The sequence below is a fragment of the Xenopus tropicalis genome, chromosome 6, assembly GCF_000004195.4.
Source record: "Xenopus tropicalis strain Nigerian chromosome 6, UCB_Xtro_10.0, whole genome shotgun sequence".
Taxonomy (NCBI): domain Eukaryota; kingdom Metazoa; phylum Chordata; class Amphibia; order Anura; family Pipidae; genus Xenopus; species Xenopus tropicalis.
In genome coordinates this window covers 37,399,207-37,452,788 of record NC_030682.2, presented here as the reverse complement: position 1 = coordinate 37,452,788, position 53,582 = coordinate 37,399,207, and the positions used below count along the sequence as shown (strand labels likewise).

At 38.9% G+C, this 53,582-nt stretch overlaps 2 protein-coding genes across 4 annotated transcripts; one reads left to right on the top strand and one right to left on the bottom strand.

Moving 5' to 3' along the window:
- Nucleotides 1-16,254: 16,254 nt before the first annotated feature.
- agr2 (anterior gradient 2, protein disulphide isomerase family member) lies at nucleotides 16,255-21,389 on the top strand. 2 transcript variants are annotated; one of them, XM_012964714.3, is made up of 8 exons: nucleotides 16,255-16,362; nucleotides 17,675-17,791; nucleotides 18,281-18,344; nucleotides 18,928-18,980; nucleotides 19,526-19,599; nucleotides 20,025-20,088; nucleotides 20,391-20,474; nucleotides 21,119-21,389. In XM_012964714.3, the coding sequence occupies exons 2-8, from the start codon at nucleotides 17,686-17,688 to the stop codon at nucleotides 21,166-21,168; spliced, it is 495 nt and encodes a 164-aa protein (XP_012820168.1). In that variant the 5' UTR covers nucleotides 16,255-16,362; nucleotides 17,675-17,685; the 3' UTR covers nucleotides 21,169-21,389.
- Nucleotides 21,390-26,671: 5,282 nt separating this feature from the next.
- On the bottom strand, nucleotides 26,672-50,457 carry tspan13 (tetraspanin 13). Of its 2 annotated transcripts, none has more exons than XM_031903291.1 (7): nucleotides 50,239-50,457; nucleotides 36,062-36,229; nucleotides 33,760-33,840; nucleotides 32,257-32,370; nucleotides 30,953-31,057; nucleotides 27,143-28,433; nucleotides 26,672-27,059 (listed from the first exon to the last, which is right to left on the bottom strand). In XM_031903291.1, the coding sequence occupies exons 1-6, from the start codon at nucleotides 50,299-50,301 to the stop codon at nucleotides 28,359-28,361; spliced, it is 606 nt and encodes a 201-aa protein (XP_031759151.1). In that variant the 5' UTR covers nucleotides 50,302-50,457; the 3' UTR covers nucleotides 26,672-27,059; nucleotides 27,143-28,358.
- Between the last annotated feature and the right edge of the window lie 3,125 nt (nucleotides 50,458-53,582).

Below are 53,582 nucleotides of genomic sequence, written 5' to 3'. Positions count from 1 at the left end.
ACAGATGCAGAGAGTTGCAAAACTCAGGTGGCATTAGCAAGCAGTTTCACTTAGCAGGCCAGTGAATTAGAATACACAGCTGCCTGAGCGACACAAAACAGTCGTTTTAGATGTTTTAGGGCTGGGACAGATGGGGAGATTAGTCAAATCTCCCTTGTCGCAGGCGACTAATCTCCCTGAAATGCCATCCCACCGGCGAGAATGTAAATCGCCGGTGGGATGGCATACATGGCGCAGCGATTTGCTGAAATTTTGGCATTTTGGGGAGATTAGTCGCCCGCGGCCTTGGGGCGCCCCAATCAGAAATCTGGCCCTGATTTCTGGAAAATACCTAAGGGTGAAGACACACATAGCTACTAGTAGCAGCTACTTGTTGTGGCTACTAAAATAGATTATGCTGATCATTTATTGATAACTGTCTCTACATGTGTTTTAGCAGAGACAATTCTCAGTATTGTCTATGTCTATGACAAGTTATTTTCTGGAGTTTAGTAGCTGTGAAAACGTAGCTGCTACATAGCGTGACTTTTTCGTACCTTGTGTGACTTTTTCAACGCTTGCGTGACTTTTTCAGTGCTTTCGCAACATTTTCATATTTATAGCGCAAAAATTCGGATTGGTTTTTCTGCTGTTTACAATAGTTCAGTACAAAATTTTTGTGACTTTCAGATCACCAATACAATATTATCGCGACTAATACAATTTTTTCGTAAGCATTTTCATGATATTTGCGATCTTCAGAAATTTTAGTTTTTGATAAATCTGCCCCTAATTGTAACCTCTGCTCAGGGTGGGCTACTAGGAAAAATACTCCAGAAATGGGTGTTTATTAATCTTAATCATACTTAGCATTAATCTGTCTATACATGCAACAATTCCAGGCCTAGACTTAATTTAAAATAGGCTCTCGAATTCCAAGTACACAGGGACACAACCAGCCCACTAAATAGTGACAGTCTATGCATCTTACAGCTGCCCCTCTGGAATTTGCCAAGAACAACAGATTGCTTGTCCGGCCCTGCCTTCTACCCAACCATTGTGGCACCAGTGGGCCTCAGTGAAGACTAATTTACACTGTAGGAGTACACTATTATGTTTATAGGTGTGAAGTATTATTTTGCAAGGATTTGTAGTAAAATATATACTTTAGTATGTCGATAAGCTACAAAATTATTTCGCTTAGTGTCCTGCCCTAGGCCTAATATTAGATTTCATTACAAACCAAAGTGTACCTTATCAGTACTGCCATACTCAATTCAACTCAATTCCAGCTTTATTGGCATCATATCTGCATAAAAGTATACACAGTGGGACGAAATTGTTTCTGCAGGCTATATAGCCCTTTGCACACTGCATGGTGCATTGTACATGACCTCTATTGCTAGGTAAGAACAAGCAAGTCACTAGGTAGTAGTGAACAATTTTCCAAAAAGTGTTACATTTGAATACAAAGAAGACTCACAGAAATGTGCAAGGTATTGTGTAATTGTTTGAATACAGAATATTGGAGAGTTGCTTTGCATTATATTGCATTTATTATGCAAAGTTGTATTTGTTTAATATTTGGCTGGCTTTCCTCTTTAATGGACTGCAGAAATCCACCTTGTTTGTGGCCCCAAAAATATGCATTAGGTATCAGTGGCATGTGTCACTTCTAAAGCATGGAAATAATGATGTGACATCTACACAATGTGCAAGGAAGTGACTAAAATCAGACAGAGGATAAAAATCAACATTTCACAATAAGGAAATACGGGTCTAAAATTGATTGAAAGTCAAGAAATGTCAGTGGAACATAATGAGAAATAAGAAAAACAACTGTTGATCTGCCCATATCAATAAGACATGAAGAAGGAATTTGTTTGATAGCGGTGACAGATACTGACAGGATAACAGATACTAATAAATACTTCCCACCCATAACAAACCATAGCAGGCCTAGGGGTAGGCAGAAGCCTTTATTAGAAAGGGAGCACAGCCCTTATATTAAAGAGAAGAGATTGCTATGCTTAGTTGGTTCAGGGGTGATCTTTTCCCAAATAGCAGCAAAGAGATTTACCTGAATAAGCAGGCATGTGGGGAATGTGATTTTAAACGGAGACCCGGAAAGGAGGGATGCAGGGAATTAACTCTGTGGCTATGGTGCAAGACTGCGTAAGCCCGGCATTGCTGTGTGGGGCAGCACAGCTACAAGGATTCTGTGAGTGTGTCAGTTTACACACCCTACCTGTGCCTTATCAATAAGGTACAGGTTCTCCCCCACTTACCCTCAGTAGTTTAGGGCCTTGTGCATGAGCCCCAACCTCTATTTACTAAACCTGGATCCATGTTGGGCAATGATGAGGATAGTAGCTCAGACATAAGAGGCAAATTGGTGCACTGGTGCATTGCACAGTGTTGTTTCCCAGTTTCCTGCTGCCCCAGTCTGACCCTGAGTAAAATATTACAGCGACCAAGTCTAGAAAAAAAAAGATCACCTTAATAGCCAACTGTAGCTGTGTGTATATAAAAAAAGGAAAGTATTAAGTGTACTAAGGAGGTAGCATTAAGGGTAAAGACACATGGAGCTACTAGCAGCAGCTACTTGTTGTGGCTACTAAAAGACAATGCTGATCATTTACTGATAACTGTCTCTATGTGTGTTTTAGCAGAGGCAATTCTCAGTATTGTCTATGGCAAGGTATTTTCTGGAGTTTAGTAGCCGTAAAAAAGTAGCTGCTAGTAGTAGCCCAGTGTGTCTTCACCCTAAGGGTAGGGATACACAGAAAAATGAGTCGCCCCACAACAAATCTTTGTTGTCACGGGGGCGACTAATCTACCTGCAATGCCATCCCCCGGGCTAGAATGTAAAACGCCAGTGGGATGGCAAATGCGTCGCTGCGATGTCCCGCAGTCGCCCAAAGTTTCCTCTCAAGGCAACTTCGGGCAACTGCGGGACATCGCAGTAACGCGTATGCCATCCCACCGGCAATTTACATTCTAGCTGGTGGAGTCGCCCACGACAACGAAGATTTGTCACAGGGCAACTAATCTCCCGTGTACCCCTGCCCTAAGAGTCATGGGAATGTAATACAATATAAAGGCAGTTTGCGTGGAATTATGCATGTAGTAAAACCACCAGTTGTAATGTGAAATAAGGTTGTAGGTCTGAGTTAGGGAGAACTCAGTAGAAGAACAACATTATAAATAAAATTTAAAGCCCTTCTTCTCCCATATAAACTGTCAACCGATGTACTGGTTGACACTACACACAGAGCTAATCTCTAGATAAACAGGAACCTCTACTACCTTACCTCACTCCCCTTCCCATTTAGATAAGTATTTGAGAGCAGATGTCTCACCCCACTGTTGTTCATATATCATAATTGTTTATAACTGTAATAATGTTTTGCACTGGTATCTGCATGATGAGCAATAACCACCTCTTTTATCATTTACATTTGTTGGAAATGCTATGTGTTGTTTCCCCTTAATTCGTCAAGCATTGCTTATATAAATGCAGATACAGGTATGGGACCTGTTATCCAGTTATACCAAGACAGCTAAAAAATGATTTAAACATGAATTAAACCCAATAGAATTGTTAGTTTCCAATAAGGTTTCATTATATCTTAGCTGGGATCAAGTACAAGTTACTCTTTTATTATTATAGAGAAAAAGGAAATCATTTTTAAAAATTAGAAATATTTGCTTATAATAGAGTCTATGGAACATGGCCTTTCTATGATTTGGAACTTTTTGGGTAACGGGTTTCCGGAAAACCAATCCCATTACAGTAATTAGTAGCAGTAGTTTATATTTATGCTTTTAACTCTGTCTCTGACTTTAAGCATAAAATGCTATCTGGCTGGGAAGCTTGCAAGCCATAAGAAAGACATTTCAATAAAAGGCTAGTTATTTCTTAAATCTTAATTTTTTGTTCTTTCCCTTTACATGGAACCTTCCAGCCTGTAAATATGGTTACTTGTAAACAGCTGTTTTGTACTTTTAATGATTAGATTTGTGCAAAATAAACAGACATTACAGAAAGAAAGCTACAGCCAAGCAATATTAGCACATGTTTGCTCAGACTAATTATTGCTGAAGTAAAATATGGCAAATAAGTTCAGTACAAAATAAAGGGTAGAGAGGTGGCGGAACCAGATCCTCCCCAGCATCCGTCTTGTACAGCCAAGGTGTGGGCTGATAAAGCAGATGGGCAGTTTGAGCCTTGACAAGCTATGTGTTTCCTAGTGTGACAAGGCAAATATTTGCACTGCAGGATAACAAAGGAAAGTTGCTTAGTTTAATGTGCTACGTAGATTTCAGACCTAAGGACACCTCAGCATTTGAAAAGGGAGAAACTATCGATATTTCATTAAGGTCACAAAAGTTAGTCAGCAGTGAATATTAATTAGCCAAATTAAATAAAACTGAGATGCCAATATGCCAACTTCTGCCATTATCTTTCAGCCTCTCTCTCAATGGAGGAATGTTAAAGGCACATCATATATTGAACAGTTAAGGATTTGGAATTTGGATATGGCTTTTCTAACTGAGTAAACCAATGATATATCTGTGTCAGAAAGGTTATTTGATTACAAGTTATTGCCTGGTAAAGCAAATAAAGAATATAAAAGCTTTTCATGATGAATAGACTGCTGCCTGGAACCATAAACAGATTGCATGTACTGGGCCATTAAAACATGGAACCCCAGCCGCCTTGTCCTACCATCTTCTAGCAAAACCTCCAATCCAGGAGAAATGACAACAGGTCAATATGAGTAGGATTTTATCTCTGAAAACTCAGCTCTGCCTCCCACTTAACAGCAGGATGTTAGTTAATGGTGAGTGCATGGAATACATACACTAGATTACTGCAGGCAATTTCTTTTAACGTCTTATAAGACAAGTGTGAGAAAGTTATCTTTGGTGCGCTCTCTTGAAAATCAGTATGCGCAGAGAGGTGGGTGGGTCAGAGCCTTGGCTGAATCAAGTGTATTCAGTGCTAGACAGGGAGACTACATCTTGGTCACATCTGTCTCCTTGCCATTGAGCCTTTTCTGTGAAATTCTCAATCAGTCTGGAAACAGCAACACATTTTTTAAAGATCCAAATATTCGGATAAGTAAGACTTTTCGTGCCCTTCTCTTTTGATAAATATGTAGAAAATCCTAAAACCAATCTTTAAAACAAAGTAAAATTATTTTTCCTTTCATATTTCTTTCAAAGAAGCTTATTAGGTAGATGATATTCTAGTTGGAGCTGAGGTTTCTTGTAGAAAGGAATGATTCAGGCAACTGTAAATCATTAGTGTGCTGTCACTTAAGCTGATGAGTCTTCTTCAGATATTGGAAACTTGTCACTAGAGGACTTGAGGCCAGAACACCAAGAGAATTGGGGGTAAAGATCGTATTTGTTGCTACCAGTTCATAGATCCAGAGAAAATGTTGCCCTTGTTATTATATTACCCAAAAGTATTATTATTATATTATTATACTTATAAATATGTATGGTAATAAATGGCACTAGTTTTACAGAAATGATCTAAATTCAGTTTATATTATATAAATAGTGTATGTTGAATATCCTTTTTTAGATGTATGTTTTTCAAACTCACAAATCTAATACAGAATGTATGTGTGACTTAGCTGTAACGTGGGTCACTCGGGAGGAAATTCAAAAGAGACTTGAACATGTAAAGGTAAACAAAGGTCCAGGGCCGGATGGGATTCATCCCAGGGTATTAAATGAGCTGAGCGCTGTGATTGCCAAACCTCTTCACTTAATTTTTCAGGATTCATTGAGGTCTGGCATGGTGCCAAGAGACTGGCGGATTGCTAATGTGGTGCCGTTATTTAAAAAGGGATCCCGTTCTCAGCCTGAAAACTATAGGCCTGTTAGTCTGACATCAGTAGTAGGAAAACTTTTGGAAGGGGTAATAAGGGATAGGGTACTTGAATACATTGCAGTTCACAATACTATTAGTTTGTGCCAGCATGGTTTTATGCGTAACAGATCTTGCCAGACTAATTTAGTTGCCTTTTATGAGGAGGTGAGTAGGAACCTTGATGCTGGAATGGCAGTTGATGTCATCTACTTGGACTTTGCTAAAGCGTTTGATACAGTACCTCACAGAAGGTTAATGATCAAATTAAGGAATATTGGCCTAGAACATAATATTTGTAATTGGATAGAGAACTGGCTGAAGGATAGAGTACAAAGAGTGGTTGTAAATGGAACATTTTCTAATTGGACCAGTGTGGTTAGTGGAGTACCGCAGGGGTCAGTCCTTGGTCCTTTGCTGTTTAACTTGTTTATTAATGATCTGGAGGGGGGCATAGACAGTATTGTTTCTATTTTTGCTGATGACACTAAATTGTGCAAAACTATAAGTTCCATGCAGGATGCTGCCGCTTTGCAGAGCGATTTGACAAAATTAGATAACTGGGCAGCAAACTGGAAAATGAGGTTCAATGTTGATAAGTGCAAAGTTATGCACTTTGGTAGAAATAATATAAACGCAAACTATCTACTGAATGGTAGTGTGTTGGGGGTATCCTTAATGGAGAAGGATCTAGGGGTTTTTGTTGATAACAAGTTGTCTAATTCCAGGCAGTGTCATTCTGTGGCTACTAAAGCAAATAAAGTGCTGTCTTGTATAAAAAAGGGCATTGACTCAAGGGATGAGAACATAATTTTGCCCCTTTATAGGTCCCTGGTAAGGCCTCACCTTGAGTATGCAGTGCAGTTTTGGGCTCCAGTCCTTAAGAAGGATATTAATGAGCTGGAGAGAGTGCAGAGACGTGCAACTAAACTGGTTAAGGGGATGGAAGATTTAAACTATGAGGTTAGACTGTCGAGGTTGGGGTTGTTTTCTCTGGAAAAGAGGCGCTTGCGAGGGGACATGATTACTCTGTACAAGTACATTAGAGGGGATTATAGGCAGTTGGGGGATGTTCTTTTTTCCCATAAAAACAATCAACGCACCAGAGGTCACCCCTTTAGATTAGAGGAAAGGAGTTTCCATTTGAAGCAGCGTAGGTGGTTTTTCACGGTGAGGGCAGTGAGGTTATGGAATGCCCTTCCTAGTGATGTGGTAATGGCAGATTCTGTTAATGCCTTTAAGAGGGGCCTGGATGAGTTCTTGATCAATCAGAATATCCAAGGCTATTGTGATACTAATATCTACAGTTAGTACTAGTGGTTGTATTTATAGTTTATGTATGTGAGTGTATAGATTGGTAGGTGTGGGTTAGATGTGCTGGATTTACTTGGATGGGTTGAACTTGATGGACACAGGTCTTTTTTCAACCCTATGTAACTATGTAACTATGTAACTATGTAACTATGTAGCATGTATTTTCATTCTGGTATTTATAAAGTACTAAAGTTCTACTAAGGTGCAGCAATCGAGCATGTAGAGCGGCAAGCATCCCAAGCATTACATGAACATAGCCGTTAATTCTGTAACAATCAACTGCATGTATGAACAACAATTTGTTCCCAGCCAGCTCAAGGGCTCCAAAGACTTACTTGTAATTAACTTAATTGTTTTACTATTATTTGGCTATGTCCATGTGGTAGAAAAAAGTAGAAAAATTAAGCCCTGCAGATAAGCAATGGTTCTATTTCCTGTATGTAATAACTGCCAAGGCATAATATCAGGTCAGCAAAAAATGGGATGCAGTACCCAGGTTGGGACTGGCCTAACAATTCCCACCCACCCTCCTCATATCCACTTTGGGGCATATACAGTATATAAACTTACACCATTTGGAACTATCTTTATGTAATTGCTGTGAGAGTGAACCCACGTGGCTCTCTAGTGATAGTGCCAATGGTACCTCCAACCACACCAAGATTGCAGCATTTGCTTAATCCAACATTCAGCATTCATATAATTCTCTCTTAAATATATACTATACCCCTGAACAAGCAGGACTCTATAAAAATATATTGCATAAAACAGCTTACTGTATATGTAACAGCCTGCTTCTTCTAAATAAATCCTGTTCATAAAAATATACTTTTTGGTAGTATGTGCCATTGGGTAATCTTATATGTGATCACATGATTCATGGTGCACATAATCAAACCAAGGGCACACATACACATTAGGTCACATCAGCCGATGAACGGACACGGTTCAGCCTTTTACTCCCACGCTTCCTGTTACAGTTAGAGCTGCATTTCTGTCATTTCTTGTCAGGTGATCTCACAAAATGGTGGCTCAAGTTAAAAGATGTAAAAGGGCAATATTTACTGTTATATATATATATATTCCAGTCTGATAAGATTCTTTAATAGGCCACTTAATATAATATAAACTATCTGTTTGTATTCATTCTCGGCATATAGTTTTCCTTTAAGGAGAGTGCAAGGTATTTCATTCATATTATTGTCCTGAGCCTGACACACAGCCTGAGGATTAATGCCTGACTCTGTATTTCTGTGTATTTATTTCTAGTAAGCTTTCTATCATTCATTTCGACAGTTTCACTTTGGCTGCAATATTTCTTTCTCGGCTGTTCATTTTGCTACCTGTATTGCTTCATATACACCAAATGTTGCTTATTATTTCTAATCTATATGTGCAGTCAGCATTTCACTTTGCAGGAATGACAAGTCAAGTCAAGTGTTTGTTTAAAAAAAAATGTTCTTCTGTTTACATTCAGTTTTTTTGTGAAAAGATAGAATCCCGGATCTGATCCCAGCTCAGGAACACAATGGAGGAAGTGCTGTGGAGCCGGGCTAGTGATGAATCAGCTCTGTGTGTGTGAGTGAAAGCATATCCTAATGCTGACGAGTCTCAGGCAGTTCTTATTCATTTTACTGCTACTTATGAAACAACGGGTTTTAGGAGATAGGTATCTGGAATCTAGCATCATGCTAGTGGACTTGTACCTGTGTGTGGGTCAGAAAGTCCGACTTCCAAAACTACAGACTCCAGCACTTTTATGGCTTCTGAATGTAACTGAAAGTGTAGAAAATTCTATAAACATGTTCTTGCATATTAGCTTCCTCCCAAAGCACAATTTAAATTATTTTAGGGGGTAATATACTAATATTATATATACCTTGTTTTATAATTTACATTTTTGATGATTAATACTCTGATTCGGCATTGGACCAATTATGCATACCTTATACTTCGCTGTGATCAGGGGAAAGAGGGGTGTGGGTTGGCGGGGTCCACCAGAGCTGGGGCTCACCAGGTTTTTTCCTTGTGTCTCGTCAGCCTAGTCTGATCCTGCTTTAATGTAACGGTGGGCCTCATTTATTAATAATAGGGTGCTTTGCAGTATGAAATCTGCTTATGGCAGACTTACGTACATCCCATGAATACAGTGCTCCATTTATGAGGTCCAGGTGTATTCATGAGGTCCAGGTCTGCCTGTTACCTAACTTGTACTTTAATGTCCCTTAGTGTTCTTGCTCTTCTGTCCGGGGTCTTCTGTGTTTTTTGGATGGAGAGCCAAGGTACAAATGATGTCTGTACCTGCTTGGATATTTGCAACTTTTAAAAGCCAGGTACAGTTTTACACTAGCTTCACTACCATTGGTAAATAAGTCTGAGCATCTATAGAGAAGGTTAAGTAAACATTTCATTTTTTTGCGGGGGACTTCCCCAGAAGCATGTCTCCTTGGCATGATGGATGACATTCCTTTCCTTAATAAGACCAGAATACCAGAATACATCGTAAAATTGTTCTTTTTTATGCCAGAAAGCTGATAAGAATGAGGCAGTTCTCTAGCTCTGTATATTCTTATAATCATCTTACATTAAATAGAAGCTGGTTTTAACACTTCTCTACTATTTTTTTAAATATGTTTGACAACTTTGTTACTTGCAGTTCTTGCAGGCACATTTATTATATAGGCAGTAACGCGGAGTACAGCTGTAATTATGCTGCACTTATGGGTAAAACAAAATGGTGATTTGTGTGCTGAGGGACGGGGTCCAGAAATGATACCTGACTGGGACTGGCTAATTGTTAAGGAGCTCAAAAGCCCACCAACCACATTATGCTGTACGTGCCTGATCCACCTGCCATGTTCACAAACATTATGAGGCATAACTACAATATCATCCATCCAAGGAGCACTGCATATGCACTTATGGGCTGCTCTACCCCAGCAGCATGTAAAACTGATGGGACATGATTAAATGGAACTGAGAACATGATAAAAATATGGGTCTGATTAGGGTGTCCAGCAGGTAGTTGTGGCAAGGAGCTGGTAGGATTATTGTTGAAGTCGCCCAATAAAGTCATAAACAACTGATAGGGAAATGAGTACAAATATGGTAAGAAAAGGCTTTACGTTATATGTCCCTGCACCCCCAGTGTACCTCCATTATTGTGCATATGCCCCATGATTGTACTGCTACACAGTATAATAAGCTTTCTTTTCTCTGCATAGAGAAACAACAGAAAAGAGTAATTCCATAAAATGAAAAATTTCCATTCCTAAAAGAAAGCAGCAATTAAAATTACCTGCTTAAATGTACTAAAATAGGCTTTAAGCATTACACCAATCCTTTCTGCTCTGCCCAGTGCACTTCAGCAAAAGACCTGCTCCATAAACAAAGCCACTCCTCAGTTACCATGGAGCAGCAAAATACCTGTAAGCCAACACCCAAGACTGACAGATCCTCTGATTTTCCTCTAGATTAGCAAACACGGCAGGGGGAAAAGGGGTTCTCATGTATTAAGGGATTCATCCATCATTCTCTGTAATAAGGGGGCAAAATGGTTATTTTTTAATAAAATAAAAGCTATCACCAACATTATCTGTAGTCATTTAAATCCACCTCCATGGAGACCATGGAGTTCTAGCTACTGCTAAGCACCTAGCATTATCTGCCGGCTGCTGCAATTTAGTAAGAACTGCAGTCAAAGAAGTAAAGGGACATTTATGAATTCAAGTGCAGTGTGTAAAGTACAATTTTTGGATGCAAATCACCATTTTGTTTTACCTATAAGTGCAGCGTAATTACAGCTGTGCTCCAAGTTGCTGCCTACAGAATAAATGTGCCTGGAAGTAACAAAGGTGTCAAAAATATTTATGAGAAATGGCAGAAAAGCATAAATAATAATTTATTTAATGTAGGATGATTATAACAATATACAGAGCTAGAGAACTGCCTCTCATACAGGCAGCCATTTAAAAGGATATGCCATTTTTGTCATTAATAAAGGATCCCCCATTACATACCCAGAAGATACAGGGGGCCACTGGGGCACTGTCTGATAAGCAGTTTCAATATATATAAACATCTCACCCTCAAAATTTAGGGGGCCCTAAAATGATTTTGCTGTGGGACCCAGAGACTTCTAGCTACACCACTGACAGTAGATATAAGCAGTCACTGTAAGGAGGAAAGGGGTTCTGTGAAGCGTATCCTTGGGTAATCAGTGAGTATCTCTGAGACAAGTCATAGAGACTCCCTCGGCACTGACCCAATATGCAGGTGGCACATAACCGCTCTATATAATCTAGCTCCAATTAAGATTAGATTGATAAACTTTAAAACAGGGAAGTTTCTGAAAATATGTTGCATTTAGTGACTCAGCACTGGGGATTTGTACTTTGTGATTTTAAAGCTCAAAAGGGATATTCTGTTTAGACTTTAGACCATCCCTATAATATGGGTCAGTTCTAAAACCTGCAGAGATCCACTGCCCACTGCTCAGCCCTGCATCATCCTGTAATAGACAGCTTTCATTAAAGTGCACACAGGCCCGGACTGGCAATTTTGGATTGTGGCAAATGCCAGAGGGGCTGCTGTAAAATGCCACAAACATTGGGCTGGTGGGGGGGCTGTTTGGGCCTCTGTGTACTTGAAATGCCGGGGTCTATTTCAAATCCCTGTCCTGATCTGAGCACACATTTACATTACCTACTGCAGGTGCTTGCATCAAAAAGCACTGTTTGCACTTCCATATAGTTGCACTCTGTGCAACTCAGTCCTTCCTGCCTCCTGTTCCAAATTGGGTGCAGTTGTGGCTATTGATGCTAGAGAACGTTGGAGCTGCCCCCACCTCTGAACCATACGGTAGCTTCAGGGTTCCCACAGCACCCTGCTTTAATCACCACGGTGTAGTTGCACCAAAAAACTAGAGCACACATGTCACTTGTACACCAAATGGCAGAAGTGAACTGGAACATTTTCAGTGCAATTGCTTCTAATTCAAGTTGAACTGCAGACACAATCGTGCTATTCTCATTTAATCGGACGCAACTAAGCCAGGTACATGTCTGCTGGTGGCTGCAACCACAATGGAATTCTGTGAAAAGACGCTGCAAAATATGGAAAAACATGAACCTGCAAGACAGTAATGCATTGCTGTTATTTTTATTTTTTTCTACACCGTGCCAAATAAAAAGCAAAATATAGCTTCGTAGTGATCCCTCACAATCCTATGACCTCCCTAAGGTCACCAAATGAGCAGACCTTTCCCCAGTATATCGGGCTGATCCAATCATTTGGCCCTCAGTCTTAACAATCAGATCTGAATGCTGAGAATGCAGCTTGATGGGGTAACAAACCCCCGCTTTTTAAACCTGGCTCATCAATGTCTGCCAAATATCGGCCAGTTTGCCAGTTGTGTAACAGACAGGTTATTGATGGAGCCTTAAATGTTCACAAATGTTCTTCCAAGCTGCAGTGATGGGGAAGCAGAGTGTCAAGAATTATATTCATTGTATGGCATAGAAAAGAGCTCCTCTGTTTTAAGATAACCCGGGTCAGAATGGGGTGTGTGGGCTGCTACCCCAGGAGTCCCTACACCCCCTTTGGGGCCCCTGCTGTGTTGAATTTTATGGTTCAAGGCTGGCTGCATATTTCTCATAACTGCTATATTGCTGCAGTAAAGGAAACCAGGCAAATACACTCAGACATCTTTAAATTAAAATGGTGTAATTGGCTTTTGCATCACATGTCTCCATATATTAGGCCTGGTGCAAAGGGCATGGAAACCTCAAATGAAGTTTGTTAGTTACAAGTAAGAACAGTGCAACGCCATTACTAATGGACCAAATCTTTGGTGTCCCACTATGTGCAGTAGGGCACAGTTATCATTATTCATCAGTGATTCCCATTCAGCCATTGAGTGAAACATAACATGTACTAACACGACCAAGGCAAAGTCTATAGAACTGATACCTACTTGTTTGGGCGGTGGTACAAGATTAAAAAGGGTGGTCTTTTTTTAAAGGATTAACATTAAGAGATTATTTAATTTACGAAGCTGGACAATTATTAGAGGAAGAAACAATCAGTCTTATCATCCACTGGCCAATTCAGAGCCAGATGCACATCTTGTATTTCACATGATCGGATCATGTGTGAATTGTGAAGGGAGGCGCAGTCCATGCTGTTGCTGGAGGGCAAAGTGCTGCACTTGCCAATGGAAGTCATCAGCCAGCAATGTATTATTCCTGACCCCATAGTATCACACAGATGTCACTAAGATTGTTGTGCAAAGGTTTCACACATTAAGTGGTTAGCCAATTCAGACAAAGCAAAGCAGGTAGTGCCAATGTGCCCAGTGTGTTGCAAAGTATGTTTCAAGAGTTCATGCGTAAAGATGACTACACCAATGCCAACACAGTTAGGAAGTTTTGATGACTTTGGCCTCATTCCCTAACCATGAGCTCCTATAAAACTGACGCCTGTCCAGGCACTTAGTCCAATCTACCTTTGCCCTTTTTCAGTACACATTTATATATAAATGGCACTGGCAGATTCAGAGGTGAGTGTGGCTACAGCTTCCACCACTATTCTGAGCTTCAGTGCTTCTTGTTCATACGTGCGAATATACACACTGGATAATATCAGACCGATCTTATAATGAGCCAGTAACCCAAAAGTAAAATGGTCAGATACATATTAACACACTGAGAGGTTATGTTATGTTCTGTAGACCAGTAAGCCTCATCCCTGAAAAAATAAAATTGATGCCTATCATTTTTTTTACAAGGATAGATGGAAACGAAAAATACTTTTACAAACCTCTCTTGCATGGCAAGAGAGTTTTTGTCACACACAGAAGCACATTTAATATGTACTAGTTGTTTTAACACAATAAGTGCCCAGGGGCAAACTGGACAAATCATTATTTACCCAATAGTCAAGATAACAACAAAAATACTGTTAGTATATTTTGGATATCTTGATTATGTACAAGAGCCAAAGCCAGACTGCATTTGCCAGCAATTAAAAGGCTATCCCAAATTATAACAGGCTATGAGCAGCAGAATTATTAATCAGTATTTCTGGATAATTCATAGTTTCCACTGGATGTCTATGCTGCTTTTGCAACCTCACTTTAGTCATAAAAGTCCATTACTTACTAGGCAGGGCATTACAATAACTATTGCATTTCTTGTTAATTTTATCTGCAGTATACTGAAGCAGTTTTCCTGCTAACTTATCTTATAACATATCTTGTAAAAACCTGGACACCAAAGATTTGGGAAGAAAACAGAAGCATATAATATCATGCATTCATTTTTAGGTGGTAACATAAAAAAATCCAGAGATGTTCAATTTCAAGCTGGTGTAACTTTCTTGGGCTATATCTGCCCCTCTCATTCTAAGACCAACACAGAAGCTGCTGTATGATGATGGGAGAAAAAAACTTACTGACAGCCCATAGACTTTTGCATTTTCTGTGAAAAGGATGCAAATGTAGAATAATGTATATAGTAATGCAAGATACTGCCAGCAGCATTAAGTATCAGGGCTAGTGATGAGCAATTATTTTCGCCAGGCATGCGAATTTCCACATTTCGCCAGCGGAGAATTGTTTCGAGAAACTTGCACGAAAATTCGCAGTGGAAAAATTTGTCAAAATAGGCCCAGTCGCGTAAAAATAAAGATGCGGGCGGCAAAATAAAGTCACAGGCAAAATTTTACGGCGAAATGGGACAGATTCACTCATCACTTATCAGGGCTGAACAACCTGCAGCCTCTACCTGTTGTTGAGCTACAGCTCAGAATCAGGTTCTATTAGCTCACACATACTCATGAACGTTATTGGCTGGCCAGAATATTACACACAACACTGGTATCAGAATTATTATGGACCCCCCACTGAAAATAAGATATAATGTAATATACATGTGATTATGAATTTATATATGTATATATATATAGAAAATAATCATCTGTGGCCAGCACACCCTTCAATGTTTCATTAAAAAATTTTTATTGTAGATATATTGTTAAAACCTAATATATATATATATATATATATATATATATATATATATATATATATATATATATATATATATATATATAAATAATTATATCCACATAAGCTATTTACAGTAATTTTCATGCAATAATTATGTTCATTTCTCTAATGAGCTTATAAACCAATATAAGCAACTGCTCTACTTCTCTGTTATTAACACAGTTATACATGTCCCTATATGCATGACACAGTTACTGTCTACTGTTACTACCTTGACCTAATATTGACATCTCATTCTACTACTATAGCATGTACAGTATGTATTTGCACATATGTTTATGCTGCTATAAACAACATTGGGCCAGGCAAAGCATACCAGAGAATGGACCATATAGGATAACATAGGTAGTATGTATTGTATGATTTAAGAGGAAAATTACATTAACTGATAGGAATCACTCTCATAGAGAGAATAATAGTAGGTCAGAATAACAAAATCTAATTTATATAGGAAATGTACATTTTCTTAATATTTCAGAACGTATTTATATGCATCTTGCAATCAAATGCCTGTGACATCACCCATAATGTAATATACCTACACCTAATAAACCTTTTATCTTACAAGGAGGAAGGAAAGGCATGGCCGTAAGCTAACTAACTAATACAGTGCAAGGGAAAGGCTTCCAGCAGCCGGGAGTTTTCACTCGGTGACAAGTCTACGACTGCTACAAATGTAACTCTTTGCTTAGTGACTTTTCTTTTCTTTAAATCACAGCCAATGTTTGTATCCAATCAGACACAGACAGATCAGCCTCCAGGCAAATCATTATATCCCATTTAGGCTTACCTAGACTTGGATTAATGCCCAATTATTGGAAAAAGAGAAAGGGAAAGAAACCCCCCACCAAGATACAAATCAAGCCTAGCTGAAATACAGGTTGTAATAGCAAGTGTTAACTGATAGGCATCAGCTTATTGTAAGCGGGAGGTTTTATTTCCTAGCTTTTATAAGAAGATTATTGTACAAGTAATACTGCACAGGTTATTACAAGTCTATTGATATTCTGATGTGGTGGGAGGGGCCCAGGTGTGCTCAGGTGTATAAATACCAGAGGAGCCTTCTCAGCAGGTACTGACAGAAGCTGAACACTCTCCTGCCTCTGGACTAAAGGTGAGTTGGCTCTGACTGATTTCTCTGTGTGCTACTTAGGTTTAGGTTACATGCAGCTGAGACAAGTAACAATCAGGAGAGGGAATTTATTCTTCCTGGGCATTTATTACAAGTTCCAAGTCCCACAAAGAGCCTTTTGTTTTTTCTTGACCAGGTAAATCCCCAGCATCCAATGAAAGTGTTACACTGGGTCAGTATTTAGTCATGTTGCAGGAATGCCTTTTATCTTAAATAGCAAGTGAAGTTTGATACATGCTCTTTGTGGTACAGCAATGGTCATGAAGCTTGATACATGCTCTTTGTGGAACTACTATGGGCACAAAGTAGGTCTGGATGATTTGGTTTGGGATTAGGCATGGCATTAATTATTTGAAATATATGTGATAAAAATGAGTGGATATTGTAAATAGTCACAATATGCATGGAGGACCATAGGCTTGCCCAATATACAGCCCCCAGGAATCCTGATAGGCTGCTAGAAACTGAATATGCCTGATATAGCAAAACTAGAATGGCGGTCTGTGAGCATTCCGTATCTGTACTAAACAGAAGCAGGAACTGTGGCTCCTAACTACATTAGGGTGCAGCACGACTCTTTCAGTAGTTAACATAATCATTGATTGAGCAACTAAATAAGCAATATTGATACAGTAGCTGAGCATATTTCAACTATACATTAGAAATGTATTTTATTTATTTATGCAGTTGAAATCCTAAAAATTTTAAAGGGGATCTCCACCCAAAACGTGTGTTTTTATAATGACTGAAAATATAATTCTAGGCAACTTTCCATTCATTAACAATGTTTAATCCTTTTAAAGTTATTTGTAAATGCAATTGCTGAAAGCAGTATTCGTTTATCACTTTCTGTTTTTTGGTTCTGACTCTTGGAACAATGTAGCAGACGTCAGTTATACACATAGTTTTTTAACCAGCTGGCTTCTGCCACGTCATTTCAGGCGTCAGAAACCAGTAGTGCATAGAATGTATGCGGCAAGGCCAATACCTTTCAGTAGCAATCAGACTTACAAATAACTTCTATTTTAGAAAGTTGTATTTTCTTTTATTGTGAGAAAAAAAACCTGTTTTGGGTGGAGTTCCCCTTTAAGAAGAAAATAATATCTGTAGGAAAAGTATACAGTATGTAAAGGCTATGCTGAAGTGACTGCAGTATAACACAGGCTGTGGGTTTAAAAAAGATGTAAATATATTATAATGTTCCATGTATGCAACACATTTCTGCTATGATGGATAATATATTTCCTAATTATGATGGGTATCACATTTTCCTAATTATGTTTTGTTTCCCCAGCACTGCTAACTATGGAGACAGTTCTCAAGACCCTGTTTGTTCTCCTTGTGGCTACCTCATTGACTTTAGCCAAGGATTTACCACAAGCTACCAGAGTCTTACAAACACTCTCCAGAGGTGAGGCCAGCTTATCCCTGTCTCTGTGTTGTTATATTATCACTGGTATTTGAGAAAAAGTAATCCCATCCTGAGCTTCATTTAACATCTCCCAGCCCAATAACTACCAGCATCATTAACCATTAGAAGCTAGTTTGGAAGTGCCTGCAACATTCAGCTTGTATTTCTGTTGGATGAGACTGCTGGGAACTGTAGTTAATTATAGTTAAGGGAGGTACCTGTCAGTCCTTATATACATATCAGCTCTTGCATGTTATGCCCTTAGGGTTAGCCAAGCCACTCCATTCCTTTAGAGCAGAACACCTACCTAATGCACATGTTGCAGAGCTCATCAGCTCACCTAGAAATCACTTCTGTACCTGACATGTGAAGGCAGTCTGTGACACAAGGCTCTCATAGCATGAGTAAGGCAACAATCTAGCTTGCATGTATTTGAAAACCTCACTTATGCTGTTGTTGCATTTTTATATCTGGCTCTTTTTTTTGCAGGATGGGGTGACAATCTCGAGTGGGTTCAGACATACGAGGAAGGCTTGTACAAAGCAAAAACAGAGTAAGAACTATATATTATCATGGGTGCCCTCTAGTGTTATTCTATAGGAATGTGTATTATTAATGCCATGCTGTCACAGGCATACACCATATCTCATGGCACTCACACAATAATGTAATACTGGGGTCTTAATAACATTTCACAAGTCTTTGCCCATTGCATGGCTGTGTGCCATTTGGAAATATTGTCTATTGGACTGATACTCTTTTATTACTAATTTATGGCTGGCTAAGCAGGGGTTTCTTGCTTTTTATACCATCATATCAATGGAGCACAGTGGGATATTCACAGAAGGATGTTCTGTAAGGTGAAATGCAATGTGGCAGGAGAAAGGTGTATTATCTTTTAATTGGTTACATAAGGGAAGCAAGCAATAAATACAACAGTTAACTACAAGTATGTAGTTTGCAGGAGTAATAAAAAAAATTTTCTACAATGTTTTTAATTACTACAAAGAAAACAAAGATTTGTAAGATATGTAATCTGGAAATCCTTTAGTTGCCTGCCCCTTAAAAAAACAATTAAGCTTGTATGTTAAATATGATAATATTGTGTAATTATTTCCTTTCTCTTTTTCCTGCAGAAACAAACCATTGATTCTCATTAACCACAGAAACGACTGCCCCCATTCTCTAGGTAACATTTTTCAACATTCCATTCTAAATGCAACAGGTTAAACAAACTCTGATTCATTTCTGTTTCAGTTTTTAAAATAAAATGGGCATAAAGGCCCTAATGTGAAACACTGTCACACATACAATGTGTTTGTACAGAACAAACTAGACATGCCGGCTTTACAGCTTTATAGCTTTATATGCTATACCTTGACTAGAACAACACCATCACATTTGCAATAAGCTATATACATATGCATTCAGAACAGGAATATGATTCTGGTTAGTATATTGTAAAGGTTTACTTACCTATAATTACCTAATGTTGCTTTATCAGAACCTTCATGGTTGTTCCCACTCCTATGAATAAGATAAATATGCGAAAACATAAGGCCCCCACATGCAAAATAATTGATGCCCATATGTGTATATATATATGTAGAACAGATCTGATTAATCAGGTTGCAATAATGTTGATGTACTTCTTTCTACACTGCTTATGGCTTATATGTATTGCATAGTAATGTACAGTACTGCCTGGTAACAAGAATGGAATTTCTATTGTAGCTCTGAAGAAAGCATTTGCTGAACACCAAGGTATCCAGAAACTGGCAGAAGAGTTTGTGCTTCTCAATGTTGTTGTAAGTAATGTGTCCTTGCTTGGCATTTAATATTTGGTCTAAAGCAATGGGTTTATAGAACAGAGAATAATATGCAGTATATTATATGTGAAGTGTTTCATACTATGCACACAGACTGCATTAAATGTGCAGCTGAAGGTGACACTCTATCCAGTATCTTTGTAGTGACTTCCCCTCTTATCCACCAGGTGACAGTAATATGAACAAAGATTCCTCAAATTCACATATACAAGCTGTTGCATTCAAATCCTTCATTACTACATTATTGGGTATTATATTGGTGTATTATAGAATATATGCCTAAATATGTACCTGATCTGTTCTGAAATAAACAATGCCAAATAGTGTCAAGATAAAAAAAAAATATTCTCTATATATTGCAATTAAAAACATAAATAATTAAAATATGTATTTGCCTTTTTTAGTATGATCCTACAGATAAGAACCTTCAGCTTGATGGCCAGTATGTTCCCAAGGTTGTATTTGTAGGTAAGTAAACTGGGTCTTGTGTGTATTATATAGAGTCTGGCCAACTTATCGTGAAAGCAGCTATTTGGACAGTATTTCTGTTTGTTGCCCCTCAGGCAGTCCCGAGAGATGCTTTATACAGAAGTCATTGTTTTATCCTACTCCTCATCAATGACTTGCTTGTTAAAACATCCAGCAAGAAAAGCACAAATAATTTTTATTATGCACATTTTATAATACACAGATTTCATATAGCACTATTGTAGACTTTGTTACAATAATATATAATGCTAATAATACTGTGGACATTTCTTTCTGCACAGATCCCTCCCTGGTCGTCAGAGCAGATCTTCCTGGGAAATACTCCAACCACCAGTACACCTATGAGCCAGCAGATATTGATTTGTGTAAGTGTTCCACCCGCAAATGAATTTGGTACCTATTTCTGTAAGTCATAAATCAAAGTCTGAGAATCGGCAGCAAGACAAAAGCTGGTGATTTCCTCCTACAGGCAACTTTGCATGACTTCGGAAAACCAAAGTGATGCTTAGGCCTTTCCAGCAGAATTGATGGTGGAAAGGCATTTAGGAGCGATTATTCAACTGCGGCAGATAGATACTCCTAGCATTTTGCTATCCGCTCTTTTTCCAGGCAGCAAAATGCTGGGAATAGCCTTGCCATTAATTACAATTATAACCGCCAGGACCCCGAGTTTTTGCTGTCTAGAAAATGTGCAGGGTGCAAAACGCTAGGAATACACATGGGTACCATTACTGTAGGTGGAGAGACACCTACAGAAGGATACCCTCATGTTTAGGAATCATGCCAGTATCACTAAAAAAAAGGTGTACTTTTTCAAATAGCCTCCTTAATTCCATCCCCCAGACCAGTGCTAATTATGGGCTACAACTCAGCTAACTGTGTAGTTTCAGGAGTATCCCTGGGCCTATATGCAATAGGATAGCTATTTCCCTTGGTGGATAGTATAGCTAATTTAACATGCATTTAATTGCTCATGGTATTCATTCTTTTCTCTTTATTTTCCTCCTAGTGTTTGAGAACATGAAGAAAGCTTTGATCCTGCTGAAAACAGAACTTTAAAAGGGAATATATCACAGGAGATTTTATTTTGAATCGACTATGAATATTGCGGAGGTGTTTGCTAAAGTAATGTTACAATATGTACCAAAGCCAACAACATACAAATTTAGCGGTGTATGAAGGAAACCATTGTTTTTGTCTTTTTAAACGTGTTACCGTTTGCTTCAACTGAATGCAATTTGATTTTTTAAATAAATCTATCTGGGGTTATTTATAAATAATCATGTTGTTTGTCTTTTGAATACTTCTAGATGGCATAGAACTGCTAGCATAACAAACATTCTCCAGCCTTCATTACAATGGCTGGTATTGTGGCTCCATGGCAATCAAATTGGGTACAACTATAATAAATAGAGAATGGATAGGCAATCTGTATATATGTTGGGTATTTTGTTATGCACCATTGTGTTTTATAATACACCAGAGAGCTAAGAATATATAATATTTATATGTATAAACAGTAGTGATGTCATCAGTTTCATGACTCACTGAAAATTATATTACGTATATACGTATATATATACGTATATTATAACAAAAACCTTCCCCCTGTCGTAAAATATGAGTATAGTAGAAGTCAACTCAGAGTTCCATGGCCTTCAGCGTTGTACCTTTATATGGCCATACAACTAAATCCACAATAGAGGGTTCATTATTCCTTATATAAATGGTGCATTCTTAGGTCAAAACTCATTATCTATAACAAACTTATTGACAGCAGCACTGACAGGACAGAGACTGCTATTTATTACTTGACTGTGAGAGCATCAAGAATAGCAGCTCCTTTATCACACACTTAGCGGTGCTCTCAAGGTTTTTAAAGACTAAATCAGTTCTAAGTGGCCAAGCTCCTCTAGGGACATGAAGGGCCACCATTAGTAATAATGGGGCCCCATACTATCAAGTTAGCAGGGTTTTTCTCCCCTTAAAGGGCCCAATTTTTATCCGACCAGTCACCCCCTGGGTGGTGGTCCCTCCACCCACTTAATCCTGAGGAACATATAAAATGATTCCTCCAGCGAAAACATGTGCCTTTACCTGAGCAGTTGAACCATGTTCATTTATCCCTTACCCAAGGGCAAACATGGGGTGTAGTATAAAAAGTGGGCACAGCCAAAAGTAGTAAGGATATTGTAATGATCAAAAAGCAAAAATGAAATAAAAATAGCCCAGTATTAGACAAAAGCAGTGTAATTGTGCTCAGAGACAATTCTGTTAGTTAATAGAAACACACCCCACTCAAGTTGCGCCCTAGGCACCTGCCTACACCTAGCTCTGACCCTGCTTAGCCTCCCCTCACTATATCCTCAGCTTTCAAGTCAAGCATTTCATTCTCAAAAATATTTGCCATAGGCTATTGTACAGAAAAAAACTTGTTTAACAGCATTTTTCTATTTTTTTTCTATGCGTGGGATTGCCACACTGGTTGCTGTGGTATTTCTATGTACAAAATATTTCCCATAAACCCCACTGAAATGGCATCCTCTAGCCCAGCCTCCCCTCTGGTTACTTTATACAACAATCTTGTGTCAGATATGGGCATACCAGTCAGTGGACCTTTGGTTCCCCAGTGCAACGCTGACTGTTGGTGTCTTACGCTTGACTCTTCGTGTTCTTTCTACAAGACATAGTTGGATTACAGCTGTGGGCCCAAGAGATGCTTTTGAAAGCAGCCCTGTAGCAGCTCACAGCCACCAATAAGACATCTTCTTTCACTATTCAATGTGCAGTTGATTAATGCAAGACATTTATTGCATGGTAACTTTAAGAGCTGAAATTCTGAGTGAAATTGTGTTCTCTGCACTAGCAATGCGGCCGCACCCCTTGCCCTGCGCTGTCGCTTAGAAAGGTAAGGGACATGTAGTTAAAATGTCTGCAGTTAAAACCAGCAAAGAGGTGTGTCAATGGCATTAGGGGTGGGGCCATTACATAATGAGGTGGGGTTATAAATTATTGGGGCAGGGTTATGACATCATGGCTGGGGTTACTTCACCTCTCTGACACAAGTGGTTGGATGTCAGCCTAGCTTTTTTTAGTTTAATTTTTGTTGAAAAATGGTCAGAAGGTTTTGAACTGGATAACCCCCTGAAAACCGGGATGTCTGGTTCAAAAGTGGCAACTCTAGTCAGTATGCAGACATGTAACAAGGAGCATGGACATACCAAGGAGATTTTACATGAAGGGGTTACTCAGCACATATTTTCTCTGGCCATATTGTATAACAAAAAAATCTAATGATTTGAATTGACTGGAGGAAATTGTGCACCAGTGAAAATGTGTTAAAAGAATGTAGGCTAATAATTATAGTTTGATAAAATCAGGAAGACTGGGGATCATTATGCATTTAAATATGTATGTTTAAGTCGGCTTACTTTTGGTATTTTTCTTATGGCATATTTGTGAATGTTGCAGAATTTTCTTTTAAAATTTTTTTTTAAATTGCTTTATATTTTAGCAGAATTTTCTGCCTTTTTAAAGCAATATTGGAAGATCGCCACTAGGTGGCACTGATGGTTAGCTTATGTGGCCTTTCCTCCCACTTCCTCAGTGTGTAACCATGGTGACAAGTCTTTCAGATTCATTCAGCACTTCATGCACACACACTCTATTTGCACACCTGGGGTATGCTGCTGAATGTGCAGGCCCAGCATTAGTGCAAACAGCACCTTGTGCTAAAAGTCGTAACTGGATGCCTGTCAACAATTTGAAAAACAAGAATAATTATTTTTTATTAAAATGTGGTCTTTGAAATTCTGCACTTTAGTAAATATGCCCTGACTTCACTGAACCCTTTGAATTGTAATAAAACCTACTGAAATGTGGTTATGGTATAAATTGCAGAATATACACTTTGATAAATGGTTACAAGAGCACTTAAATATGAAAAACACACCAAAGCGAGAAGCTTCTTGGCCTTGGTACTACTGGCAAATCTTTATGAATAGAAATGTTATTTTGTTAAGTTTGGGTGTTTTATGCAACAAAAATTGTTGCCTTTTTTTTATCTAGAACTCTCAGAATATGAGCTCTAAGTTAGATTACCCCTTCTTGCTCTACCTCAGTGCTGTTCAACTTCTGTGGCCTAGATGGTGGAGGGCCAATAATGGAAGCCAGGTTGGACCACTCCCCTTTTTTAAACTGCACCCACTTCAAACCACACCCATGTTATCACAAGAGCTTTTAAGACCATACCCACATTAATGGTGGTAGCGCAGCAAAGACCCAAATGGTTGGTGCTCACTGCAGGGATATCATCCTTCATTCATATGTGAAAAAAGTTTATTATGTCATATTAAGATGCCTATTTCCAAATGCTAACAAACTTCCAGAACAAACCTCTTCCAGGTTCACCTCCCACAGGCATAGGACAGGCAGAATATGGCACACACAGGCAGCATAGGACAGGCGGAACACTGCCTGTGTGTGCCACACTCTGCCTGCCCTACCCTGCCTGTGTGTGTGTGTGTGTGTGTGTGTGTGCCACACTCTGCCTGCCCTACCCTGCCTGTGTGTGTGTGTGCCACACTCTGCCTGCCCTACCCTGCCTGTGTGTGTGTGTGTGTGTGTGCCACACTCTGCCTGCCCTATGCTGCCTGTGTGTGCCATACTCTGCCTGCTCTACCCTTTCTGTGTGTGCCATACTCTGCCTGCACTATGCTGCCTGTGTGTGCCATACTCTGCCTGCTCTACCCTTTCTGTGTGTACCATTATCTGCCTGCCCTACTGTCTCTGTGTCATACTCTGCCTGCCCTATGCTGCTTGTGTGTGCCATACACACAGGCAGCATACGGCAGGCAGTATATACAGTGATACAATGCTACCACTGCTCCTACAGTCTGTCTGAGGTGTGAACAGGTGAACAATGTGGGGACTAACAGTGTAAGTCAGAGGTGTGAACAGTACAGGGGATTACATGTTTAAACAATACAAGGGTTTACAGACTGAATAAGAGGTGTGAACAATGCAGGGGCCAGTTAATCTTAGTACCAATACCATTTAAAGCTTACACAAAGGTAAGCAGTCACAGGAGCCAGACAGGCGGGGGCACAGCACTGCTCTACCTTATACTTCCGATAAGAATGCGTAAATCAGCCTGACAGGTCTTTACAGTTAAACATTTCACTCATATAAAGCCTTTGTATTGGTGCCTTGCATCCTGTTTCTGTAAGCCTACTGCCACACAAGGCTGTTTCTCTGCTCCATTTAAAGGCAGGCAGTGCAACAGTTTTTCAGCTCCCCTCTGTCTCGTCCTGTATCTGCCCCGACAGGCATGGTGTTGCCGGAGTGCTGGCACATGGAGCCAATTTTGAGAAATGCAAAAGTTTTACAACAAAATCTGCTGTGTGCTTACAGGCCAATGCTGAAGCTGGTGCAGATGGAAGAGAACTGGCTTCATATAGCTGCTTTTCAGACAAAGAAACAGTCTTATGTGGCAGTAGCCCAAGTATCCCAAAGGCCACAATAGGAATTATAAATAAAAGTCCTGATATACTCATTGCGGTTGTATTTTTATCATAATATGCATTGATTCTGAATCATTGGCATAACTATAGAGGAAGCAGACTCCTCAGTTGTGGGGGGGGGTGGGAAGGCCTGCTTCCTCTATACAGGAGCCCGCAAGCAAGGGGACATGGCTGACCCACCAATATGTGCATGACCTTAAAGCAGCGATTAACTGCGCAACAATATTTACTGTCACACAACATTTTTCAAGCCTATGGGGCTCTTTGTCAAAGAGCAGTTAATTCCTGCTTTAAACCCTTTTTGGTGTTATTACGCACCCATGGCAGAGGTGCATACAATGTAAGTATAAAGGCTTGTAAATTATTTGACTTAAGGGAAACAGTCACATGCATGACCTGCAACTTCGGGTTAGAAGCTACAGGTATGGGATCCCTTATCCGGAAGCCCATTATCCAGAAAGCTCCAAATTATGGAAAGTCTGTCTCCAATAGACTCCATTTTAATAAAATAATAGTGAATTTTAAAACGGATTTCCTTTTTCTCTGTAGTAATAAAACAGTACCTTGTAATTGATCCCAACTAAGATATAATGAATCCTTATTGGAGGGGAAACAAATTCTATGGGGTTTAATTAATGTTTTATTGATTTTTTAGTAGACTTGAGGTATGGAGATCCATATTACAGAAAGATCCCTTATCTGGAATACCCTTGGTCCCGAGCATTCTGGATAATGGGTCCTATACTTGTACCATAAATATATACTTAAGTATAATAGGCAATTCTAACAGGTTGATATTGTGAGAATGTTCTGAAATTGCCCTCCCTTGGTATATTCAAAGGAGCTGAATAGATGGCCATTGCATTATTCTGACCTGGCTCTAGGGTCAAAGGGCTACCTAACGTGACAATGCTGCCATTAAAAGTATTAAGGTAATGTTCCTTCTTATTGCTTTTTATAAACTTCATTTATATACAATTACATTTGTCATCAACTTTCACATAAAAAGAAACAAAAGAAAATAAATCAGTCAAATGCTCTTTGTTTTCCAGTTCTTTTTATCTTTCTCTACAGCAGTGCAAATTAAAATCCATTCTGTATCTAAAGACAACAGAGGTTGGATTCACAGTACGAATAGCTGGACAGAATTTCTTATGCTGCCATAAATAACTGTAGTTCCAGTGTAGTTCCAGTGTAGTAAAACATTCAAACAAAAGACATATTTTAAACAATACAAAATAGTGGTCCTCTTATTACCATAACGTAGTTTCTGCCATTGGAATTGCACAGAGCACGGTTACGGCTAATTGAACTGGGCAATTTCCACTACAATCTATTAAATCAAATAAACACAAACTGAAAAAATGTGTAATGTGTTGCATTAAAGTTTTATATTTCTACAAGAGATCGGCATGTGGAAGAAGAGATTTTATATATATATATATATATATATATATATATATATATATATATATATATATATATATATATATATATATATATATATATATATATATATATATATATATATATATATATATATAATCACCTTACACAAGGTATTAAGAATGGGGAGGGCCCAGTAAGTAATAGCTATGGATTGCACAGGGTAGGCTCAGATTCACTGAAGTAGTATTGCTAAGCTATAAAGTCAATTTACATCTCTTATGTCATTCTGATATAAATGCAATTTTTTATGAACTAGGTAAAAACATAAGAAATGTTTTTAAGTCTAAGATCATAAGGGATGTTTTTCCAATTTACAAATATCTTTAGTCTACTTAAGGGCCAGAGGCCTAAAATGATATAGATATAAGAAAATATCTTCTCAGCTATATGGCTAGTGGCAACATACATTGTTAAACAACTTGATCTCTTCTAAAAGAACACAGCAGGGAACCAGTTTCACCATATTTCAGACATTGGCCAGAAAAACATGGTGGGCATCTGTAAAAACACCAGGAGGCAAAACAGTCTCCACCTACAAAATGATTGTAGTTTTCAAGGACAGAGGGTCTCAGGATGTTAATTTATGAGACCTGACCCATTGAAAAACTTATTTATTGCCATCTAAAAAATCCCCATATTTCATAATACCCTAATATGTTTCACACATTAAGTACAGTCAGGGATAAGCTTGCTCTGGGTTCATGCATTCTAATACCCAGGCTGTTCTTACATGGTGTACTAGTCAAAACACTGAACTTCATTTTCAGGGACTATACTAACTAGCTTTTGCTGTCTACTACAGTGCATAGCATGATTTTGATTTGATGAGCAAAAAAGAAAAAAAATTGTTTATAGAACTAAAAGAACATAATTGTGTCTGTTACACAGAATATATGTATTAACAATTAAAAAGTCAACTTTAAAAAGTTTAACTAATAAATATGACAGTGAGCTGAACAGCATTGCCCTACTGTTGGAGGGTGGACAGATATACATTACTTTATCGACAGCATATAAACCAATATATCCCAAAGTTGGCTCCAGTTAAGGTGAGAGCATCTTAAGCTTTAATGTCAATAGACTGTGATTCTTCATTCTTTCATTTTGACCAGCCATTACACTGAGATCATATTTTCTACTTCCCGTGAAAAGAAAAAAAAATAATATAAATTCACAGTTGAAGAAGTGTCCCTCAAACAAATCAACCACAGCAACCAAGAAAGCTGCAGAGATGCATTAAATAAACTGAATGAAGGAGTAGTCTTAGGGTCTTCTAAATCAAAGAAACGCGCTGGGGTTTGCTCGTGGGTCCTTTTGGTTCCTGTATCTGTAAGTCAGCCAAACACCAAGAATCTGTGAGAGAAAAAGAAAAAATTATTATAATATTAAGAGAATTGTGATAATACAGGATTCAGCTGCATTACTGGGTAAAAAACAATGAAATTATCGAGATACCGATACCTGAAATTAAAGGTTTTTTTTGTTTTTTTAAATATATCATAGCATTGTCCTTGCATGAGCTTTCTAATTTTGCCATAAAAGTATTTGCCCAAAGCTTTTACATTTCCTATGTGATCCCCCCTGTTCCTCTATGAGGGGGCTGCCATATATGTGTAGCAGGAGTCCGTTAGCATCAGAAGCTGCTACTGACAGGTTGAGATGGGACAGTGAGGTTGGCAAAAGTTAGGTTTTATAAATACATGATATTATTAATATTATTATTAATAATATTGATACTAATAATAATATTATAAATAATAATGTGGTGGGCTCAGCTATTAGCCATATAATGGAGAGGGTTAACTCCATAAATGGATATACTAACCCATAAGCCCAAACCAGCAGGATCATAATTTAGAATCCTCTATATGGGCCAGCTTTAGGTTAAATAGTGCACTGTGTATCAACAGTTTAAAAAGCAGTGTGCAAAGTACAGCAGTCCCTTTATCTGACACCTGATTGAAAGTTGGCTGCAATATCTTAGCTTTCGGTGCATACTTGGACATTGACATTAGGTTGCCTCTAAAATAATTCTCCATCTTCACCCCCCTCCCCACACGAGCTTTGAACCTTATAAAGAGCATGTTGCATTTACACAGGTACCTAGGTGGAATGCAGGGACATCTGGCCAACAAAGTGGCCCCAGCTGAAAATTCCCAGTCTATAAAACACTTCCTTTAAGTGTATTTAAACCAAGAGTCAATGTCATTTAAGCTGTTGTGACACTGTAGCTCTTATACAATAAATGTATAATATGTAGCTTTATTTTACATTATTCAGCCACTGAAAACCTTTGTTTTCAGAAAGAGAGCATAAAGCATAATTACACCCTTCATAAACACACGTTAATAAAGCTGGGCAGGGGGGCAAATTTGTAGACATTTCACATTCAGATTTCATTTATTTATTTTTAAAACTTCAGTGGTTTGCTCTGCCTCATCCACATTCCTTATCTCTTCCCACATTCACCACTAAATTAGACAGAGGTTGTCTCTATGTGTGATGTTTATGCAGCACAGTCCAAGGTTGAAAATTTGGATGCAAAGCTCAATTTTTTTTTGCCAAAAATGCAACCTAATAGCAGGAGGCTATACGAGGAAGCCTCACAACCTATATGTGATGCACTAATATGGATGCTAATGTGTGTGAGTTGCTTCTACTTTAACAACTCATACACAAGTTGAAGCACACATTTTTCTTTACTGCATCAGTGTGAATAGAATCACGACTAAGGCATGGCATGAATAACTGTTTTAGCATCTGATTCTCTGTCACAATTCAATTGTGGCTATGGACATAAGCCAATAAAGGAACCCTGGAGGTACCACCAGGTCCAATTTGCTGGTACCTTTATGGTTCCCTTATGACCATGCATCAGAACAGGCTAGGCGTTTGCACTGGTGACTGCTGCATATTGCAAAGTAGGTACAAGTATAGGCACAAGTACCTTAAAGGAACAGTAACACCAAAAAATAAAAATGTTTTATAGTAATTAAAATATAATGTACTGTTTTTCTCCAGCTTAAATGGCTACCTCCATGGCTACACAACAGCTTTGCTTATATAGACTATAGTAGTCTTTCTGAAGCAAATACACAACTTTTACTAGTGCAGGGCAACAGTACATAATATATTACTTTGATACACTTTAATCAATAGTATCATTGAATGCTTAACTGTGTTTCTATTTTAGCCCATTACAATCCTGCCACCAAGTTGTTGTTTTTAAAATAGTAATAGCTACAAGTATATCTCTTCATCTCTTGTATCGATTATTGATTGCTTTATATGTTACTCTGTATGTTCAATGTATGAAACCCACTTTTTGTACAGCGCTGCGGGATATGTTGGCACTTTATATATAAATGTTAATAATAATAATCATACTCTGTAAAGAACAAACAAATGGAGAAATATTGCCACAGAAAAAGGGTTTTAGGCTATCCTGTGTTAAAACAGTACTGCATTATTAGTAATATGACACTGGCACTAAAAATGACTATTCAAAATATTTATATGTATTAAAAGTTACCAATACATAATGCAGAGTTTTTTTGCCTATACATCTGCTGTTTAAACTTGTCCAGATTCTAACACTAACAAATTTCTGGAGCACAAATATGGCAGCCCCCGATAGAAGAACATAGTGGAATGGAAAGGTAATGTAATAGCATTGGTACTGTATTGAGCAAAATTATAAAGGGCATAAAGTGACGATGTTATTATAGTTGTAAAAAAAGGTTTTATTTCTGGTGGCAGTATCTCTCAAAGTAATATGGAAATTTTACAACTGGTCATTTCATTTTGTGATCTTTTCTGACAACAAGATGTTTGAACTTGTTGTAACTCCTGGTGCATGTTACTTGACTCACCTCGGTAAAGCTGAAGAAGAAACCAATTCCTCCCACAACCCTTAGCACTTCTGCTGCATGGCTTTCAATTATTGGAGCACATGTATGGCAATCCGGCGCGCATGTCTACAAGATGGAAGAGAAGACTTAGACAAAATGGCCAGGTAACAGGTTTAAAAATCCAATCGTATCAAGTACCACATAAATGAGCTTGCATTAGCCATGGTTTCATATAAATAAAGCATTTTCATGAAAAATATACTTTCCTAATAGCATATGCCATTAGATAATTCTATGCTAAAATACTGCCATTTTCTGTACTAAAGTCTGTCCCTCTAGCTTGTATGAGGCATTCTGCTCACACACAAACCAGGGACCCTCATACATGCTATTTTTGGGGGATCAGTGAGTGATCTCGCAGGACATCAGAAAATGGTGGCCCAGGGGAAAATATGTACAAAGGAAATAATGATTAATATGTATATGATAAAACTGATAAGAATGTTAAGTATTAGGATATAAATAGATGTATCTAGTGAAGACGAGTCTTACAGCATCCACTTGATGACAAAAATGCTGGACTTACAGGGCTGGACCACAGGCAGTGATATTTACCCACCTGAGGATTATCTGATTTTGAACAAAATATTGCAAAATAGGATGAACTGAGCTGAATTTAAAACCAAGTTCAGGAGGTAGAATTTGCCATTTTTTTAAATCTATAGGTTTTATTTTTTCTTGAGCCAACAGGACACAGAGATACTGAAACTACTTTCAGTATGAAAGTTCCTGGTTCTTGTAAGCAACTGTGGGAGAGAGTCAGATTATCGTGAACAAAAAAACCCAGTTTAATTAAATCCTGTTTATCACTATGCCAGAGACAAACACAACAAAGAGAAAGGATGGCGTTGTTTATACAGAACTCAATTTTTCTAGTTTAGCTAACATGAGTGCAGGCAGTGGGTAGTGTGTGTAATAACAAAATAATGGCCCAATAATGCTGTATAATAAAAAAAACAACTTTTTTTTAAAAATTAAAACAGGCAGAAAAAAAATTCCGGATAAAGTACATTCCATTTATGTTGCTTATATTAAAAAAGGTGCATATAAGTCTACATGGGTCACTTTGCAAGTTTTCTAGTTCATAAACACATTTTATAACTAAGTTAAAAATCTGGATTTTACTGCAAATATTGGTTTATGGTTAATAAAGAAAACAAATGGTGCAAATATGGTAACGGATTAGTCCCAAGTACAAAAACCCATAGCAACCAATAAGCACATAACATTTGTTTCTCTAAAGAAAAAAATGATCAAATACTTACAGCTCCACAGGTGTCATTTTTAGAATAGCTGCGAAATCCACAACAGTTCAAGCTTCTTTCAATATCAGTGTGAGCTCCATTTGTATGGTTCCAACCAACTTCCAAAAGTTGATCCTAAAAACATAAGATAACAGCCTGCTTGTTCAGTGTGCTAATACACATAATGGAACACGGAGGAAACTTATAGTACGGCATAGTACAGAAATATACTTTTTACATGTTCTTTATGGCTTGTGTGTTAGAAAAAAACAATATCTCCTGCATGTACACAAATACGAAAATCGGTAGGCAAAATATAGCCCAGCTGTTCAGCAGCCCTAAAGCAGTAATAAAACAGGACTTCAGATGCCCACAGCATCTCACTATGTTCTGATATTGTCACACTATCATTTGACCTGCTGCTTTGGGGTTGATGAAAATAATGAAAATATTACCAGAAAGTGAGGTAACAACTTTCATACTACAGTTATGGGACCTGTTATCCAGAATGCTCGGGACCTGGTGTTTTCCAGATAAGGGATCTTTCTGTAATTTGGATCGCCTAAACTTTAAGCTGGCCATACACGCACCGATACTATCGTACGAAACCTCGTACGATAGTTGGGATCAAGTACAAGGGACTATTTTATTATTACAGAGAAAAAGGAAATCATTTTTAAAAAAAAATAGAATTATTTGCTTATAATGGAGTCTATGGGAGATGGCCTTCCCGTAATTTGGAAATTTCTGGATAACAGGTTTCTGGATAAGGGATCCCATACCTGTACTTCATGCATTAGAAGGCACGGTTTTCTGTGCTGCCATGTAATGTCCTGTAAATCTGAATGACAGTAGACCAGACAATTTGTTGTCCATCAGCAGTAAAAGGGTTACTGGGGGTTAAAATTGATTTCCTTTTTCTTTGTAATATTGGAACTGTACTTGATCCAAACTAAGATATAATCCTTAATGGAGGCCAAACAGCCCTATTGGGTTTAATAAATGCAAAGTATAGTGATCCAAATTCTAAAAAGACCCCCTTAATCTGGAAAAACCCCTGGTCCTTGCATTCTAGATAACAGCTCCCATGTGTGTACTGATCTTCTTTTCTAAAGGGTTGTGGCCTTGGGTTGGTACAGAAGCCCCAAATTTGCTTCTCTTTGTTGAGGTGTATTTGTTTAAGAATGCAAATTGGTTAGATAAAAGTAGTATTTTGTTAAAAAGCCTGTCTTGGAACCTAAAGGGATACAACTGCCTATGACTAAGGTCTGTTATGTTTTTAATATGGATGTCTAAATAAAATGTGTTTTTTGGTTTTTTTTTAAACTATGAAATTTTGTATGAAGTTTGGGATACTTTTTTGATGTATAAATAAAAGCAGTAACTTGTAAGGAAAAAGTTATATATTTATAAAAGCAGAAACATATTTTTCTGATATTTTTGCAACAGAAAATGTATATCTCTTTCATGGAGATTCAGACTTGACCAGGAAACAAACAAAAATCAGCAATGCAGTGATCATACCTGCTGATCCTTGTTTAATGCCAGAGATGCGCAGGATACAGAAAACTGTACAACGAAGACCAAAAATAGGATGATCATATACTGTAAAAAGTTAAGGTCCTCGAAAACCTGAAATATACTATGTCATAAACACTCTACAGTCAGGCATGCTGCAGATAAAAACTAATGAGAATGGTGCAAGGATTCATTTCTAACCCCTGTCATTGGCTGGCTGCAGATAAAAACTAATGAGAATGGTGCAAGGATTCATTTCTAACCCCTGTCATTGGCTGGCTGAATCACTGCTTGTTACAAGCTTATCCTCCTTTAAAAAAAGCCATTGACTTCATGTGTTTGGCGAAGCTGTACTTCCTTTTCAGAAACTGGCAGTCTAATCATCTCTCATAACTGTGTACAGTGACGGCTGTAAGAACCCTAAAACATTTTTACTGTAACAGTAAGTGGCCCTTCCTGACAAAAGAATGCATTAAAAATATTACAATATTTTTAATGTAATAATATGGTTTGGAACAGTTACTTAAGCCTGCACCCCATCCCACCCCCCCCCCCCATTCTCCTGCTGATCTGGCTGACTACTTTGAAATTTCCCAAAAAAGAATAAAAATATTTAACAGATAAAAGTAGTAGACTGTCTTCAGCCAGCATCCTCCAGATCCCACAATTCCTATAAGAAAAGGAATGCATTGTGGATTATGTACTTCCTGCATGCTGTCTGCATCTGCAAGCTATGGAGATGTTGTTACAATTTGTAACATCAATGTTTTAGTCCCTCCTCCCCTGCCAGGATTTCACATGATGCAGAAGGAGATGACCTGTTTTGCACCAGGATTTTATATAAAAAAGGTAACTATTCATACTTTTTGAAGGAACAAATTACAGTGTTTTAGGGGTTTCTGTGTTGAGTGGGTCTGTCTGTTTTTTTGGAAGCCAGAGTTTCCCTTTAAAATCCAAATTCCTTTCTTTTTATTTAAGGTGTATGTCATCGTCAAAAACTACAGGTTTTGTTTAAGGTTTAATCATAAGCAGAAACCAGTTCCAACACACTGCTGCACCCACTAACCAAACACTTCATTACTTTACAGAGTGACTCACAGACACACCTACATTTTAACCAGCCGCAGGGTACACAGGATACCCAGAGCAGAATTGCCCAGGTCTCGGTGTAGGCCAAGGGCTTGATTCTTTCACAGAAGTGTATTAGTGGAGGTTTAGCTCAGTTAAATGTCATTTAAATGTGCAAATAAAATTCAAGTAAGGGACCCAGGTTATATATGCCTGACATTCAGCAATGCTTTATATGAAACCAAAGCTTGCAACTGTATTCAGTGGAAAAATTAGCTATACAGCAGGGGTCTGCTGTATTGCAGTCCCCCCTCCCATTTAGATTGTAAGCTCTACAGAGCAGGGACCTCCATTCTCTTGTCACTTAGCTCTATGGAATCTATAATTCAACTGTACTTTTTATTTATTTGTAATTGTATTCATTATTGTACGTTGTATTTTAACTCTTATTGTAATGACTCTCTGTTTATTCATTTATCAATCTGCGTACATAAGTAGCACTATATAAATAAAAATATACATACACATTACTAAACACTAGTACATCTGATGAACTGATAATTTTGTATGTTACAAATGTGATTTAAAATTCCCAGACCCACACATGAACTAATGAAATATCTAACAATCACAGGGTTAAGACCTCCTCCTTTTGCTTTTGATATTTAAGTGCTCTCTAATAGGACAGGTCTATCATTAAATCAGCAAAATGTATCCCTTATATAAATGCTTAACAGAGCTGAAGGGGAAAATATTGACATTTTAAAAAGAGAAGCTTGTTAGTGAGAGTGAGAGTACTATTTTCCACTTGAAAGGTATATTTTAAAGACAGATCATATACTCACTTTCCCCACACCCATTAACCATTGCACTGCCTTAGGCACATGGAAAGGCTGAAACCAGCGTAAGGGATGATGCCAGCATAGGCGTGAATGGCACACACTGATTCTTGATGTTTTGCCTTGTGAGCATTTTGTAGCTTTACTGGAAGCCAACAAAATACCCTGAATCACTTCCTATTAAATTCAGTGGCAAATGCCTGAACCCACTGAAGCACTTGGTGCAATTGCCTTACCCACAAGGGCACTGTGTGGGTCCAAGCAATAGCCACTGTGAGAGATGGGAAGTGATTCACAGCATTTTGTTGCCAGTGGAGTTTCTAAACACTTCACAAGGTATTAAAAAATATTCATAAATCAAACACTGTTGTTGAATAAGTTTTCATTTACTAAAAGGATACGAAAAACAGTAACACTTGATGATGTTTAATTGCTCCAATAAGACCGACTAGAGCAATAAGAAATAGCAGGATCCCAACAGCAACAGCGACTCCAACCACTCGCAGACTGGAAATGAGTCCAAATCCTATTCCCCAGGCTGCCACTCCAATCAGCAGCAGGCTGACCATCTAGAAGACAATACATTGCATTAATACCAAAGCAACTGTAAATAAAATGAATGTCTGTCACACACAGAAAGAGAAGGATTTCCTATACATTCTTCATACAAGTCTATGAGACAGACTTATATATTCTGTAACAATCTGCAAGGGTTCTATATTTTGTGATTTCTTTTATTTGCCCTGCTATTTCCTCTCCGATACAAAATTTAAAACAAGGTTGCATGTATACGCGCATATTTTTCTTGAACCAATTTTTTTATTACATATAGGTTCAGATTTGGTCTGAATAAAAATCATTTTGTCAAAGTAGAATCTTGCATTAAAAAAAGCAAAAAAGTACTGGGATTCATCTAAGATCATGATAATGAACAGTAAGTGTACTTAAGTGTTTATTTTCAGTCTAATATATAAAGATTATATGCTGGTTTGCAACTGGTAAAGTATTGCGTACATCTATGTATCCTTTTCCAAAACCCACCAACATACCTAGTACAGATATCTTGAGACATTATCTCTACACACATATACAAAACAAATCAAAAATCGCAAAAATGTGTAAAAAAAGAAAAACAGAGATGCATCCAACCCATAAGCACAATTCCTGCACCTCCATGCCTATCCTATTATTATAAATGCATGAAGCATTGATTTCACAAAGAGGCTGGTTGAATAAATAGAAGTTCAATATGCTTACTAAGACATAAAATGTCAAGATCAAGTATAGGAATTGTTTATTTTAAAATGGATGTTTTTTCCTGTTATGTGACATTCTGTATTTTGAAATTTAAGTTAACACTTCCTCTAGAATAGATAGACACACACAATCAGGGAATCTGGCTTTGCCAACATGTAGAAGGTATCATCTATAAAACATGAGCAGAGCAGATAATATTGATAGAAAACCTGAAGCACAACAGGAGGGGTAAGTAAAGACCTGCCTCCCTGTACCCCATACAGCGCTGCTAAGTCAACTGACAAAGGGTGCTGAGGGAACCCTGCTGCTACCACCACCTCAGGTCTGGGAGGTAGCTTCAGAAGCCATCCCCCCTGGTGAGCACACCAAGGCTGAAATTCTGGTCAAAACACTGCATTGTGGGAATAAAACATGGATTTTGCGCTCAAAATTGCACTTTGTTCACTGCACTTGCAGTCGTAAATGACCCCTTATGTCTTCATTTTTATATAATGCAGTCACTAAACTTTCTTAAAGTGGATATATCTGGCCACTTTACCCAGTCTGGTGATGTAATTACCCTGCAATCCCACCACCCTGACACTACAATGATAATGCCTGATTTTTTGGTACACAGTGAACTTACCATGCTTTGCTGCCAGAAACATTTAGTAGCTTATTCTGCCAAAACAGATTGCTAATGGTTTGCTTTATCCTGTCTGATTCCGAACTATTTTGTTATGTCCCTGGCCATGCTTTCCTGCTGCTTTCCTGCTGCTTTCCTAGCCCTGTGTTTGACCCCTCTCACTGCTTGGGCCCCTGTTCTGCTATCCCCCAGTGTTCTATATACTGGGCCCATTGGCCTATTGGCCTTCTAAATACACTATTTGATACAGGGCATATAATTTATGGTGTATGAGCATTTTTTTATATATTTTGTGCATTTGGTTTATACATGACTTTAGTGAAACACCTTATTACTCAACTGATAAAATTAAATATATATTAAACATTTATCATAGTGCTGATTTAAATACATTTCTCACATTTCACATTTAAATACAATCCCAGAATGGTCAGTTCTCATAGGTAAAACAGGAAAGATAAATGGCACATCCTTCCCTTTCATTGAAGCATTTGGTGATAAGTGAGAAGGAAAAGGCACTTTGTGTGGTTAATTGGGTAGGAAGTTTGTTCAAAGAATGGAATTTCCTTTGGAATGAAAATACAGCATTGTAAAAAAAAAAAAAAAAAAAAAAAAAAAAAAAAAAAGTTACGTTAAACTAAAGTAGAAAATTATGTTGTCACATTTTAAAAGTGAAGAGTTGAATGTCACCATACAATGTAAAAATTGATAAAATGAACATTTTGTGCTTTTAGCAGCAATTAATGAACAGCTCAGTCTACAATGACTGCCAAAAGGGAAGCATTGAGGAAGCCATACACGGGCAGATTTCAGTTGCAGATTCAGGTCCTTCAAAGTGATATGGGCACCCTTGATGGGCCTACCCAACCGAAACACAAAGAGGGAGAAAAAGAAATATTTAGCACTAACACATTTATCACCAACTTATTCTGCTGTGCTGTATAATATATGGGTTTATACACGGATCATACAGGTTACACACAAAACTACAACTGATAAATTATACAAGAGGTAAAGGAAGCCCTATTCAATAGAGCTTACAATCTAAAAGGATAAGGGGAGGTATGAGACACAAGGTGTGAGAACAGACAGAATTGGGAGTCAGCAAAGTTACTGATGTGGCATTGAGCAATGCATTTAATAAGTGGTGGTATCATAAAGGGCCGATTTGCAAAATTCGCATTAAACAGGCGAATTTATGATGTGCGTTAATTTTGCGAAAAGTCGCATCGCGCTTGTCCAAAAATGTCATGGTACGATCCGAAAGTTACGTAATTTTCGTATCCAAACGATCATAAATGGTGTGAAAACCTTTCTGACTTTGAACCTTCAGTGCAAGATTTTGGAAGCCTCCCATAGGTCTCAATGGCACTCTGCAGCTCCAACCCGGCCCAAGGAAAGTCTCCCATAGGGCTCAATGGCACTCTGCAGCTCCAACCTGGCCCAAGGAAAGTCTCCCATAGGGCTCAATGGCACTCTGCAGCTCCAACCTGGCCCAAGGAAAGTCTCCCATAGGGCTCAATGGCACTCTGCAGCTCCAACCTGGCCCAAGGAAAGTCTCCCATAGGGCTCAATGGCACTCTGCAGCTCCAACCCGGCCCAAGGAAAGTCACGATACCAAAGCTTGAATGAATCTGAAACTTTCGTACTCGTTGCGACAAATACAATTGTGTCGCACAAATTGTTGCAAAGTACGAAAAAGTCGGGCAAATTAACAAAAATATCGCAGAAAATAAGGGAAAGTTGTAAACTTTAGAAAAAATACAAATTTTTTGTAATCGAACCTGTCATACTTGAATGTGCCTCATAGTGTATGCTGAAGGAATACCAGGCTAGATGAGGGTAAAATTCTCTAGAAACACAAGTTAAGAGGTGGTTTAAATGGTAGAGGATTTTGGGATAAATTCGGAAGGAAAGTGGGAGGTAATTCAGGAGAAACAGATGTGTGTATGTGAAGAGGTAATAAGTAAGGTGTATATCAGAAAAAGAGTGTAAATTAGCTTTGTAAGTACTTGGAGATCAGTTCAGAGATGTAGGGAGCAAAAGAATTGTGAACTGCTTTGAATGTCAGCTTCGCTAGCATACAGTGGTAACAAAATTATCTTTTCCCACAAGCAATGCAGCACACAGTTGGAAGCTCCATCTACTAACCCAGCCAGCTTCTCCTGTGCCAGTTCATTTTTTCTCAATACCTGCTTCTAGAAGCAATTATGAGGTTAAACAGTTAAAATAACATGTAGTTCAAGAGTCAGAGTCGCTTAAGTAAGGATGCATGGGTATAATGTTTTCAACTGCAGGAAGTGTGAAGGCTAACACATTTACTGCTCCATCTGTATAAATACATACAATATACTGTATATATGCTTAGCAGCATATCACACTGAGGCTGTAAAGGAAGCAGAACCTTCAACAGATAAAATGAGAGGGCGGTGACGTGTTTTGGGAAAGTGAAAAGAGACTGAGCAGGAAGAGAAAGGAGAGCGAGAAGTGTTAATGAATTGTTATCAACACCTACATACTTGATATGCAAAAGTGTAAATAGCTTCAGCCTGCTAAGGGTTCTGGCACACGGGGAGATTAGTCGCCCGCGACAAATCTCCCTGTTCGCCGAAAATGCCTCGCGAGGCAACTTCAGCGATTTGCTGAAATCGCCTGGGCAGCGTGTGCCATCCCACCGGCGACTTACATTTTCGCCAGTGGGATGGCAATTCGGAGAGATTAGTCGCCCGCGAACAGGGAGATTTGTCGCAGGCGACTAATCTCCCCGTGTGCCAGAGCCCTAAAGCAGCTTAAATTTAAATGGATAGTTTACCTTTAAGTTTTAAATATGTTAAAGAAAGTCCTATTCCTACTAACTTTGCAATTGTTTTTCATTATTTATATTTTTATATCAGACCCCAGTAGCCAAAAAACTCTGTCATTGTTACTTTTTTCATTCTTTACCTTCCTATTAATGTATTTGCCTATTCATATCCCAGTCTCTCATTTAAACCACTGCCTGGTTCTAGAATAAATAAGACCCTAGCAATAGCTGATAAAATATAAAACTGGAGAAACTTCTGAACAAAAGACTCAAAAAGTAGAAAATCACATAGAATACAAAATGAAGACCAACTGCCAACAGCTGGTTTTATTTATGAACAAATTGATTGATATTTATGCATAGTATATTAAAATCTTGCATTGCTTTTGTTTACTTAAATATATACATTGTATACTATACCTGTATATAGTGAACACGGTGCTCTTAGCTTACAAGAAACCGGAATTGCTTGTGAGAGATTTCAGCAATGCAGCACGCACACAAGGGAGTGGAGTGACAGTGCCCCACTCAGCAAGAAAAAGCTGTGTATGTGCTGATCTCTTTGTACTGATCTCTAAATCCAAGGTTACAAATCTTGCTGTGAACCCAGGCAGGATTTGGCCAGGCATGTGCAGTATCAAATAGGGCCTCCTTGGGCCCCCAAAGGAAACCACAAATATATGGCCTATTATTACAATAAACATATGTAGATAGTGCTGTTATATAGGCCAATAGTGGAAATAAGGAAGGAATGATGAAATTACCCTTGGCTGTGGCTCATTAGGGCCTGGGCCCATTAGCTGATCAGTCTGTGTGCCTAGTATTGTGACAATGTTTTGACACTGGCCTGTAGTTTAGTAATCAGACAGAACACATAATGGATAAGTTACAATTGCTTTTTATTGAATAATCTTTTCCTGAAGAATTTTCATTTGATTTTCCATCTGTGCTTTATACAGTAGCTCAATCGTCAGCACTTCTGCCTCTTGCAATGTTTGCGCTATGTAAACAAAGAAAATTGATAATAATAATATTGGGTGGGGTGGAATCAAGATAAAAGTAGAACTTTCCTTTGAAAAGTTCAGCCAAAATAAAAAGCAGGCCAGTTAATGACCTGATTGGCATATGGCCTATGTGATCCCACATGCCTAAATGCTGCATGCCTGAAATACCAAGTGGGATACTGAAACTTCTTGGACACTGGGGGAGAAACTATGTAAATGCGGACAGCTAGCATTGAAATCCGCCTAGTGCTTGAAGAGCACCCCCCCATTCTATTCATCACTGTTACTTAACCTCTTACCAAAGCAGTTTGTGAATTGGGAGCTGAATCTTTCAGAAGCACCAACAATGGATGCATCGTAAATGAAATCACCATGGTGACAACCATACGTAGTTTACATGTACGACATTGCTATTAAATTCTGAAGATGTTACAGTCTTTAAGGTGGGGAGGGGGAACTCTGCTGTACGAATGGCAGCTGAAAAACAAACTACATGGACAGAGAAAATGAATCATAAGGGGATTACCTACATTTTCTTGTCAAAAATTGTTTATCATATTCTTGCAGGAACAGAGTTAAGGTTGGCTCTAAAATAGACATACATATTGACTAGTGCAAATAGCAACTTCATATATAAAGCATATCAGCTTGAGTCCAGTTACACCGTGGATGAATGATGAGACTGTTACTAAGCAACAAGCAGTTTAGGCTACTTACAAAGATTGGTAGTGGGGGTGTAAATGTTCAGGTTACACTTATCTTTTTTGATATAGAAAATGTATTGTCCATGCATGGCTTACAGTTACAGCTATATCCCATGCCCAGTGAGGCCACATCAGTGTGTCTGTACCATGTGTGTGTAATATGCTCATATAATCACCCCAGGAGCACTAAGCGATGACTTGCCTCATGTAATCTGATTGCCACACAATGCATGCCAGCGTTACAAAAAGGTGGTTTATTGTTACTTGATTGCTATCGGATCTCTGGCTCTGTGTTTTTCCATGACAAAGCTGGAAAGCACCAGGCAATGCCTTACAGCAGCTCTGCATTTCTCTTGGGAATATTAAGAATTGTAGTTAAAATGTAGGCAAGCAGATTTAGGCATTTTGGTCTTAAAAGAAAATCATCATGGTAAATCTGAGAAACTAAAAGCCAACAAAAGAAAAGGAGACACCAGCACCCCATGCCTTGTGTGTGTGTAACAAGAGGAGCACTCTGTGTCTGCTTACTCTGCATAATTCACTGCCATATTTATTACGGACTTCATTAAAAACCAATGATACCCACACCCTATCGGTTTAGGGTAGACATAGTTATTAGTAGAACAGTGTACATAAGTGGTGGATTTTATAGTATATAAGCCTCCTCAATTCAGTCTTAAAGGTTATTTTGCCCCACTGCAATCATTAAGCACTGTCAAATCAATATGAAATGCAAATATGTACACAGATAAAGCAGAGTGCATTTCTGCAATATTATATATATACTGTATCTCTCACTGGATTTAACCCATTTATCCCCAAGCTCGGGTTGTATTTTGTAAACTCAGCATTCTTTACTGCCAGCAGGACCAAATATGAGCTGCACAGACTGCAGATACTAAAGAGATAAACAGGGTTTAAAATATTAACCTATCATTTTATTTTGTTTACTGGGCAAAATCATCTGTGAAGACTTAGATATTAGTTGCAGACAATCTGCAACTTGTCATGGTATCCACATTCTACATAAAAAATGGAATCAAAATACAATTTATATTTCCATGTATATAAAACATCACGTATGTATGTATGTATGTAATACACAGACAGACACAAATCAAATCCATTAAGTGTGTCTGTGGGAAAAAGGTCCCAAAAGGGACCTAAAAATCAATTGTATATGCAATTATAATACACAAGAGATTTTTTGAAACACAAAGACCCTTGGTGCTGGCTGTTTTATTTTGATATATATATATATTTATATACATATATAGAATAGATAAGGGGTCTTTCTATAATTTGGGTCACTGCACCTTAAAGCTACTAAAAAGTAAAATTTATTATTAATTAAACCCAATAGGATTGTTTTGCCACCAATAAGGATCAATGATATCTTAGTTGGGTTCAAGTATAAGGTACTAAAAAGGAAACAACTTTTAAAAACCTGAATTATTTGCTTAAAATGGACTCTATTTAAGATTGCCTTTCCAAAACTTCCCAGAACTTTCTGGATAACGGTTTCTAGACAACAGAAGGTAAGGGTTCAAAGTGCCCATGCTACCAAGGAGGAAGAATATATCTAGCTAAGGAGCAAAGCATCTATGCCCACTAGGGTTGCCACATGACCACTTTAATACCGGCCACATATTGAATCCACATCCTGCATGGTTAATTAGAAATTAATTTAAATGCCCTTAATTGCCAAAGTAGCCATGAAAGATGTAGATTCACTATGTGGTTGGTATTTAAGGGGGAGGTGGCAACCCTAATGCTTTCATTTAAGGGTGCAAATTGCCCATATCAAGCAAGAGTATACAGATCCTCAATGACCCAAGCTTTTTTCAGTGGGCCCTTACCCCCAAGCTCCAAATACCACAAGGTAGGGAAGCCAATATGCAGACTCATCTTGCCTTTCCTACTTCCATTTAGGTACACACTACTTCTAATGCATGTACAGTATTTCATCTCGTTACCAAAGGAACAAACACAGCAGGGAATATATATACATCCACCAAAAAAGTCCTGCACTCCAAACACTTTATTGTAAAAAACACATAGAAAAAAGGCGATGTTTCAGGACGTCCCACTCCTTTATCAAGCCATTGATAAAGGAGCGGGTCGCTTGATAAAGGAGTGGGATGCCCTGAAACGTCGCCTTTTTTTCTATGTGTTTTTAACAATAAAGTGTTTGGAGTGCAGGACTTTTTTGGTGGATTTTTGTATGTGAGCCTGTACCAACGGGCTAAGTCCTTTTGCACCCAGAGTTTGCAGCAGTGCCACTTCTCTTTGGTGAATATAGATACAGGTATGGGATCCCTTATCCGGAAACCCATTATCCAGAAAGCTCCGAATTATGTAATGCCTGTCTCCCATAGACTCAATTTTAATCAATTAATTCAGAATTTTAAAACTGATTTCCTTTTTCTCTGTAATAATAAAACAGAACCTTGTAAATGATCCCAACTAAGATATAAATAATCCTTATTGGAGGCAAACCAATCCTATTGGGTTTAATTAATGTTTTATTGATTTTTTAGTAGACTTAAGGTATGGAGATCCAAATTACGGAAAGACCCTTTATCCGGAATACCCTTGGTCTTGAGCATTCTGGATAACAGGTCCTATACCTGTATATATTTTTTTTAAGCAAAAGGAAGGACCAGCACTCCAATCAGGTTAGTTATATAACAAAAAAATATTTTAAGCTTAAGCACTATACAATCCTTTGGCCAGGCACCTGTCTGCAGCCCATTATGTAAAAGATACTGAACAAAGTTAAGTTTGATTTCGGCCGTATCAAAATGCAGGAAAAACCCCTGCAACTATGCTGTTGTTGACAGAGTAGACAAAAGTACCAGACAATGCTGCTAAACAGGGTGGACCTGACCGGCAATGTGCAGCGCTCAGTAGATAGCTATGCAGATACAGCACATTAGCTGGAAGGATGAATCAGCGGCACCTGGAACACATGCTGCCCAGCCAGTTCTACATGAGTGCAAAGTTCATACACGCTCATTGAAGCTATAGAAGAACTGGTTTCTAATCCCTCCTTCCAGGCTGTACACCTGTTACCTGTGAGGCAGCAAGTAACAGCAAGTCATGTGCTTGGCTGCAGTCCTGTGACTATGAATTAGTATAATTGGTAACAGGCAGTGCACGCAGGAGACGTGGAAGTCTCAGTGACTCAGAATGTAAGTCACCAAAAACTGGTCACTGTTCATAACAGGTCTGTGTCACTTTATGATTTTAGTTATACTATGCACTGTCTTATATGACACAGAAAGGCAATTCTATACCTCTCCTGAGTCACAACTCCCAGCAGCTAGACAATGTTGTTATTTGCAGTTCTACAACACAGATCACTATATTGGAAACCACATGGTTACTTAAGGATAATAAGTATATAAAAAAAACTTTCTCCATTTCGGTCTTTCAGCTTTCTTTCAAGCCAGGACCCAAAAATGGGTTCCCATCCTATTTATAATGAGCAGTTTCCTTCAACAGTAGAAAATAGTTATTTCTAGGTGAAATAATGTTTCTTAATACAATTTTAGGTCACAAAACATTCATCAAATGAATTTGGGTCAGAAAGCCAATGACATTTAAGTCATGCTGGGTTGGATAGCTGATCGGGGCTTAGTCTGACACAGATCTTGAAAGCTGGAAAAATACCTTCATGCAAGAACTGCATCAGGTTGCAGACATAGTCTTTTCTCAACAGGGTTGCACAGCCTTGTGTTATTTGAACACTGGTTAAGGGGGCCAGGCAAATGGAACAGCCTAATTTTGACCCCCTCTTGGATGGTCAAATCAGACAAAGGTCCCCCTTGTTTGGTCACATTGACAAAGAAGTTGATTTATTCCATGTATAGGCAACTAAAGTACAGTATATGTATATTTTAATCAAATGCAAGTAACCATGCTCATAGTGTGCCAAACCTGTACTCTATAATTATAGTTATAGGATCTTCATTCAGCTGCCTGTTGACACATATTAAAAAGCACAGCAGCTAAATGGAGGTCAATCCAGCTGTCTGTAAATGCCCTTAAGCCGTATTTGATTTTCACAAAGCCAATAACCATATGACTGAGAGGAACATTTCCACCAATACTACATTACATAATTGTTTTCATTTGCTTCATGACATATTGCCATACAGCAAGTGCATTTCCTGGCAAATCAGAATTCCCATGACCCAATATGAATGCCTAGGTTTTACACATTTATGACCCAGGCAGAGCTATAAATGCACTTCAACAGCATAGAAATGTGAACATTAAATGAACACACAGAGCATAATCATGTAATTACAGGGTGACAATCATGTGATTCAGGATATTTTGTCTGATACATGATGACATGCAATTTGCCCCTTACTAAGCCCCTCTCTGGGATCTGCATATCCTAAATTCAGCTGTACCCTTCCCTTGGACTAACTGGCTCAGACTCAAATGTTTGTGAAAGTAGCAGTTCATTTAAACAGTAACAGTCGTGCAAGCCTGGGAAAGAATGCAAATATGTGTTTACCTTAAGAAAAGTGGATTCAAAAAGAATGGTTTGAGTCTCAAATTGGTTTTGTGACCCTAAAGCCCAATATAAGTAGTTATAATCTCATGTGAAACAATCATGCTAAAGTGTTTTTCATACAATTTTATTGTCTATGCTATCTGTTTGATCTTGACCAACATCTAAGTATCATGGATACTGGTCAGTTTGTCAGTCAGGCAGGTTTGAGTGTTTCATGTGCCAGCACATTAGCAGATGAGACAGTTAAAGCCACAGCTCCTCTATACGTCCTTCTGTTCTAAATGTATCAGTTCATTTGGACTATGGGCCAAATGAACAGAAACTGTACATGCCAATGTAGTCCTCAGCATGTACAAAAATGTAAAATTTTGGTTGAAGAGGGCTTACTCATTACGGATCCACAGCCAACTAGGTATTCTGGCCATCCTGATCATTATCTGAAGGCATATTCAGTAATAGGGGTCATATTGTCAGCCAATGTTACCTATTGGGCACCTCAGCTTTTCACCCATACACAATAATACTATATAGGTTCTTTCTCTCCCTATAAAACGGTTATTGTTTATTTACTGACTAATTATATATAATTAAATGGCTTATAGTCACAGAAGCAAAAAAAAAACAAATTGGCAGGCTTGTCATGGGATCCTGGGAATTGTAGTTCAATGAAGCAGTGTTGAAGCCCTATAAGGTTAATGCCACATGGGGCTAATTCTCAACCTGCTTTTTATCTAGCCCCATGCTGGCATCAGCTTTCTACTGTGTCTGCACCTGGAGCTATTACGGCAGCCAGGGTACAAGCACCTGGAGGGGACTTTGCCCTGAAATGCATAAGTATACATTTCTAAGCCAAAATCTACTTTGTGTGCCTGACGCATTGGCTTTGGGTGTGGATACAAAGAAAGTATGATGCCAGGGTAGGGGCTGATTCTCGGCCTGTAGTTATCTGCACACCGAGAATCAGCCTGTGTGGCCTAAAGTGGTGTACTCTGGTACACTGGGTCCATTCCAAACTGCAATCCTTGAGAATATAGTTACAATTGCAACACACTGATAAAACGTATCGGAAAGGTAACACTGTGCTGAATGTATCACTTATTGGCATGTACTCACGTTCACACAGTAACAGGGAGTGCCCTGCTAGTGTCTATGGTATGTGCATAATAGAACTTTTTCCAGCCCCCAGCATCAGTAGGCCTTGCTATTCACATCACTGCTAACTATTTCTATGAGAATCACATGGTTCTGCTCACTATTTATATAAGCGTTAGGCAACAATGAGCACACCTTGTGAGGCTCATTTACATACATTGGTGCTGTATTGCATAATTGCAATTCCTAATAGCAACCAATGAGATACTTGCTTTCATTTCTATCTTGTTGTAGAATGTTCAACACTAACTGTTGATTGGCTGCTACTGACAACTGCATTTATGTCATTTATACAGTATGTACTGTATATACATCAGCTTAATGGTGTAAATGCTCAACTCCCTGCTTTACTCAAACAGCTCAACGTGAGTTGCTGGGAGTTGCTGTTTTATTACTGCTGTACAGAAGTTCACCTATCCCTAAATGTAGTTTTATAGGAAGAGGATGAGTTTCTGTACTAACTAAATGGATAGTATAACATTTATACACTTTCCACATCCCCTTTGTGAATAAAAATTACTGATCAATAGAAGGGGAATCAGCCACACTCGCGCATTAGCTCACATGTAGGTATCGCTAGCACAGGCATTCTCAAATATATATATATATATATATATATATATATATATATATATATATATATATATATATATATATATATATATATCAGTCCTGATGGTGTCTGCACTCCAAGGCTTTAGTATTCTATGGGGTGCACAGCCAAAATTCGAGTATTTAACATGAAATAATCTGTGGCCGGCACACCCGTAAAATCCAAAAAAAATCTTTTTATTGAAGACTCATTGTTCAGAACCAACGTTTCGGTCCTCATTAGGACCTTTATCAAGGATAAAACAATGGTGTATCAACTCCCATCTAAATAACATTACAATCTATAATATAATATAGATAGATAATAATAATAATATAATATAGATAACAATATATATATATATATATATATATATATATATATATATATATATACATACACTCCACAGATGCATGTATGTATATCTGACCAGATGTATCTGTAGATAATCAACAATTTATTCCATGCTTTTAAGTTGTGTACAATATTATAACAAAGGCACACATTGAATTAACAAACAAGATAGCAAAATGGAACAGGAATAGGGGATCTTGTGTGCAAGACAACCTAAATAGAATACCCATAATGGAAAGGCACAATAAGGAGAATATGTCAGCTCTGATGAATTTTCAGTATTGGTAAATAAGGGCCAAACCACTTCAAACAGAAGATGGATGGTGAACAGATACTGCTTAGCATTGGAATTTAATGGGCGCTGTGGGTAAATTATATAAAGATGTTATGTATAGAACATTACATAGGCTGCCTTGGTAAGAACCAGGGCATTAAAGAATCACTGACAATATTCAACATAGGAACAATATTCCTTTGTGCAGCCCTTATACAGATATGGAACCTGTTATCCAGAATGCTCTGGACCTGGGGTTTTTCAGATAAGGGATCTTTCCATAATTTGGATCGCCATACCTTAAATTTACTAAACATCATTTAACAATAAAATAAACCCAATAGGATTGTTTTGCCTCCAATAAGGATTAATTATATATTAGTTGGGATCAAATACAAGGTACTGTTTTATTATTGCAGAGAAAAAGGCAATCATTTTTTAAAATTAGAATTATTTTCTTATAATGGAGTCTATGGGAGATGGCCTTTCTGTATTTTGGAACTTTCTGGATAATGGATCCCATACCTGTATAGTGGGTAAAATACAATACTAGTGATTTGTATATACAGTACCTGCTTGCTAAATGATCACCAAGGGATTACATATAGGTTACTGCTCAGAGGGGGTGCCAGGGTTGCTTGATGACTAGCCATCCCATGAACATTTATTAGAGCTCCTTCCAAATATGTTTATCATGCATTTGGCTGTCACTAACCCCCAGCAATTATTATGTAAAACCAGAAAAAAAGCAACCTGCTCATATATTTTTCAGGAGTCCTAATGAATACACAGGTCTCTGCTCTTCATTAAAGGTAATAATAATGAAACGGAATAGGACTTTACATTGGAACAGATGCGTGTATAGCCGGTAAGGACAGAACCCAGCAGAGATAAAGGCTGCTGTTATGATGGCCACATACACACAGCACTGAGCGATAACACACTGGATGTGCCAGCAGGGATCATTCAGGCTGAAATAAGACACCGGTATAGCTATAAATACAAGCTGGTAAGGCTAGAGTGCGGAACCGGCAGGATCCTGTCCCGTGTTTCCCGATACCTCGGCCCGGAGCTGCAACCCAGTCCAGCGGGGCCCCCAGCAGCGCAGATTGCGCCCAATAGTGCATTACCCCGGCTGCATATAGCGAATAGCTGAGAGCCCACAGCAGGTGCATGGGAATAGTACCAGTGCCATTGTATCCTTATTATATGCTTATAGGCAGCTGCCTGCATGGGCGGAATAGAAAGTATGGCTGCAGCCTACTGCAACATGACTACTTACAATATACAGCAGGTTCAGCACGCACAGGGAGTTCTTGGAGCAGGTGAACCCTCCACACACCATGGTGACTCTGCCTTCAGTCCGATCCAGATGTTGACTCTGTAACCAGCCAGAAACAAATCGAAGGGCTATCAGGCAAGCAGTAAATGGAAAGAGATGTACGATGCGACAGCTGCCTGCTGCGACTACTGCCTTTCCACCTCTCTCATTAGGTGGAAAATAAGGAGAGGGAGGTCCTATTGCCTCTAAAAGCTTGGCATTTAGTGTAGCTGGGTAGCGCCCCCTACCTGTCAGTCTCTGCCAGTACCGACCTGCGAACTCGCTGCGCTTACTGTTGGTGTTTCCTGCAGGCACGCCATGCGGTTGCTTTGCTGTGTGACGCTCTCTGATTTATCGGCGCGCTGCTAATCTGTAAGGAGCTGCCTTTCCTTCAGCAGGTCGCCATCTTCCCACCTGCCTCACTTTGCCTGGCCTCAAACTTCCAAAATGTTTCATTTTTCCAAGGAATATGGGAGTCAGACGGTGATGGGACAACCAGGCACCTACTTATCCGAAACAACCCAGGTTCAGTGTAGCCTGAAGGGTGCGGAATAAGCGCAGTGACCATTTACTGTACTGAAATAGTAAAGGTAATCTTACTATGAGCAGAGAACGAAAAACAAGTGGGGGCAGTTATTACTTTTGTGGCATTGCCCCCACTATTTCCTTGCAATAAGTGCAAATATTTTTGAGTTGGAAAGTAATAGGCTTAGGAAAGAGCCTACATGTACTACATTCTCCTATTGCTTGTAAGGTAACTTACTAACTTGCGGTTGATAAGAGCGTTATATTCTGCGCTGAATGCAGTGATGAGGCATATGGCAGTATTCATCACAGTATTAAATAGTAGCCCCCTGCTTTTTACCTACTCTGATAGCTACAATAGGTACTGTATAACATTACCAATAACTTATTTTGTTGTAAATATTCCTATGGTACCTGTTATCCAGAATATTCTGTACCTGGGGTTCTCAGAAAAGGGGTATTTCTGTGATTTGAATTTCTATTCCTTAAGTCTATTATTCGATTAAAATTGAGTCTAGGGGGCAGATTCATTAAAGTACGAGTTTGAATCCCGAAATGGGTAAAATTCGGATTAGATACAATAATTTCCGATGATCGGAAATGTCACGAAAATGCTTAGGAAAAAATACTATCAGTCACGATATCGTATCTGCGATCTGAAAGTCACAAAATTTTCATATCTGTCACTCTGCAGCTCCAACCCGGCTCAAGGAAAGTCTCCCATAGGGCTCAATGGCACTCTGCAGTTCCAACCCGGCCCAAGGAAAGTCTCCCATAGGGCTCAATGGCACTCTGCAGCTCCAACCTGGCCCAAGGAAAGTCTCCCATAGGGCTCAATGGCACTCTGCAGCTCCAACCTGGCCCAAGGAAAGTCTCCCATAGGGCTCAATGGCCTGCCCAACCTGGCCAGAAGTCTCCCATAGGGCTCAATGGCACTCTGCAGCTCCAACCTGGCCCAAGGAAAGCCTCCCATAGGGCTCAATGGCACTCTGCAGCTCCAACCCGGCCCAAGGAAAGTCTCCCATAGGGCTCAATGGCACTCTGCAGCTCCAACCTGGCCCAAGGAAAGTCTCCCATAGGGCTCAATGGCACTCTGCAGCTCCAACCCGGCCCAAGGAAAGTCTCCCATAGGGCTCAATGGCACTCTGCAGCTCCAACCTGGCCCAAGGAAAGTCTCCCATAGGGCTCAATGGCACTCTGCAGCTCCAACCCGGCCCAAGGAAAGTCTCCCATAGGGCTCAATGGCACTCTGCAGCTCCAACCTGGCCCAAGGAAAGTCTCCCATAGGGCTCAATGGCACTCTGCAGCTCCAACCCGGCCCAAGGAAAGTCTCCCATAGGGCTCAATGGCACTCTGCAGCTCCAACCCGGCCCAAGGAAAGTCTCCCATAGGGCTCAATGGCACTCTGCAGCTCCAACCCGGCCCAAGGAAAGTCTCCCATAGGGCTCAATGGCACTCTGCAGCTCCAACCTGGCCCAAGGAAAGTCTCCCATAGGGCTCAATGGCACTCTGCAGCTCCAACCTGGGCCAAGGAAAGTCTCCCATAGGGCTCAATGGCACTCTGCAGCTCCAACCCGGCCCAAGGAAAGTCACGATACCAAAGCTTGAATGAATCTGAAACTTTCGTACTCGTTGCGACAAATACGATTTTGTCGCACAAATTGTCTCCCTTTTTGACGCAAACTACGAAAAAGTAAATAATAAATACACACAGTACAAAAGCTTAGACTTGTACTACAAAGTAATATAATAACTACAACAAAAGTATCTAATGTTTTAAGCACAGACTTGCAGGAATCTGCACCGCTGTATCTGCTGACAAGGGATGCACCAAAGCCATTTGTTGCGATTCTTCCAATCCTTGAATCATTTGTGGAAAATTTGTTCAAATACTGAACCAAATCTGAATTCTAAATTGCATATTCAAAATTCAGGCATGTGGATTCGGCCAAATCTTGGCAGAGTCCCGAACCGAATCCTGGATTCAGTACATCTCTACTGCTGACTAAACCAAGGGACTCCCATATTCAATATTTACTAGAGAATCTTTCTTTTCTCTCCAGTTCTTCACGTCTAGTCATTCTCTGGCTTTTCAGTAAATGCCGACCGTTACTCCACTCAATAGGGCACAATTAAGAATGAGGCCCCCTAACTGCCAAGTTTTTCCCAGAATAGTAGTGTAATAATAAGTGCATCCTTAAAGAAAAAGGAAAGGCTAAGTCACTTGGGGGTGCCAAAATGTTAGGCACCCCCAAGTGACTTAGATCGTTTACCTTCTACCCCGGGCTGGTGCCCCTGTTAGGAGAAAACAGCACCAGCCCAGGGTAGCAGCGATCGCTTCCTCCCTCGCTGCACGCGCATGCGCAGTAGAGTGAATAGTGGAACTTTAACAGAGAAGTCGGCTTTTTCACTCTACTGCGCATGCGTCAGACTTGGAGTCTCAGGGAAAGGAAGGAGGAAGTGCTTCACCCCAGGTGCCCCGGGCTGGTCAGGTTTTCTCCTAATAGGGGCACAAGCCCGGGGTACGAGGTAAGCGATTCAAGTCACTTGGGGGTTCTTAACATTTTACACCCCCAAGTGACTTAGCCTTTCCTTCCCCTTTAATGCACCAATACAGACGCCATTTTACCAATTTGCATGCACGTTGCAGCGCATGCTTTTCTTACTGCAAATTTGCATAATTCCTGTAATCATCCAAAGTATGCACCATTCAGGTGTGCAGCACAAATAACTGCATTACTGTCCAATTCACTTGGCCATGGACAATGGGCAAGTCACTA

Bases quoted from the DNA above. Each gene is read 5' to 3' on its own strand.
- agr2 (XM_012964714.3), top strand. From the start codon at position 17,686: ATGGAGACAGTTCTCAAGACCCTGTTTGTTCTCCTTGTGGCTACCTCA. The intron at 17,792-18,280 runs GTGAGGCCAGCT...TTTTTTTTGCAG, and splicing joins CTTACAAACACTCTCCAGAG to GATGGGGTGACAATCTCGAG. The intron at 18,345-18,927 runs GTAAGAACTATA...TTTTTCCTGCAG, and splicing joins TTGTACAAAGCAAAAACAGA to AAACAAACCATTGATTCTCA.
- tspan13 (XM_031903291.1), bottom strand. From the start codon at position 50,301: ATGGTGTGTGGAGGGTTCACCTGCTCCAAGAACTCCCTGTGCGTGCTG. The intron at 36,230-50,238 runs GTAAGTAGTCAT...ATTGTCTTCTAG, and splicing joins TGCTGAACCTGCTGTATATT to ATGGTCAGCCTGCTGCTGAT. The intron at 31,058-32,256 runs GTAAGTATTTGA...TCCATCTTGTAG, and splicing joins AAAATGACACCTGTGGAGCT to ACATGCGCGCCGGATTGCCA.